Here is a 71,656-nt window from a genome sequence, read left to right on the forward strand (position 1 = left end):
GCAGGACTGGTTAGTGGTCATGAACTCCTTTAATTTTTGCTTTTCTGGGAAACTTTTTATCTCTCCTTCTACTTTGAATGACAGCCTTGCTGGATAAAGAATTCTTGGATGCATATTTTTCTGATTCAACACATTGAATATATTCTGCCACTACTTTCTGGCCTGCCAAGTTTCTGTAGATATGTTTGTTGTGAACCTGATCTGTCTTCCCTTGTAGGTTAAGGACTTTTTTTCCTCTTGCTGCTTTCATGATTCTTTCCTTGCCTGAGTATTTTGTGAATTTGACTATCATAAGTCTTGTTGATGATTGGTTTTTGTTGAATCTAATGGGAGTTCTCTGTGCTTCCTGGATTTTGATGTCTGTGTCTTTCCCCAGGTTAGGAAAGTTTTCTACTATAATTCACTCACCACAGTCTTCTACCCTTTTTTCTTTTCATTTTCTGGGACCCCTATGATTCTGATGTTATTCCTTTTTAATGAGTCACTGAGTTTCCTAATTCTTATATAGTGGTCTTTTGCCTTAGTCTCCCTCATTTTTTCTGCTTCATTATTCTCCAAAAGTTTATCCTTTAGGTTGCTGATTTGCTGCTCTGCTTCATCCATCCTTGCCACTGTGGCATCCATTTGAGATTGCAGCTCAGTTATACCATTTTTTAATTTCATCCTGACTAGCTTTTACTTCAATTTCCACAGAAAGGGATTCTATGCTATTTTCAACCCCAGCTAGTATTCTTATTATCGTGATTCTAAATTCTGGTTCAGATATCTTGCTTGTATATATGTTGATTAATTCCCTGGGTGTCATTTCTTCCTGTTCTTTCTTTTGGGTGAATTCCTTCATTTTGTCATTTCAAAGGAAGAAAATAAATTAATAAGGTAAAAAAATTAAAAAATTAAAAACAACACAAAAAATCAAATAAAGGATGCTAGATCCTAGGTGTGTTTTGGTCTGGCTGTTGATGGAAGCTTGATAGATTAGAGAAAAAAGGGAAATAAGAGAACATTTTTAAAAAGGAAAAAAAGAAAACGTTTGAAAATTTGAAAAAATGAATACAATAAGATAGAATAAAATGAAATGTTGAAAGTAAAATAGAATTCCAAAAAATTACAAAAAAATATAGTAGAAAAATTAAAGAAAATCTGTCTTATAAAACCAGAAAATAAAAATAACATTTTTCTCTTTCTGTATTCAAGAATAAGAAAAGAAAATAAAAAGAAAAAAAATGAATAGATGGAACAGTGAACAGAATGAAACACTATTGAAATTACATCCGGTTTCCCCTAGAAGTAAACTATGAAGAACTTTAGAGTCCATAAACTAAGCTGATGGAGAGACTTGTGGTGTTCAAGAGTGCTGTTGGCCCAATTGGGTGGGGTTTAGTGTAATGGCTCTCTTCTCCACTAGATGGTGCTGCTTACTTACTGGGTTTAATTGCTGTGGTGAGCGTAGGTGTGTATGCGCATGTGCTGGAGGGGTGACAATGGCATCCTTCAGCTACCAAGTCTCTAGTATCAGAACTCTGTGTTCTTCCCGACCAGCAATGAAGCAACCCTCTTTTGTCTCCCACCTCCATCCATTCCCCACTTCTACACTGTCCGTGAATAAGCCATTAGTTTTCAAGGTGGCACCTCCCTCCCAAAATTTATCTCAGATGGGGCTGTTGCCTAACCCCTCACTTCTGATGGTCCTGCAGCTTTGACTCATTGAGATCCTCTGGGGAAGGGTCTCACCAATAATGGTCAGGTGCAGGCCTGCCCCCAGGAACGTTTGCATGACAGTGCTGCTGCCGATGCCCAGAGACTGCTGCTTTGTGCCAGTCTTCCCCAGAAAAAGTTCCTACAATCGTGTAGACACAGCATTTCAGGGATTAGGGAAAATCACCACACACATCGGGTGCCAGGCTCCACCCTTAGCATTCTTGTTCCAACATCAGCAAATGTGGCTGCTCTCTGGGGTCTAATGGGACCTTTGCTTCTGGGGAGGCCACATCACCTCTACCAAATGTCATCCCAGCAGGGGAAGCACCTCTCCCCATGTGGCCCGAGGACACTCAGACCTTGCTCTCTCCTCCTGGAATTTTCCCTTCCCACCAGAGCACCACAATGTGTTGAGCTGTGGAGTTTCAGACTCTACACCCTCCCTGTTTATATAGTCTTAATGGAATTTAAACCCTCTCCTTTCTCCTTTCTCCCTTTTTTGTTCAGTCCCTTACATCTGTTTCCACTCTTCCTCTTTCTCTCCAGCTGCTTTGGGGGGGTGTTTTCCCTTAATCTCCCCCATCTCTGTCCTCTGTCTGCAAGAAAAAACAGCTCTCTGCCCTCAGTAGTTTCTCTCTCCCCCAGTTCACCTCTCTGCTTTGCATACCTGCTGAGTTCTGTGGTTCAAGTTGTGCAGATCATTGTGTTACTCCTCAACTCAGTTTCTACGTGTGCAAGATGGTTTGGTGTTGATCTTGCTGCATTTTAGGGATGAGAGATGCAAAAAAAAACTTCCATGCTGTTCCACCATCTCGGCCCTTCCACGAAAGTTTGTATTTCTAGACAACTGGTCATTAAGGTAAGGAAAAACTTTCGTTATATTTTTTATAATAAGCAAACTAACACTCGTAAGAAAATGTTTTGTCCCTTGTAACAGAGAGAAAACATAAGTTTTAATGTTGCATCAGTATCCTTTTGATATGAAAACTCATTCTTAAAAAAAATCTTAAATAAAATCAATTTTGGCATGGCTTGCAAGAATCCAGGAGGGTTTTTCTTCTGTTCTGATAGCAGTGTAGCTGGTGAGCAGTACTTCATAAGGTCCTTCCCAGTGAGGTGACGGCACACATTTTCTTCCAAAGATCTTGAGGTCCACCTGGTCTTCTGGTGGACAGATGTGGCCAGCCTCACCAGTTAGTGGAGGCCGTGCCTCTTTTCTCTGTTGGCAAGGTGCTTCAGGTGTAGTAGAGAGTCCTCATCTTGAGTTAGTCATAACATCATATTGTCCAGCCACGGATGGAAGATTTAGAGATGCCAGTAGGCTTGACAACCAAATACTCTTTCAAAAGGGGTCAGTCCGTGTCCCCTGTTTGGAGTATTCTGGATCCTAATAAGGTTCAGGAGCAAAGTATTTGGCCTTTCATGGTTAATTTCTTGATATTTATCTTACAATCCATCTTATGTCTAGATCTTAATGTTCCATTTGCCCTGATAATTGAAGATAATATATGGTATGAAATTTTAATGTGTACCCCAGAGATTTTGCAAGCAGGTGGATTACACCTTCTGTAAAAAGAATGTTTTGTCTGATGCAAATCATAAGGAATGTCATTTCTCCATAAGGAGAAATGGAGGTGTTAATTTCTTTGTTACCTGCTGTGGCAGTGGCACATCTAGTCAGAGAGCATCAGCCCATCTGCTGAGCATGCAGACAGTGACCAAACAGTGAGATTGCACAGGGCTTGGGGCACATCTATCAAATCCGTCTATACAACCACAGAGGGCAGGTGGGCCTAGGAAGCCTTCCTGGGGTGTGCTGATTTCTTCCAGAGATTTCCCGGGATTTACAAATCATTCACTGGGAAATCATTTGGTCAGGAATGTTGTGGATGCCTGGGCAAATCCAACTGTCTTTTTGGTCCTTCATTATCTTTTTGTCCAATTTGGTGGGTGGTAAGTGTAAGCCACAGGGTCAAAAGAAAGGGTACTCTAGGAAGTCCATTTGGCCCACTGTATAATCCATCTGATAGTTGTTTGACACCTTTTTGTATCTGACTGTCCTTTGTAGACTGTGGGGCATTTGCCGGGTAATGAATACTGTCAGTCAGGGATAAAGGCAGGGTTCACAACTGGGTGGAGAAAGAACAAGGGGGCCTGTTTGGGGTGCATACTTACAGCTCTGCCAACCCTATCATTTTCTAAAGATGCAGCATCAGCTGTCTTAGTATGCGCTGAACAGTGAACAATGATGGTTTTAGAAGGAGGGTGAATAGTTGTAATATGTCAGCAATTATAAGCCTTTTAGCAACGGAAATAAGATGACGGAGGGTTAGTTAAAAGCGCTTGTTTGTAATGGGTCTGTCATGTTGTAGAGAGGTGCTATGATTTATGAACTTGTAAGACAGCAGGCACCACATGGGGACGCACAGGTGAATAGGGAAGCTTAATGTCAGAGTGCTGGCTATGTCCATCAGGTGGCAGCTGTGGCCACCGCAGGAAAGCATGGGGCCATACCTGATGCCACAGTGTCTGATGGGCATGAGAAATGTGCTCCTGGTTGTATATGATTGGCAAAAGGCTGTCCCAGAAAGCATGAAGCAACACCATTCCTTTCATTTGGTATAAATGAAAGGGCTTGTCAAAGTTACGTAAGCTAAGAGCTGGGGTGTGGACAGAGCCAGTTTTAAGGCTTCAAAGGAGGTTAATGCCTCTAAAGTCCATTGATATCTGATAGAAGAGCATAAAAAGGTTTATCAAACATTGCAAAATTAGGGACCCTTTGGAGGCAGTAGCCAGCTGCCCCTAAAGATTTATGTAACCGTGTTTTCATTTTAGGGAGAGGGATGGACATAATTGATTCAAGAATACTTGGAATGATGGGGAAAATCTGAGAGGTTTCCCCCAAAGGTCAGGAACATGACAGGGATGACCACTCTCACCACTATTAATCAACATAGTATTGGAAGTCTTAGCCTCAGCAATCAGACAACACAAAGGAAGAAATGGCATCCAAATCGGCGGGGAGGAAGTCAAACTTTCACTCTTTGCAGATGTTATGATGCTCTGTATGGAAAACCCAAAAGATTCCGTCAAAAAACTTCTAGAACTGATCCATGAATTCAGCAAAGTCACAGGATATAAAATCAATGCACAGAAATCAGTTGCATTTCTATACACCAATAATGAAGCAACAGAAAGAGAAATCAAAGAAATGATCCTATTTATGATTGCACCAAAAACCACATTATACCTAGGAATACGCCTAACCAAAGACGTGAAAAATCTATACACTAAAAACTATAGAAAGTTTATAAAAGAAACTGAAGTAGACACAAAAACATGGAAAAATATTCCATGCTCTTGGATGGGAAGAACAAATATTTTTAAAATGTTGATACTACCCAAAGCAATCTACATATTCAATTCAATCCCTATCAAAATAACACCAGCATTCTTCACAGACCTAGAACAAGCAATCCCAAAATTTGTATGGAGCCAGAAAAGACCCCAAATAGCAAAGCAATCCTGAAAAAGAAAACCAAAGCAGGAGGCATCACAATCCCGGACTTCAAGATGTATTACAAATCTGTAAAGACAGAATGGTACCGGCACAAAAACAGACAGATGAATGGAACAAAATAGAGAACCCAGAACTGGACCCACAAACGTATGGCCAACTAATCTTTGACAAAGCAGGAAAGAATATCCAATGGAGTAAAGACAGTCTCTTCGGCAAATGGTGCTGGGAAAATTGGACAGAGACATGCAAAAAAAAAAAAAAAAAAAAAAAAAAAGAACCTGGACCACTTTCTCACACCGCACACAAAAATAAACTCAAAATGGATGAAAGACTTAAATGTAAGACAGGAGGCCACCAAATTCCTGGAGGAGAAAGCAGGCAAAACCTCTTTGGCTTCGGACACAGCAACTTCTTACTCAACACGTCTCCAGAGGCAAGGGAAACAAAACTAAAAATGAACTATTGGAACCTCATCAAAATAAAGAGCTTCTGCACAGAGAAGGAAACAATCAGCAAAACTAAAAGGCAGCCGACAGAATGGGAGAAGATATTTGCAAATGACATATCAAAGGGTTAGTACCCAAAATCTACAAAGAACTTATCAAACTCAACACCCAAAAAACAAATAATCCAGTGAAGAAAACATGAACAGACACTTCTCCAAAGAAGACATCCAGATGGCCAACCGACACATGAAAAAAGGCTCAACATCACTCATCATCAGGGAAATACAAATCAAAACCACAATGAGATATCACCTTACACCTGTCAGAATGGCTAACATTAACAACTCAGGCAACAACAGATGTTGGCGGGGATGCGGAGAAAGAGGATCTCTTTTGCATTGTTGGTGCAATGCAAGCTGGTGCAGCCACTCTGGAAAATAGTATGGAGGTTTCTCAAAAAACTAAAAATAGAACCACCCTACGACCCAGCAATTGCACTACTAGGCATTTATCCATGGGATACAGGTATGCTTTTTTGAAGGGACACCTGCACCCCCATGTTTATAGCAGCACTATCAACAATAGCCAAAGTATGGAAAGAGCCCAAAATCCATCGATGGATGAATGGATAAAGAAAACGTGGTATATATATACAATGGAGTATTACTCAGCAATCAAAAAGAATGAAATCTTGCCATTTGCCACTACGTGGATGGAACTGGAGGGTATTATGCTAAGTGAAATTAATCAGTCAGAGAAAGGCAAAAATCATATGACTTCACTCAGGACTTTAAGAGACAAAACAGATGAACATAAGGGAAGGGAAGCAAAAATAATATAAAAACAGAGAGGGGAACAAAACATAACAGACTCTTAAATATAGAGAACAAACAAGGAATGCTAGAGGAGACAGAAGGTGGGATGGGCTAAATGGGTAAGGGGCAATAGGAAGACACTTGTTGGGATGAGCAGTGGGTGGTATTCATAGGGAATGAGTCACTGGAACTAGCCGTGAAATCATTGTTGCACTATATGCTAATTAACTTGGATGTAAATTAAAATATAAATAAATAAATTAAATTTTCAAAAAAAGGATATAAAAAAAGAAATATAAATTTTCTGTGCGTTGTCTTTATCAGATTATTCAAGAAAACTGAGTCTTAATATTAAAAGAGCTAAAGTTTGTTCACTATTGTATAACCTGCAGCATTTGCCTTTAAAATCCTTTATTCTTGGCCCTCCTCTCCAGGTGTCATCATGAGAGTGACTTCTTTCTTAAACTCTGCATGGCAATCATTGATGCATCCCATGATGCCCAGGGAAGACAAGGTGACCCGGAAGTCCAAGTACTTCCTTAAGATCATCCATCTTTTGGACGATCATCCTTCATTGTGGGAGCAGACAACGTGGGTTCCAGGAAGACGCAGTAGGCTCCCATGTGTTTGCATGGGAACGCTGTGGTGCTGCTGTGGCATGATCCCCATGATGTATGAGGTCATCTGAGGGCATCCGGAGAACAACCAGAACAATCTGGAGAAACCGTTGCCTCATATCTGGGTGAATGTGGGCTTTGTGCTCACCAAGGAGGACCTCAGCGAGAACAGGGACATGCTTCTGGCTAAGGTGCCCGCTGCCGCCATGGTGGTGCCATAGCCCCATGTGAAGTCACTGTACTAGCCCAGAACACTTGTCTGGGGCCAAAGAAGACCTTCTTCTCCCAGGCTTTAGGCATCGCCACTAAAATGTCCAGGGCTACCACTGAAATCCTGAGTGACGTGCGGCTGATTAAGTCTGGAGACAAAGCGGGGGCCAGCGAGGCCACACAGCTGAATGTGCTGAGAAACTCCCCCTTCTCCTTTGGGATGATCACCAGCAGGTGTTTGACAATGGCAGCATCTACAACCGTGAAGTGCTTGACATCACAGAGGAAACTACATTCTCACTTCCTGGAGGGCGTCCGCAGTGTTGCCAGTGTCTGTCTGCAGATAGGTCACCTGATTGTTGCCTCACTGCCCCATCCTACCATCAATGGACACAAGCAGGTTCTGGCTTTGTCTGCATGGACTGGTTACAGCTTCCCACTTGCTGAAGCCATCACCACCACTGCTGTACCTGCTGCTGCCCTCAGCCCTGGCCAAAGCTGAAGCATAGGAAGAGTCAGATGAGTTGCATGAGGATATGGGATTTGTTGGTCTCTTGATTAATCACCGAAAAGCAACCAATTCAGCCCATTTTATTTGTGGAACAAGGGAATAAAGGCTCACTTCTCTTCAAAAAGGAATCTTTTATTGCCACTTGGGTTGAATAGTTAAATATTGTTGCATAATGATATGTGATCCTATTTAATCAAATGTTCAAATATTTTGATTTTTTGTAACACACACTTTCCAAAATCAAATTCTAAAATGAAGTATTTTGACCACAATGCAATTAAAATATTCCAGAGGATCCATGGAACGTTTTCAAGAGATTTGGTCTTTTTATAAAAAGGAAGATATTACACTAATTAGGCTTATTTCTTATGTTAAATTACATAGGAAGCAATGTCAAATAAGGGATACTAACACCCTTAGATTGCATTTATGTAGAAATATGTTAATAAAGTAAGTGTTTTAGAAATCATATGCAACTCTTAGAAACCTGATATGTCCTGAGATGTTACTGTCGTGTGTCAGAGAAATAACCAATTTCCTTGTCAGCAGCCTTGTCATGATCTCTCATCAGATCTTTAACCTTGGACATTTTAAATCTTTACCATTTATAGACAGTTAGACTTTTACTCAGATGCATTTACAAAAGCTTCTGCAAATGTGTTTCACCTGCAATGATGCTGATGGGAAGAACTCTTTTCTATAGGCTTCTGAAAACCTTAAGATTGTAAAGCTGAGCTGGGTTAAGAATTTCCAGAACGAATGGAAGATCTGGATTGAAGCAGAACAAGAATTAATAACATGAGACTGGATGAATGGAAGATGATTCTCATTTTTACAAATTTTTTGAAACATTGCTGATTTTTAAATGTTTTTTCCAGTATTAAGGAGACTGTTTTAAGCTATGATTACAGCTGTATGATAAAACGTGCTTCTGTGAAAAGACTGGGACACTTATCTTTTTGTCCCTACCAATCTGTCCAGAATTCAAAACCTTTCAGTGAGTATTCTCATATGTTCATGAGAATAGGTTAATTTGCATAAGTTGAATAAGAATCTGCTCTCCTTGTAACAGGACATATTTGGAAACACTGGTTATATCACCAAGACTTTGACAGAAATGTCATATTCAAGGGGGGACTTGCACAGACACAGATATGACCAGACTGCTTGAAGGAACTCAGGCAGACTTTATGGAGCCAATAAAACCCATTGGAAAAACAGCCTGATACTTATATCTGGGTCTATAAGCAAGGCAGTCAGTTTTTATACATTGTGACAAGGAGACAACAAATTCATGATGAATTAACAGGATGAAGAAAACAGATGTTTGGGACTGTTAATTAGTAAGGAATCCTAAGAAACTTTTTCTCATAAGCTATGATTTACAGCAGTTTCATCATCAGGCCAAGTTAAAAAAAAAAAAAAAGCAACGATTACACTTTGCAAACAAATTGGTCTTAATTTGGCTGTCCTTGGTAAAAAATGAGGGTGATTATAGAAAGAAACATTATGTTTCAATAACACACCATTGTGGATATTACAGTCTAATAGAGTTCACTATGAACTGGACGAGATCCTAATTTCTTCTAGTTTCCTCTGAAGCCTGGCCACAATCTCCAAACTAATATTTTCCACTTTTTTTCTATCCTTTTGACTTGGAATCACTGGATACCCAAAACTCCCCTTTTCCTGAAGCCCTGCAAATTGAATATGAACAACTTGATGTAACCTTCTGAGAAATCACTGCAAAACTCATATGTAGACAATCTTCATGCCGGTTCCTCTATGAGCCTCTCAGAAAGTCTGTCAGCCTGCCACTACCTACCTACCTTATCTGCCTAAAGATGCTTGAAGCCCAGCATCTAGAGATTCTTTCAACTGGCTATCCTTGGAACTCAGAAACTGGTTTATAACTGGATCCTTTTATTAACCATTATCTTTCCTGTACTGCCATAGAATTGCCTCTTATTTATTACCTGATCATTTGAAGCAGAGGCCTCACTCTAAGAAGATACCTGCATTGCCTCTTCCAGAAATGAATTTGACTGAATTGACTCACTGTCTGAACAGAGAGACTGGATTAAGGACATAAAACCACCTATCAGCTCAACTTTGTTCTGAATGACAAGTTTGCTGGGTAAAGGATTCTTGTCTGCATATTTTTCCTGTTCATCACATTGAAAATTTCCTGCCATTCCCTTTTGTCCTGCCAAGTTTCAGTAGATAGGTTTGCTACTACCCTCATGTATCTACTCGTGTAGGTTAAGGGCATTTATCCCTAGCTGCTTTCAGAATTCTCTCCTTATCTTTGTATTTTGCCAGTTTCACTATGATATGTCATGTAGAAAATCGATCCAAGTTACGTCTGAAGGGAGTTCTCTGTGCCTCCTGAATTGCAATATTTGTTTCCTTCCCCAGATTGGGGAAGTTCTCAACTATGATTTGTTCTTAGCTTTGGCCCCTCTCTCTCTCTTCTTCTTCTTCTGGAACTCCTATGATACATTTCACTGAATCTCTTACTTCTCTAATTATCCTCTTGTGATTCAGAATGTTTTTATCTCTCTTTTTCTCAGCTTCATCTTTTTCCATAATTTTATCTTCTATTTCACCTATTCTTCCCCCTGCCTCTTCAATTCTCGCTGTCACCACCTCTAGTTTATTTTGTACCTCATTTACAGCATTTTTAAATTCATCATGATTATTTTTAAGTTCCTTGATCTCTTCAGCAATAGATTCTCTGCTGTCTTCTGTGCTTTATTCAAGCCCAGTGATTAATCTTATGACTATTATTCTAAATTCTCGTTCAGTTTTGATCAATTCTCTGTCATTTCCTCCTGGAATTTCTTTTGAGGAGAATTCTTCCGTTTCATCATTTTGGCTAGTTTTCTGTCCCTTATGTGTTTTAAATGCTCGTTATATGTCTTGCACCTGCAAGCACTACTATATTAAAGAGGGATCATACGCTGTCCAAGGCCTGGCCCTTCAGGAGGTGTTCTTTGGAGAGTTACTTGCTGTCTGTTGTTGTTACTTTGGTTACTTTATCTCCCTGCTTGTAGTAATGTTTCGGACCCTCCACCAGGTGTGCTTTGGTTTGTTCATTGATGTAGTCCTGGAAAGGAAAACAAACAGACAAACAAACAAAAAAAAAAACAACAGAAAAGACACACACACACACACACACACACATACCATACACAAAACCAAAAGCAAAAAATCAGAAACACCAGCTACAAGTAAACAATGGGGTGGAGGCAATGCTGATGGAAGAGGCCTTATCCCATACAAAAAGAGAAATGACAGGGCTGGGGAAGAAGAAAAAATAAAACTTGACCAGGCAAAGAAACTATAGGCTTAATCCAGAGAGAGAGTAAGGAAAATAAAGGAGGTGGGGAAAAAGAAAAGAAGGTAAAGTTGTCCAGACAGAGAAACTATTAGGCTTATTAGAGACAAAGAAACAAAAGTAAAGAAGGGGGTGGGGAAAAAGAAGAGAAAATAAACTTGATCAAAGAAACTATATGGCTTAACCCAGAGGGAGAGAAAGGAAAATAAGGAAGGAGGTATAGAACATGTATCAAGAGAACGGATTAAACATGTCTGCTTAAATAGGCCAAAAACCAGGGTAACCAGACTAGAGGAGGGAAGAGATAAGAATAAGAAAAGGAAGGAAGAATATATCTATATAATAAGAATTGTCCGTGAATTAAACCAGGCAAGGCAAAAGCGCTGCTCTGGAGGAGGGGCTATCTCAGCTTCAATCCCACTCCAGTAGATAGGCAGTTGCCAGGCACGGAGGGGGGAGGTTTGATGTAGGCAGGTCCCGCCTCCACTGTGGGCATGATGTCTGTTCCCTGAAGCGCTCCTCCTATGGCCTGTCAGGTTGTCCAGGTGGGTCCCTGGAAGCAACTCTGTCTCTTTTCCTCCCGGACTCTTGGGGTTCAAGGTCCTTTGGCCTCAACATGGCTTTCTTGGAGAGGACAGAACTTCGGATCCCCCTACTTCTCTACCATGTTGGCCCCTCCCTTCAACCCCTCCCTTTTGAGGAACTGGGGCTTTGACCCACTGAGTTCCTCTGGGGGAGGGTCTTGCAGAGCAATGGCCAGGTGCCAGCCTGTCCAAGGGATGTTCAGGATACCACGCTGCTGCTGGTGCACAGAGACTGTGGCTGGGTGCCAGCCAGCCGCGGAAAAAGTTCACGTGATCTTGTAGCAGCAGCAGTTCAGGGTTTATGGAAAATCACAACACACATCTAGCCTGGGCTTCCCCCTCAACATCCTTATTCCAGCACCAGCAAATGTGGTTGTTCTCCAGGGTCTACTGGGATCCTTGCCTGTGGGGAGGCTGCACAGCCTGTAACAAATGTCCTCCCCACAGGGGAACTGCCACTCTCCGTGTGGCCCATGGACCCCTCGGACCTCATTCTTTGCCCCTGGGGATTCGCCCTTCCCACCAGAGCCCCACCAAGTATCGAGCTGCGGAGCCTCAGACTGTGTGCTCCCCCCTGTTTATAGAGTCTTGATGGTGTTTAAACCCTCTCCTTTGTCCTTTCTCCCTTTTTTTGTTCAGTCCCTGCTGCTGTTTCCATTTTTCCACTTTCTTTCCAGCTGCTTATGGGGGAGGGGATGCTTTTCCTGTACTCTACCCCTGTCTCTGTCCTCTCTCCACAAGCAAAAACAGCTCCCTGCCCTCCACGGCTTCTCTCTCCCCCAGTTCACCTCTCCGTTCTGCGTACCTGCCAAGTTCTGGGGTTCAGGTTGTGTAGATTGTTGCATTAATCCTCAAATCAGTTTTCTAGGTGTGTGAGAGAGTTTAGTGGTGATCTGGCTGCATTTCAGCAATAAGAGACACAAAAAATACTTCCATACTGTTCTGCCATCTTGGTCCTTCTCAGTCATACTTTAATTTTGTTTCAGAAGACTTGAAGAATGAGCTGGTCTTCTAAGGCTAAATAAGGGGAAATTATTTCCTTCCAAGTTGTCAGTGGAAGAGCTGCCTTTTCTTTATATCTTCAGTTAAGGGTTTTCTTCTCTCCCAATATATACAAAATACACCAGTCTCCCATGTCTGGCACAGATCTAGCAGAAACCTGGCCCACCCGCCAGAAGCCAGCCAGGCATCCACTCGGACCACCCTGAGGACAGGTCAATGTTGAAGACAGCTCAACATTGAATGTGTGAATTTTCCAAGAGAGTTGCAGAGCAAGGAATTGTATTGACCAAAGACAGGCCACCTAAAAACGTGGACCAAATATCTGGGCTTACTTGGCTGGGTGACAAAACCAAGCTTCCTAGCTGCCGGAGCCAAATAAGAAGACTGAAATCAGCTATTTTGAAACGTGTGCTGCTCTCAAAGACTGACAGGACCACAAGAAAAATGGAGATGTATGAACATTAACACTATCAATTAACACTCCAGACTTTGAAAAGTAAAGGTTTCAACCTCACCTTGTCTATAAACCACACTGCCTTTTTTTTTTGAGAGAGAGAGAAAGAGAGAGGGCCCAAGTGAATGAAGGGCAGAGACAGAGGGACACAGAGAGAGAGGGAGGGAGGGAGAGAGGGAGGGAGAGGGAGAGAGACAGGGGCTCACCTGAAACCGGGCTGGAGCTTACCTGATATGTGACTCAGGCTCATCAACTGTGAGGTCATGACCTGAGCTGAAGTCAGATGCTTAAGGACTGGGCCACCCAGGTGCCCTTCTCCTTTATTTCATGTGTCAACAAAGCATGTGGGGTTCCCACCTAAATGGTCAGAACCATATGGACTGGACTTGGATACCTGGCTTTTCTGTCACTGTGCTTAGTGACAGCATTTGTTCATAAAATTGTGTCACACCCACATGCCTGTTGAGGAATCATAGAAAATCGGATGATGCATCAGAATTCCAGGTTCTCTTCAGCATTAAAGATCTTATTCCCAAGTTTCAGAGATGATGAATTAGAAAAGGCAATCCTAAATCTGTCTATGATAATGGAACAAGGAGGGTTCAATACCACTATGCATGCTTTGAAAACACTCCAGTCAGAAGGTAACAGCTTAGCCTCTGGGGGTCTCCAAAGTCATCATGTTCTAGATACAGTGACTGCCCAGCAGGGGGTGCTCGTGCAATCATCAGTGGAAAATGTTGCTTTTTATCTAACCCAAATGAGGCACATAATATCTAACTTAAATCTACTTTAAAAAATGAATTAGTATTTTCCATCAGATAAATGAAGCACATTTAATTGGTCAGATCTATTCCAGGATTGTGGGACTCATTTCATGAGGTGTGGGGAAATGCGTTCTCTTCTATTTATTCATCCTCTTGCCTTCTTCTTTCCCAAATGTTTTGAGTATAAATGACACACGATGTTACCATAGTTTCAGGTGTACAACATAGTAACTTGCCAACTGTATACATTATGCTGTGCTCACCACAGTGTAGCTACCCCCTCCCTACATTGCTATTAAAATACCGTTGACTATATTCCCTATGCTGTGCCCTTGATTCCTGTGACTGATTCATTCCATACCTGATATGAATGAATACCAGGTACCCCCCACCCTCGTTCACCTGTTCATTCATCCTCATGGTGATCTATGCTTTTCTTATTCTTTGTAGATTTCTTACTGCTCAATCCAAACTGGATTTCTCTCTCCACAGTCATCTGCTCAGCTATTTATTATATAAACTTTCAGGGGAGTTTCAGAGGAAGAAACTCTGAGCCCCAGGGAGGCCACCCCAAAATGTGCCACCATGGCATATTGACTATCTTGAGTTGAAGCTACTTGGGATGCAACCGGTGCAAGAACACCCAGGCTGTCACATGCCCCTCTTGAAAGCAGGAAATGAGTGTCCCATATGAAAAGTCCCCTCCCTGTACTATGAGGTAAAGAGACATCCTTATCAGCAGAGATGGGGCTTCCAAGCTGAGAAAGCTGTAGAAACAAACCTTGTTACTTTTTTACTCATCTACAACCTCAGCCCAGATTCCACTTAGAATTCCTGCAATTTAAAACTCCCACACACCTTTTCTCTTTTTCCTGTCAATTCCTCACAAATTATTGTATTTGTCCAAAATATATAAGACTGCAAAAAAACAAAACAAAACAAAACAAAAAAACCTGTCTGCCTTGGCCATTTCTTTGGGCTTAAATTCATTACTGGGCCTACCTGCCTATGTAATAAAACTTTGAGCGTTGTTTTTTTTTTTTTTTTCCTCCTGTTAACCTGTCTCATGTCAATTAAATTCTTAAACCAGTTGGAAGAATTTTGGAGGGATGAGGGTATTTCTTCCTCCCTACAAAACCATTGCATTTTTACTACAAATTTATGTATCAAAAACAGAGCACACCTCAACATATGAAAGTAAATTTTATTTTAAAAGGTAAAACTTTCATGCAACTTTTAAACATGAACATTCAGGGGCACCTGGGTGTCTCAGTTCACTGAGTGTCTGACCTCATTTCAGGTCATGATCTGATGATTTGTGGGTTCGAGACCCACATTGGGCTCTGGGATGACAGCTCAGAGCCCGAAACCTGCTTGAGATTCTGTGTCTCCCTCTCTGGTCTCCCCCACTCACACCCTGTATGCCTGTCTCTCTTTCAAAAATACATGTTAAAAAATTAAAACATGAACATTCAAAAGTTATTAAGGAACTTAATCACACACTGTTGATTAGAGCAGGGATTAAAGAAGTAGTTTCGTCACCAGCGTAAACACTAACAGAATTCGTCACAACTTGCATCTCCAGTGATTCAAGTGTTTTACCCCACAAAATAAGATGTGATCAACTTTAGAATAAAATACATTTCCTGGATATTCTGTTCTCCGTCAAGGTCTTCTTCATCACCATCATCTCACACGATAGGAAAGCTGGCCCTGGTGGCGATTCCACAGTTGTTATTCCGGTCTCTGGCCATTTTTATGTAGCCACCCATGCCCCAGTCAGTGCCCCAGCTGAAAGAAGACAGGGTTTTCCAACTATTACAAACAACCAAAAACATACATCTTTTGAACAATAGCATCCAGTATTGAGCAGTGCACCAGAAGCCAGGACAGATTCAGGAAGAATCAGGAGAGGCCGTTCTTGTTCATGGTTGAGTTCTAACCCAGCACAGACCTTTCACAAAACTGCAGTGTGAACAGGAAAAGGAAACCCTTGGGACCTGGGTGTGATAATAGAATATTGAAAAACTTCCAATTTAGAAATACAGTGGTACCAAAACTATATCAGGACCCTAGCAAGCCTGAGACAGTATCTTAATGCTGTCATCATATGACTATGTCTGTGTTCCCCCCTAGATGAGGTAAACGCTGCTGGGATTTCAGAAGTGTGCTCGAGGGTTGGGGGACCTGCGTCCAAACACTGGTTCCAAAAAACATTCCCTTTTCAAATTCAAAAGTAGGCATTCCTGGATTTTCATACCTGTTCTTGACAAACCAATATTTTTGGTTATCGGATTCTTTTCTTTGAAAGCCATAGCCAACCACCAGAACACCGTGATTCAGGTCTTCACTGCTGCACTTTGGATCATAATAAATGCCTGGGGAGTAATATTCAATGCTGAGTGAGGATTCCCACGTGACATGTGATAGTAACCCAGCCTATCAACCACAGTAGGGGAGGCATTTCAAAATTCAGTTGTGATATTGGTATGAATTCAGATAAGATTTAAAAGTCAGGTATTTTTGTTTAGCGGGAAGGGGTGGGGATTTAGGCCCTCATCTCACACCAGGAGAAATACTAACTGTCACAATCCCTTTTGAAAATAATAGTCAAGGGGCATTAAAAAAATCACCCGCCGAAACCTTATTATTCTACTTATAGGATGTCAACCTAGGGAAACAGCAGAGAACATAAAATTACTTGAGCCAAGAGCTACTTTCCACTGTTAATTTCAGTAGCAAAATTCTTTAAAAGTTATCAAGGTCTAACATTTGGAAAAAAGTAAAGTAAGCTCTACTAATTAAATTATGTTGTCATTTAAATATATTTATTATATACTTACACTCGTGGGAATTTGGGCCAAGTAATGGCAAATGGAAACAGCAGACATAAATATTACATGTACAGAATGAACAACTATATTAAATCCACACACCCCAAAATTATACATTGAATTCTACATACCAAAGTGTCATTCTTGCTGTTTCTTAGGGTGGTTTTCCAATTTTTCTACATCAACAAATGCTTACCTCCTTTATAGAAGCGGAAGGTATCCAGGCTTGCATCTATAGCAGCAGAGATGGATCCCATGTTTTTCATTGCCACCAAGAGGGCCTCCTCCCGCCGAGGAATTGTCTGAAAGGCAGTGACATTGGCAGCAGAATACTCAGGCCTGTAGTTGCAGGGTCCATCCTTTGAATGGTAAAGGAAAAGAAACTTGATTACGACCATCCACTTCCTGGGGAACATGACTTCAAGGCAGCTTACAGGTAAAAGATTTCCAAGTCAAGTTTGTTGTGAAGCAACCCAGGAGGTGAAAGGCTATTTATTGTCTTAAAATTAAAAAACTAATTGGTGGCTCAGTAGGTTAAGCATACAACTCTTGATTTTGGCTCAGGTCATGATCTCACAGTCATGGGATCGAGATCCGTGTTGGGCTCTGTACGGAGCATGGAGCCTGCTTGTGATTCTCTCTCTCTCCCTCTCTCTCTCTCTCTGGACCCCTTCCCCTCTTGTGCTCTCCCTCTCTTTCTCTCTCTCAAAATTAATAAAAAAAACCTTTTTTAAAAAAAGCAAAACTAACTGGTGTGGATTCAATGAAACACTCATGGTCTACCTGTCCATAAGAAGTTTTTCACTCTGGGGAAATCCGTACCTTGTGTAAAAGGTATGCATATCTCCATGTAATGTAGAAATAAAAACAGCTATGTGGTAACCATCTAAGCAGAGAACTATGCCAGGCTAATACCGTTTAATGACAGTCCTGACAGACTGCAGACAGAGAGTCTACAATTGGAAATGCTAATGTTAAACATGGTGTCTGTTTTCTTCAAAAGCATTCAACTCTAAGGACAGAGCTGGAATGGTGACAAGTGAGGAGCTCTACTCACTCTTGCAACATATGGATAGGATTCTTCTGTGTCCAGACCTCTGTTGTTCCTAACATACTGGAAGGCATTACTCATTAGACCACCATTGCAGCCCTCATTGCCTTCAGCCTGAGAGCAGTCCAGGAGGTTCTGCGCACTCAAGGAAACACGTTTGCCGTATTTCCGGAATATCTGTCCTTCGATGGCACCAGTTGCACTAAAAGCCCAGCCAGAAGCACACCGACCCTGAAAACAAATTATAAAGGTCGTAGTCTACAAAACGAATACCAAGAGTGAAAACAGTCCATCTATATGAAAACTTTAAAACATAGCAATGGCAGGGTGCCTGGGTGGCTCATGGTTAAGCATCGGACTTCAGGCTCAGGTCATGATCTCAAGGCTTGTGGTCTACCTTTGTCTACTCTGCATCAGGCTCTGTGATGACAGCTCAGAGCCTGGAGCCTGCTTTGGATTCTGTGTCTACCTCTCTCTCTGCCCCTCCCCAACTCGTTCACTCTTTCTTTCTCTCAAAAATAAATGAACATTAAATAAAATAAATAAATATAGCTACAATATATTTTTCCACAGCAGGAAACCATAGCAGGGGGCCACTTTCTTTTTGGCTTTCCTCTTGGAGAGAGACCTGATGAGTAGTCATCCTTGATACTCACAAGACTAATATCAGGTGTCTGTCTCCTATTCATAGGTAAGGAGATACCAGCAGGGAAAGGGACTTTAAACACTGTCCCATTCTCATTCTTCTGGATTTTAAGGCCAATCATCATGTGCCTGAATTCTTCATTGGTCTTCAGGGAAAAGAAAGTAGAATATTGACAAGCATGAGATTTTGGGGGGAAAGTACTGAGAGAAACAACAAAACTTTCAGCAAATCCGTGCCATACTCACCATGTCACCAAAGCCATTCATTGCCATCAAGAAGCTATGTTTCCCTTGAAGGTATTCCCTATTGTGCTGCATAATCATTTTCATATTCTTCTCCCACACGGCTCTTCTGCATTCTTCAACCTACAGGCAAACATATAACATATCATTTTTATTTGTATTTAAAACCTACTGACCAAATGGATGTGCTCACAGAGAGGAGGAGAAACCACAGCTGTGGATGGTCTTATGCTTCTGGGAGCTGTTCTCCAGCAACCACACAGCAGGACATATGCCCACACTACGCACACTGACGGTGCTGTGCTTACTGCTTTGGTAAGAGTGGTCTCAAGATGCTACTCTGTGCTACAAACTCCCACCAGCACGGGCATTCTCTGTGAGTCCCCTAGATAGTTTAGATTTTAGATGTTACCAACCACACCATATTGTTTTCCATGTGTCTCCTTCCACTGGATCCACTGTGCATCTAAACTTTGATCAAGCTCTATAGTAGCTGAGACTATTCCCAAGCAAAGGGCAGTCAGGAAGTCAAAAGGATGCATGTTTCAAAACCTAGGAAGCAAAAAAAAAAAAAAAAATGAGAATCTGATTAGACTGATCTGTCTAAAAATCCATCCTCCTTTCTTCTAGATGTTAGAGCCACTATGGTGGAGTAAAAACATTGAATTTATCCTCCCAAGTACTTACAGAAGGATAACACTGCTCACCTGATCATGCAGCTGTGCAGATGCTCTCGGCAGGTGTAGCCCCAGGGCTTTCTGGTGCTGGGCAGTGACTCTGAGGCCACCCACTTAAATCCCTGGGGTTTGGCCTGATTGGCCCTATCCATATGGCCCAGTACACTGTAATCTTCCCAATCTGCTTTCGTTTCCCAAGCTGATGACTTCTATTCTGATGTTTTCTTGATGATAATTGCTTGTTCTTTACAGAAGAAAAACTTGTTGACAATGGTCTGGGCTCACTTTCCTGTCAAATGGTCCTTAACTGGTTTGACTAAAACAATAGAGCAGTCACAGTGGTCCAGCTAAGGGTTCAAAAGAAAAAGCTCATGCTTATTCAACAAAGAAAATAATGTTAAACTTCCATTTAGTTGATGCCATTATAAGATGTGAAAAAAGTGTGTATTGAAGGCACACTGAAATATATTTAGTGGTGATTTAGTGATCTGTGTCCCTGCATGTCAAATCTGAGAACAGGGAGCTGGGAGGAGCTTGGGACTCCCCTCATTTCATTCTCAGAGGCTACATATCAAAGATTCAAAGCCACTGGTGGAATGGCACCCGGGTGACCATCGTTCCATAGGCAGGGGACAGAGGAACTATTGGGATCTCTAGCCTGTGACCTGAGAACCCCTTTCTTCTGTTTCTCATTCTTTCCTGATTGCCTTTCCACTGGAAGGTTACATGCTTGGGCCTGTCTCAGGGGGAATCCAGCTGTGCTTTCCATTTTCTAGCATCCCCTAAAGTACTCTGTAGAGCTCTGGCCCTACTTGGGGAAGGTGGGAGCATTCACTGGGTTGCATTGGACTCTGGGAAAATAGGCTTCAGCAACTGGAAGGCTGAGTGATTAACACATCAAAAGGAGAAAAGCCATATGATTATTTTAATAGATGCTTTTTAAAAATAAAAAGAAACATGCTACTTCAAATCAGTGGGAAGAGAAAGGTCAATAAATAGCTAGTCATCTAGGAAAAATTAGAAGCAGATCCACAAAACGTATTACTGATGGATTCCAGAATTCAACATAAAAAAACAAAAGTATGAAAGTATTAAAAACATAAAAGAAAATGTATTTATGACCTTACATGGGACCAAAGACACTAAGCACAAAGTGTAAAGAAAAGATAGATGTGATTACGTCAAAATGGGAATTACACCCCACGAACAAAGTTAAAAGACACTCCACAGCACAGGAGAAAAATGTTTGTAACATGTAACACAAAGTGCACATCAAAGATCATACCTATTAAGAGGGAAAAGATAAATCACTTCAGAGAGGTAAACTAAGGATATAAGACTACAGTTTGTGAAGAGAAAATACAAATAGTAGATGAAGCCATGGGAGACGGTGAGCCTCCCTGAGGATCAGGAAATGAGAAGAACATGGCCCATCCATTCTCACTTAGCAGATGCACAATAAACAGCAGTGACTGATGCTTTCAGATGTCCTCAGGTGTTGGGACACGGCCCTCTTCTGCCTGCTGGAGAGACAGATCACAGGACGGCCACGGGACGGCAACGTGGCAGCTCTGTGGAGGTTGAGAAGTTTAGATAAGCAGGCCCTCTGACCTGCGGGTCAGCAGGGAAACCTAGATGAGCCTTTCTAAAGTTACATATTGTCTGTAAGAGCGAAAAGATGGGAAGGATCCAAGTGTCCAGCAGTAGGGAGATGGTTGACTGTGGAAAGCTCTTCAGTGGTTTGAGAAAGTTGGGAATTACTTAGAAACCCACTCCAGCTTTTCTGAGCTTGGAAATAAATCCCTTACCTGGTTCAAGGGACATCACAATAGACGAATGTGAAAAGAAATATATTGGTGCCATGCTAAGTAAGACCTTTTGCTTCCACCTATCCTGATGACAATTAACACCGTCTTGACTCTCTATTCACTTCCTGTAATGAAACTAACCACTTTCTATAATAATAATAATAATTGCAAAGAAGGGAAAAAGGCATGAGAAAGATATGCTAGGAGATGGTGGGTGGGTCTATAAGATGGGTCTGTGTATCAGTCTGAGGTCCCCAAAGAAACAGAGTTTAAGCCCTCCACCCCACGTAAACACACACACACACACACACACACACACACACACACACACACTGTGTCACAGTCCAGATGCAACATTCCTTCTTCCGCAGAAACCTCAGTTTTGTTCCTAAGACATTCTACTATTCGCCGAGGCTGCAGGGGTTTGGGACACACTCCCCCAAAGTAAGCGACTGTGGCATATTGGTTGTTTTGAGCTGCAGGCACTTGAGAAGCAGCAGATGCAGGAAGAGTTCTCTAACATCCCCTTTCCAGAAGCAGGTCATAAAATTTCCCTGAGAAAGGTGTTCTCCCTTGAGAAAGGATCCAGCAAGAGAGCATCCTGACCAACAGAGGCTGGGAGTCAATACTGAACGCATCTATGCAAACAATTCCTAAATAATCCTGTTCTTCCACTAGTTTTGTCCCCTGCCCCCCAAAGTATCTCCTTGTCACTCCCCACAACTTACTGTGCTTTGTCTTGTCATTTCTTTACAAATTTATCAAGACTTCCTCTAAAGTTATAGAAGCTTCCAGCTGTGGTCACCCCTTGGGGTATTTAATTCGATTGTGAAAGCCCCCATGTCAATATAAAAATTTAATACACTTGGATGCTTCCTCTGATGAATTTGCCTTATGTCAGTTTAATCTCACGTTAGTCCAGAGATCTTAAGAGCACAGAAAAACATTTTTCAGCCATGTGTGCTCAGGTGTGGGTTCTGCGTCCTGGCTGGGAACTCGTTCCCCAAGCCCCAGTCTCCTCCACCTGACTTGTGTAGATTCTTGTTGCAGAGGGGAACTGTTCTAAGGTCACTGCCCCATGATCTGCACACTAGAGGCTCAGCGAGCACTTGAATCAGAGGAATCCAAGCAGTCTGGGCAATAATCCAACACAGGCTGTGCCAAATGGTGTTACTAGAAAGGTCAGGCTTGGTGCCAATAATCACCTGTACAGGAGAAGATCCTGCCCCAACCACACAGGGCTTGGGTTGAATGCAGGTGAAATGTGGGCCCCACGGCCCCCTCCTCCAGGCACCTTGTAGCAGTCTACACAGCACACAAGCATTTGCAGGGACTGGACCGGAAGTATACTGTTGCAGGGAAGATGCACAGCCCGCTGCACCCCTGCTTGCTCGGAGCTCATGATCTAGACAGGTGGGCAGCAGAAGATCCCTGCTGGCTGGTCACACTCATAGGACGTCACCAGGGAGCTGGACCCCAGGAGGTCAGCACTGCCCTCCTGAGACCACAGACCACCATCTTACCCAATGTGTTCCTTGCTCTTTTTCCAGGACAGAGTGAGACAGCTTCCCACCCTCGCCTGCTCACTGGGAAGCAAGGTGAATCGCTTTTTACTGTGGTGAAATATGCACAACAAAATTGACCCTTTTAACCATTTTCATTTAGTGCAGTCACACTGTTGCAACCCTTACCACTATCCATCTCCAGAATGTTCCTCATCTCACATTGAACTCTGTCCCCATGAAACCCTAACACCCCTCTCCCCTCTCCTCTCAGCCACTCAATTTCGACTGTGATGGGGATAATATTTTTGGAAGGTTTATGTTCATTTTTGATTCACATTCGTATATGCAACACACCCTTGATTCACCAGAAGCATCCATTGCCTTGGGAAGTGTAGTAAAGGAGACATGAAAATAAAAGTCAAATGTTGAGGATTTAACTTGCAAAACCAGAGTTTTGAGCTCCTGGCTTTCAATAATAAGCCAGGCTTTATAGATAGATACACTGTCCTTCCAAATGCCAGACGCTCAGGAGAAGCTGGGTGGCACTGAGGACACTCCGACTCACAATCACCTTGTCTTCCACTGTGCATGTCTTCAAGAGACGAAGGAATCCAAAAGCAACATCATAACTGTGTTAACAAATGTTTACGTGGCTATCATGGACAAGGAATCCAGACTTCTATGTAATGTGGAAGGAAGGAAGGACAGGGATGGGAAGTTCAGGTGGGAACATGAACACTCTTATGAAGTAAAACCTGCTCTTCCCATTCTCCATCCCTGAGTCTATGGAATAGAGATGCACTGACCCTTGTGTTTCATGACAGGCCGTGGTCTGACATGTGCATGACTCCAGGTTTCCTACTAACGCTGGGATCTGTGAGCACATTTCAAGTGCAGCCTGAATCACTGGTCTTCCCAAAGGGAGGCCCTGCCTGTGGAACACAGAATGAGTTTTACAGTGTCAGGGGACGGGATCCATGTGGCTACGAAATATTTCATGGGCAGGGCCTGTGGGGCTTTCCCTGCATTTCTATGCACAGCACAGAACAAATGCTTCTAGACAAGCCAAACAGCAATAAACCTGAAAGCCACACTGCCCACAGCAATGTGGTCACTAGTCTTGTGAAATGGAGAAGAAATAGGACCATGGGATGCTTTTGTTCTAAGATTAAGTTATTCAATTAAAAAATGTCCAGGGGCAGCTGGGTGGTTCAGTCAGTTAAGCATGTGACTTCTGTTCAGGTCATGATCTCGCAGTTTGTGAGTTTGAGCCACAAGCTGAGCTGACAGCTCAGATCCTGGATCTGACAGCTCAGATCCTGGAGCCTGCTTCAGATTCTGTGTCTCCCTCTCTCTCTCTGCGTCTCCCCTGCTTGCACTCTGTCTCTCAAAAAATAAATAAATGTTAAAAATTAAAAAAAAAAAGAACAAAGAAAAAATGTCCACAATTCTGAGGCTCTGACTCTCCTAGATTTCAGATTTCTTCCTTTTAAATGCTTGTTTTCTTTCTTTCTGTTTCTCTTGATAGCCAATACAATGTTTTAAAACTATTTTACCATGACTGGTGATTGCTGGGAAGCTGTTGCTGTTTCTAAGTGGTCTTACTCTGTGTAACAGAGTGTCAGTCTCCATGTTCTTCGTGCAATTCACACAGTGTGGGAACCTCCTGCACACAGTAGGGCTGCTCCGGTTCTGGAGTCAGCAATTGAAAAGCTCATCTATGTTAAAAACAGTCTCAAACTACTTTGGGAACAGAGGTAGTAAAGCTTATTCTTATTTATTTTCAGAATAGCATTTTGCCAAAATGATAAATGGAAGCAAACCATGTTGGAAGTCCACGTTTGTCCAGTTTATGGGGCATAAGTTAGATGTCGCCAGGAGAAACAATCAGATAAGGCCACAAATCAGAACATTCTACAAGATAACCAGTTTTGCATGTTGGCCCTGGAGCTGGGTGTTCTCTACATGATGGGTCTTTTGTGGCGTCCTTGCTATGTACAGTCCTTGTTGACTGATAAGGTCCCCCAGTCCTTTCCCAATGGGAGGCCAGGCAGGGCCCCAGCTGGACAGCAGGCTCCCAGGCACAGAGATGTGAGGAGGCTGGAGAAGTGGGGACCTGGGCCAGGTGGCAGGGAGCCTCACAGGGAGAAAAGCCCAGAGTGCTAGTGAGGCTGTGTCCCCAGTGAGGGGAGCCCACAGAGGAATTCAGCCCCTCAGACCAGACTGAGAAGGATGCAGACCCCCAGAGACTGGCTAATATTGTTGCAATTCAACGAGCATTCAAATGAGTCAGCAAATGAGAAAACTCCACATGTCTAAAGATTCTAAAGCTTATGTTTCAATAAAAAATATCTAACTTGATAGAGGTTTTCCAGATTTAGAAAAAACTCTTAAAACTGCATCCATAATGAGTTTTGAAGCTGAAGGTTTTCTAAACTACTAATAACTATGATATTGACCAACATTTTTGTTTCTCATGATGGTAGGAAGATTGAATTTTCTTTCCATTCATGCTAAAACGTGATATAAAATCTGTTATATTTAGTAAAACAATGTTGTAAAAAATATTACAAAGTATGGCAAAAGTTCATTAATAAATTCACATTTTTCTAGGAAAAGTTCTCAGCATGCTCTTTCAGTCCCTGGAATGTGGGACTCCACATTCCACATGAGTATCCATGGATACTCGTGGATAAATCAATGAGTCTCAAGGCTCTTACCCAGGAGATCAAGTTTTTAGGGCCAGAAAATCCTTTACGTCATTTAAAAACACACACACAGGGGCGCCTGGGTGGCGCAGTCGGTTAAGCGTCCGACTTCAGCCAGGTCACGATCTCGCGGTCCGTGAGTTCGAGCCCCGCATTGGGCTCTGGGCTGATGGCTCAGAACCTGGAGCCTGTTTCCGATTCTGTGTCTCCCTCTCTCTCTGCCCCTCCCCCGTTCATGCTCTGTCTCTCTCTGTCCCAAAAATAAATAAACCTTGAAAAAAAAATTAAAAAAAAAAACACACACACACATACACACATAATAACACAAACTTACACACATATATGTATATATACACATGTATATATACATATATATACACACATACACTTACACATAGGCACACACATAGTTACATACCTTCATTCATTCGTGCACATATATACATATGCACACACATACACATGCGCACGTATGCATACACACTTTCACAGTATCCAAATATATACGTACGCTCATAACACACACATGCTCATACACAATATTATACTTTAAATACTTAGCACAGGAGAATAACTGGCCCCCAAGTGTGGGCAGACAGCCTGACAATTATTCTGAATTATAATAATTAAATATAAAATTCTATTTAAATCTTAAACCCTTTGTTTCAGGTCACAGAGAGAATGGCTTAATCAAACCCTCTGAAAGTCTCTTTAGTTGTAAATTCCATGATTTCAGGGGGACAAGGCACATCATCCTCCCCAGAGCTGGCCTCACTCCCCTCTCTGTGCCCCTGACAGGAGCCCCACAGGGTAGAGTCATAGCATCTGGCACCCAGCCAGGCCCCCTCACCAAACATCAGCCCCAAGAGGGAGGGCACATCAGAGTCCCATCTCGGGGGTAACTCTGCTGTACAACCTTGTGGAACTTCTTTCCTGCCCCTCCTCCCCATGCCCACACTCTTCTTCATTCTTTAGGAGCAAAGACTTGGCCCTGTGAGCAATAGTCACAACCAGCAGGCATCTGAGGATGGGGTTCTAGAAGATTAGCAGCATTATCCTGAGTCATTTCTCGCTCCGGTCACACACATTTCCAGAGGTGCCCATGGAATCTCCTTAAAATCCCCTTCCAGGGTCTCCTCCCTGGCCCTCCCTCCTCCAGGATCTGCGCTCCCACCCCTGTCCTGGCCTGTGTCTGGAAGCTACTGAGTTCCAGGCTTGAGGGGGCTGAGGCCCCAGCCTGTCAGCAACACATGACCTTTGGTTGCGAAGATGAAGTCTGATCTTACTCTCAGGTGGCCACCCAAAATACAGCTCCAATCCCTGGAAATAACACCCAGAAACAATTTTTCAGGCACCATTGACTTGACCTTGGTGACCTCCCTGGATGAGCAGGCACATGGGTGAAGCTGACTCTGTGCCTTCTTGTGAGCCTGGGGCTGGCACTCACCATAGCTGCTCAGCCATGGTCTCTAGACAATGAATCTGATAACTGCCCACCTAATAAACAGTTTGGCTCAATTAAGTCCTCAAGAATCAAAAGTCTGGGCAAGATTATGATTCAAACTGGGGGGAAAAATGGAAAAACAAAAGAGAAAAAAGTCAAACAAAAATTTTAATTCTTCCTCCTCTGATACCACTTTAGATGTTTCCTAAAGTAACAAATCTCAAATTCTTGCAAAGTGCATTGGATCATGTTTTCTATCTCAGCCCTTTTTGGGAGCCCAGCTTCTCTGCATACTCTAAACACGGTGGGCAATTTTGCACACTCCTCTGCAAGCTTTTCTCTTACCTGGTTATTTTTAACTTTCAGCTTGATGGGTTTTTTTACTTTGTTTTTAAGAAATTGTGGTAAGAGACACAAAGCTCAAAATTGGTCGTTTTAGCACATTTACCTGCGGGGTGCAGGGGCAGCCAATCCTGTGCACCCTCAGCACCAGCCTTCTCCAGAACATTTCTCATCTTGCAAACCTGGAAACTATTTACTCCTCACAAAGGCAGTCATTTTCAGCCTCAGGTCTCCCAACCTCCCTCAGGTTTTACAGCCTGCCTGCCATCTAGCGGCTGCTTGCGCAGGTACAGCCAGGCCGGCCCTTGGTGTTGGAGGGGCTCTCCCAGGGTCACACCATCCAGGTTTAGTGACAGCCCCGTGGACTCTGGACGTTGATGAGTCTCATTTGGCTGCAGGGGCTGAGCCTTGTGCTGGTTTCTTCCTCCTGCAGGGGGTGGAGCCAGCTACGCATGGTGGGACTTCACCAGACAGTTCCCACCTCACCTGATTTCAAGACAGAACACCCTGAAAGCTCTCCTGGCCTGTCCCCCGAGGCCTTTCCCAGGATGGGGCAGTGAGCGCAGTGGTCCTTAAGCCCTTCGGATTTGGGTTATACGCCTCGTTGTTTTACTTTAACATTGCCGGAGCCCAGGCAGCCCCACATCCTGATGAACGTGTGCCAGTCCAGGCACCTGCATCTGAGAAAAGTAGACAGACTCTTGCCGTCCTTTGCTTTTCTTTGTCCAGAGCTCCTCTGACCCCTTCCCTGTTAACCGAACTCTCCTTGTGGGGAGGATGGCTCCTTTCCCAGCACCGCCCCAGGGCCCTGGGGCCCTGGGGCCCTGGGACCAGGCCACCGGGGAACTCCATCTCCCCACCCCTTGATGTTTATGCAGGCCCGCTCCAGAACCCACGCTGGGCCAGTCAGAATCTTCTGTGGAACTCTGCACACAGAGAAAGACAGAGACAACCCTGACTTCTGGGTTCGGGCAGTGTGGTGCCACATCCCTGTATGTGAGGGTCTCTTTGAAGCAAGAGAGAGAGCCATCGCCATTCAGGAGAATGTTGCCATGAGAAAAGAGCATCCACTCTCCTAAGGAAGGGACGCCCCGAAAGGTGGACCCCATGGACGGCCTGTCCCAGGCTTGCCTGTCATTGGGCTTCTACTTAGGGTCGGCTAATGGGGGGCACTGCACAGGCTGGGGGGAGATTAGGCTCACGTGTTTCCTCCCCCATCACTCAGTGCTGCTTCTCTGACTCCAGCTGTGTGTCTGTGACTCTAAATTCTTGAGCGGCTTCACCCCTGGGCTCCAGCTTCCCCAGGAAAGGATTTATCCCTGTGTCTTTCTGCCCCAGGGGAGGTAATGGCTTCCTTCTGTCCCAGCCTCCAGATGCTTCACTGTCTCTTGGGTCTTCCTGTGAATTTTGCCCATGACTCTGCCTTTCATTAATGTCCCCACCAGGACCCTGACTGATGTGGATCAAGCACTACCACTCAGGTCCGAGAGACCGTTTTTTGTCAAAGGCAACAATAAGTGCACACAGGAGCTGTCCGTGGTGTTCAGTGCCGCTGAGCGTCCCTGTGACAAAGGTCTTCCTTTATGGAATCCCCTCCAGGGCTTTTGGTCGCTCTAGGGGCAGGTCTCAGTTTGTGGCCTGAAGTTCATCCCGGCTAATCTCCCTGTTGAGAAAGCAGGACTGAGCAACTGCACGTACCAGATGTCAGCCCCGTGGTTGGCAGTTCACGCAATATTTCTATCAATGGCAGCAGTAGTGCTTTTCCGTTATGGGAAGGATATTAACGATCCACTTTTCAAGTCCACGTTTGTTAGTAAATGGAAATAATGGATCAATTTTGAAATATCACATGAACGTGTATGGTGAGACCTGTGAGGTTAGCTGGAAACACGATTTGGGTCCCTTGCGTCTGTACCTAGAGCCTGGGGGCCCTAGGAGTGGTGCCCATGGACCCAGGGCCCCATTACTAGCGTGTCTGCCTGTCTCTCCTCCATTGTCGTGAGGGCAGATCTAGTCTGTCTGCCTCAGGGCTGGGACTTGGGCGGTGAGAGGAGGTTCCCCATAAGTGCACTGGGGGAGGGACCCAGGGAGCTGAGATACAGCTGTAGTTAGCACCTTAGGTTTGCAGGGAATAGTAACACACATTGCAAAGTCCTGAAGAATTGACCATTTCCCCCGGGGTTCCTGGCTTTCACAGTCGGTGATCCAAACACAAAGTGAGCCCTTGCATAAGAGCAAAGATTTCAGACTGAGGACAAGCCCAATGGGAAAATTCAAGGCAGGAAGGAGAAAAGCAGGAACAGTTACTCTTAAGTGAATAGGTCTCTCTGATTATACAAGTAGGACACTTGGCCAATAGAAATGTAAAGAAGAAATGACGCAGCCCTCAGTGGCAATGTGGGCCCCGTCGCAGTGTGCTTCTCTGCAGACTCTTGGTCCAAGTGGCGAAGGCTCTCGGGTTTCCTGAGAAGGGGTCTGTCCACTCCCCGTGGCGTCAAACCTGCGTCCTGGACAAGCACCGTCAGGGATGGACTGTCTCAGTGGCACCACGGCCTCCGGCTTCCTAGGAGCAGACCAGATTTGCCAAATGAAAGGCATTCCTGCACCTGCTGCAGGAATTTTTTGTCGGGAGGACAAAAGTTTGGGACAGACTTGTACACAGTATTACAACAATAATGATTTCATGTGGAGACATTAAAATTACAGAGGGAAAACATTAATTTTTGCTAACTGCTGGCCCCTAGTGGCCTGATGGAGAAGCCCCTTTGCAAGCTGGGCAGAAGACCCTCCCTTGTGCTCCTCTCTGGGGACAGAGGGCAGCAGCCCTCTGCAAGACGCCCAAATACCCAACTTGTCCAGTGACATCTCTTCAAGTGTGAATGGTGGCCGCAAATCCAGTTTTCCTCCTCCCTCCCTCACCCATGTGCACAGCACTGCCAGACCCTGCGTCTCAGCCTCTGCCTTCGTCACAGGCACATTATGTCTCTGAGCCCCGGGGTACTTCTCCCCGAAGGGGGTTTATCACACAAGCTCACCAAGCCCAGAGAGTCCGGTGAGATGACACGTGTGTGGCACCTGGACCAGGTCAGCAGCCTCCCCGGGAGACCCGCTGCATCACTGTGCTGATTGCAGCTGGGGCGGCTCCTGGGTCCAAAGGAACCTTCTGTCACCAGGCCCCAAGTCCCAAGTCTCCCTAAGCAGTGGCTGAAGGATGCTGCCACACACAGTGACACTTGTGGATAATCCCACCACCCTGAGCCGCATTTTGTCAAGAATCTACTTGCAGATTCTTCAAATTAGGGAAAATCGATGAGAAGGAAGATGAATGGAGACACGACTTCTGAGGGGTGAGGGGTGAGTAGCAAATAACACTTCTCCCTCCCCAGGAACCATGTGTCACTTGATGTGTGGCTGGTTCAGGGTAACTCCTGGGCCCCTGGGGCATAATCTTCATTATCTATGAGGACCTATGCAATTTTCAGATAACAGATCTAAATACATTTCTTTGTCTCTCTCTCTCTGTCTCTCTTTCTGTCTATCCTTATCTCTCTGTCACCAATCTCTTTGTCTCTGTCTCTCTCAGAGTCGGTCTCTCTCTCTCTCTCTCTCTCTCTCTCTTTCTGTCTCTCACTCAGGCACACAAGTTCTCATCCTATCCTGCCTCCCTTGTGGTTCAGACTGGAGTAAATTTAACCCCACAGCAGGAGCTGGCTCCCTCTAGGGGGAACAGCAGGAATTGTGAGGGAACTTGACCTACAACTAGAAGCACTGGCCTGGTCCATATTCAGAGTCTGAGCCTAATCATTAAATCAGGAAAACTGCTGCCCTCAGAGAAGGTGTAACCCATCCTACATTTATAAATCAAATCAAAACTACAGAAGAAAATGAAAAATGCATGTATGAGATTGTCTTTATGCTGAAGTCATCACTAGGCACTGGCAAAAGAACCAGATGCTTCATGAACTGCCAGCTGTGTTGCAAGGGCAGCCCGCTTGGCCCCTCCAGGCTTCAGTGAAATTGTGGAGAGATACCCTGTAGGCTCTTGTGTGGACATCTATGAGGTGTCACATGTACTGTATTTTGTCCAGTGCTCTGCACACACTTGGTGCTCAGAAAGTAGTAGCAATATGTATGAGCAACATTGTAGACATCAATCCACTTTGGTATTATTTCTTCCCAAAGTAGCAATTCTTCTGTGTTCACAAAAAATAAGTGGAAAGGGCATGTTAACCTCAGTAAACTGTCCCCCGTTCCCAACAAATTCAACTCAGATGTCCTTCCTCATGGAGAGAGGGATCACATAGAAACACCATGTATAATACCATTGTTTTTGATGTGGCTACAGATATGACACTATGTGATATCATGTAGACAAGTGAATTTGAGGTACAAAATTGAAACTGTTATGGAAAATCAATGATAGCCTATATTCTTATTTTCCCAAAGGTAATTTCCTCACTTGGGGGGATCTGGAGAAATAAAATCCCAACAAAGCTCCAAGTGAGTGAGTGCGCAATCCCAACATTAAGCCACATTACGGAGCATTCATTCCAACATCACCAACTTCGAGATGCACAGGAACAGGATTCCGTAGGAACCCAATTGTGTTGCCCTCTGCTCTCAAGTCACTGGGTGTGCCCAGCATTCCAAGAAGAAAGCCTAAGGCGAGGGCCCTCCCAGGGGCCAATGCTGGATCTGTGCAATCTGGAAGCTGTGTTCGTCCAAGCTCATTGTGTCTTCAAGGGCTGGGTCCCACCTTTCCTCCCAATAGAACACGATGCCATGTGCAGTTTACACATTTGTGATGTGGACTTTTGTTTTCTGTGACCATGATTTCAGTGAGGCCTGTCCTTGCTATTGCTGGGACATCTGCAAGTGCAGGCCAGGAAGGGGGTGGACACAGGGCCCACAGCCAGGCTGACCACACCTAAGGCCACCAAGGCACTAGGAGACACGAGCCAAGCAACCAACGCAAAGCCAGCACTCCTCCTAGACCATGACAGGAGACAGCACAAAGCAAGCACGGAGTGGAGAGACAGGAGCCGGGGAGGAGGCGCCTATGTGCTGGCTTGCAGAGCCGGGGTGAGGGCACGAACCTTGTGGAGCTGGTGGAGGAGAGTCTGGGCCAGTGTCTTCTGAAGAAGTTTCTCAGCTGCAGACACTTAAGGATACCCCCAGGGTGGTTTTCCCAGACGCCGAGGGGCCCAACAGCTGCTTTTGATTCCACCCTGGATGTTAAGGAGGGTCACAGCTACTGGAGGAAGGGTCCTCAGTGCGTATCCTGAACACAGGTGACAGAAGGTGTGTTACTCACAGAAAAAGGCAAGGCCCTGAGCCGATTTTAAATTTTGCCCCAGGTTCAGAACTCCTGCCTGGTCTGTGCTTTTTGTGATAAGAACTTTTAAGAGCTACTCCCTTAGGGACTTTCAAATATGCAATAGAGTGTAATGAACTGTGGTCCCATCCTGTACAGTACATCCTGGGACTTACTTATTTTACACCTGGAAGTGGTACCCTGGTCAGCGATGCTACCCATGTCTGATTCTGTCCTGTTGCATCTAAAAACAATTCATGTAAAGTGCACACAACAGATAACTGACCATTTTAGCCATTTCAGAGGGACTGAAACTCTGTGGCTTTACTACATGTACAATGTGTACAACCTGAACTGCTCTGAGTACCAGAGCATTTCCACCCCCTAAGGAAGCTCCATAGCTATAACAAGTCACCCCCTGTCCCTGCCCGGGCTCTGGCAACAACCAGGATGCTCTCTGTCACCAGGGATGTGCCCGCGTCCATGGTATTTTGGTGCACAAGAAATGGGGTGGAGTAACTCCCGTGAAGCCGTCAATTTAAAAGGGAACCAGAATCAGCCTGTCAGCGTGGCCCAGGGGCCCCTGCCCCTCTGTGTGGAGGGGTCCCGTTCCCTCATGACACCGTGATGGCACCAGATGCTGAGAAGGGGCATCAGTAAGTACATACACGATGCTGTATGGGGCCGGAGGACCCTGTAACCTTCCCACTGCCCTCTCTCAGCCCTACATGGAGAAGCAGGATTATTCACAGGTTCACTCACTCATTTATGGAGGCCCCCATGCGCTGAGCAAAGTGCAGGGAACAGGAAGGTGTGGACCCGGCCCAGATCCGTGTCCTGAGGAGACACAGACACATGAACACTGACACCAAACCCAACAAGAACTCTGATAGGATGGTGTGGGTGGGTGCTCTGTGCACCCAGAGAGCCTACTTCTACATGGGATGGCTCTCACTGCCCTTGCTCCAACCGGCCTCACAGCCAGCCTGCTCTCCCACCCCCAGCCTGATCCTGGCCCCAGAACAGGGTCTGTTGGAGTGTGGGGTGCAGCCTCGGGGGGGATTCCCTCCTGACCCAGGATGGTCGAGCTGCTTTAGCCTGGAGGGCGCAGTTGGGTGAGGCTTGGTGTAATAGTTCTGCTCTCCACTAGGTGGCGCTGCTTAGTTTACTGGGATGGATCAGTGTACAAGTGGAAATAGATTACCCAGCTCTCCAGTCTGGCCCTGGAAATTGGCGCTCTCACTCACCCAAAATCAAGCACCCCTCTTTGTCTCAGGCCTCCTCCACTCCCCGCCTCTACCCCGTCTGTGTCCAAGCTGTTCACTTGCCCGGCGGCACCTTCCTCCAGAGTTTTATCTCAGATGGGGTGTTGTTTTAAAACCACACGCTTCAGAGACTCCCACAGTTCGGACCCGTGCCAACTCTCTGAGGGAGGGTCTCACTGAGCAATGGCCAGTACTGATTTGCCCCAGAAAACGTTTGTGCGGTCGGGAAGCAGCAGAGTTTCAGAGATTATGACAAACCACAACATACAGCGGGCACCAGGTTTTGCCGCAGTCTGGTGTCTTTGTCCCAATACCCGCAAACGTGGCTGCTCTCTGGGGTCCTGTGGGACCTTTGCCTGCAGGGAGGCCCTATGGCCTCTACCAAATGCACACCAAGCAGGGAAACCGCTTCTCCCCGTGTGGCACATGGACACCTCAGATCCTGCTGCCTGTTCCTGGGGATTCGCCCTGCTTCCTCACCAGAGCACCACCAGGCACTGAGCTCCAAAATTTCAGACTCTGCTCTTATTATAGAATCTTGGTGGTATTGAAACCCTCTTCTTTCTCCCTGTAGATGATTTGGGGAACAGATTTCTTGTTCAGTCTCCTGCGAGTATTTTCACTCTTTCTCTCCAGCTACTTTTTTCTTTTTTTTGGAGGGGGGGGGGTGTGCCTTTTGTGCATGACCCCAATGGGCCATACTCTCCCCATTTCTCTTTCTCTTTCTGTTCTCTCTCCATGAAAATGGCCCCCTTCCCTCCGCAGCCTTTCTCTCCCCACTTCACCTCTCCACACCGCAGACTTGCCAAGTTCTGTAGCTCAAGTTATGCAGATTGTTGCACTAATCCTCAGATCAATTCCCTAGGAGTTCAAAATGGTTTGGTGGTGATCTAGCTGCATTTCAGGGATAAGACAATTCAGGGTCTCCATGCTGCTCTGTCATCTTAAACCCTCCCTCATCATCTTTATTTCTATTTAAAACCAACTCAGGGCACCCAGGTGGCTCAGTCCATTAAGCGTCTGACTTAGGCTTAGGTCATCGTCTCACACTCGTGAATTCAAGCCCTGTGTTGGGCTCTGTACTGACAGCTCTGAGCCTGGAGCCTGCTTCAGATTCTGTCTCTCTCTCTCTCTCTCTCTACCCCTACCCCATTCATGCTCTGTCTCTGTCTCTCAAAAATAAATAAACATTAAAAAAAATTAAAACCAACTCAATTGCACCAAGTGGACATGCTCACAGAAAGGAGGAGAAACCATAGCCAGGGATGGCCTGATGCTTCTGGGAGCTGTTCTCCAGCAATCACACAGCAGGACATATGCCCATGTTGTGCACAGTTACAGTGCCCTGCTTACTGCCTTGGTAAGATCAGCCTCAAGAAGATACTCTCTGCTTGTTATGCTAAGTGAAATAAGCCATACAGAGAAAGACAGATATCATATGTTGTCACTCTTAATGTGGATCCTGAGAAACTTAACAGACCATGGGGGAGGGGAAGGGGAAAAAAAAAGTTAGAGAGGGAGGGAGCCAAACCGTAAGAGACTCTTAAAAACTGAGAATAAATTGAGGGTTGATGGGGGGTGGGAGGGAGGGGAAAGTGGGTGATGGGCATGGAGGAGGGCACCTGTTGGGATGAGCACTGTGTGTTGTATGGAAACCAATTTGACAATAAATTTCATATAAATAAATAAATAGATAGATAAATAAATAAATAAATAAATATTAAAAATTTTTAAAAAATAAAAAAAGACAAAAATATGCTATGGAAATATTCTGGATTAAAAGAGGCTAAAAAATTCTGACAACTAAATGCAATACCTAACTCTAGACTGGATCTTTGTATTGAAGGCATGAAAATTTTACCATAGGCTATTATTAGGTCAAGTGACCAGAATATGGATAGTAGCTCAAATAAAAATATTACATCAATGTAAAAAAAAAAATGCTCCCTGCTATGAACTCCCACCAGCACAGACTGTTCTCTGCAAGGGTCCCTCTGGAAAGCTTAAATGTTACCAACCATGCCATATAGCTTCCCGTGTGTTGCCTTCCACTGGGACCATAGTTCATCTAAGTTCTGGTTGAGTTGCGGAGCAGCTGAGGCTATCCCCAAGCAAAGGGCAGCCAGGAAGAGAGAAGGATGCATGTTTCAAAACCTAGGAAAGCAAAACACATGAGTTTCTAATTAAACCAAACTGTCTAAAAGCTATCTCCTTTCTTCTGAGATGTTAGAGCCACCCTAACAGAGAAGAAATACTCCCAAGTGTTTGCACAGGGCTGGGGAGGAAGGCTGAGGACGTGGGATTTGCAGGAGACTTGCAGGACTGCTCCCCACCCTGCAACCATTTCCATTTCCAGGGCATGTGGACAGGGGCACATGGCACAGCCATCCACAGCCCAGTAGGTGGGGTGTATGATGGGGCCAGGCTCAAGGACAGCACCTTCTGCGAGCTCTGCACCTCTAAACCAAAAGGTGGTGGCCAAGCTGGTTTGGGAGTGGCCCATCCCCTCAGGACTGGCCCTGCACCTCACCTGTGCCAGGCACAGCCCCACTGAGCTGACAGAAGGATCTGCCCTGAGCCAACCCCCCGCCTTTCAGGCCACATTCTCCATGTGGAAAACCTTACCAAGGTTCCCAAGGGAATGGGCGGTGGTGCTCACAGGGCTTTCATAGTGACAGGACACAGTTATGCTAATAAATGAAGGTACATATTTGCCTGTCTTGTTTTGTGTAAATAAAGGCTATTGCCAGCAGGTCTTGAAAGCCAAGAAACCACAAAACTCAATGGGCATGGGTTGAGCATTTAAAGGCTGCTAGAGCTCTGACCATCTCAAAGAGACACCCATGATGGCAGAAGGTGGTCATAGAACAGGTTAGATGGACACCAGGTCACCTGTCAGCCTCAAGAAAATTTTCCTATAACTTGGTACCCTGTGACACACCACACAGCCCTCAACCCCATGACACCTCCCTTTCAGGTATTAGCTTGGCTCCACAAAACCCAAAGCCGTAACTACTGGGATCCTTAAATTCTAGAGTCAGGTGTGCTAGCTTTTCACACACCTGCTTACTTTCTGTCTAAGAACTGTAGTTCCAGAAGGTACAGATATCTAGAAAGATGAAAACATTTATTAAAAACAACCTAGAATTATAGTGGCCATTATGGGGAATTTCCAGTTGGACAGAACTATTCACTTAAGATGTATACATGAAAGTCAGGGTTCTCAGTTTAAATAAACAGAATGGGGTACTTATTTTAATGCATATGCAGAAGACTCCAAAAGCCTTCAGTATTCCAAAATAGCTGCATTGAAAGATTCACTACAAAAGGCTACTGAAAAATTAGAAACACAAGAGGTGCTTAAGACCAAAGACTATAAGACTGACTTACATCCTCCACCTCCTCAGCCCTCCTTGCCCTGAGTGCTGCATCTGCTACTTTCCTGTCCCAGGTGCCTTTCCACCTGAAGACACACTCACCTTTTTACAGAACACCACCTGAGGTTACAGGTGATCCTCCTGAGAGGCCTTTCATCGTTGGTCAAGGACTGAACTGAGGCCCACAGTAAAATATTTCTTTTTTTTTAATGTTTATTTATTATTCAGAAACAGAGCATGAGCATGGGAGGGGCAGAGAGAGGGGAGACTCAGAATGTGAAGCAGGCTCCAGGTTCTGTGCAGACAGCTCAGAGCCTGACATGGGCCTCGAACCCAGGAACCATGAGATCATGACCTGAGCCAAAGTCGGGCATTTAACTGACTGAGCCACCCAGGCGCCCCGCCCACAGTAAAACATTTCTTAAACCTGAGCAGGGCCCGCAAGAGTTTTTAGTTTGTTTGTTTCATATTTATTTATTTATTTATTTATTTATTTATGTATTTATCTATTTGTCTGTATGTGTTTGTTTCATTTTTTAAAAATGTTTATTTATTGATTTTGAGACAGACTGCACTTGAGAGCCAGGGAAGGAAAGAGAAAGAGGGAGAAAGAGAATCCCAGGCAAGGTCCATGCCAGCAGCACAGAGCCTGACTAGAGACTTGATCTCACGAACCATGAGATCATGACCTAAGCTGAAATCAAGAGTCTGATGCTTAACCAATTGAGCCATGCAGGCGCCCCTCTTTCTTTCATTTTTAAATCAATTCCTCCTGAGAAATAAAAATTCACATTATCCCTTCCTTTCCAAGTCCAGTCTCATTAGTTATGGATCCTTTTTTCCCAGGAATAACTATTTCCTTCTTGTCCGTTTGGTTTTACATCCTAAGAATGTGGCTTGGCTTTCCACTTGCCTGGGCTCTCTCTTCAGCTGTCTTTGGGAGTGGCTCTAGATCTTGTCAAAGTAGTACTGTTTACACCCTTTTGGAGGATGTCTTTCAGGTCCATGATGTTGTTTAATACTGCCAGAAATGTTATTGGTTTTCCTGGCTAAAAACTGATAATATATTTTTAAAATTTTTTATAACCCTATAAGAAAAACTTACACCAAAATTAAAGTTGATCATCAGAGCCTGCTGGAATTTTTTTGTTTTAATTTTTTTTTCAATTTTTAATTTTTAGGCCTTATTCTACCAAACAGAAAAATAAAAACAGATCCAAAGTAAAAGGTTTTTTTTTTAAGATTTTATTTTTTAAGTAATCTCTACACCTGACATGGGGCTTGAACCAACAACCCAGAGATCAAGAGTCACATGTTCTATCAACTGAGCCAGCCAGGCTCCCCCAAACTAGTAAGTTTTATACCTATTTCATGACAGTAATGTTACACCAGAAGCTATAAGGTCTGCGACTCTGTACATTCACGTTCATATTTTTATGTGTTGTAAACGCTTCTACATTCAGATGGCATTGCTAAAATTCCCTTGTGAAGACCTCTATTTACCTGGTTCGAAGGCAAATGACAGTAAGCACTGGGCATTCTAAAACTGCAAAAGGTAGAGACCAACCCAAATACTTTCAAATTCAAAAGATCTAAGAAATTATTTGATAAGGTACTTTGAGTTTGATGGTTTAATTAACACAAACACATCCTTAGAGTTATCAACAGTAAATAAACAGACTTGTATTCTACCTGAGTTTACTAACCAAATAAGTTATCTCTTATAAGATCTTACAGCCACAAAAAAAATAAATAAATAAAATAATAGCCTAGGATAAAACTTACTTTGTCTAATGCCTAATAAAGCTTTGTAAGTAATCTGCACAAAATTGTTAAAAACAAGTAGATTAAATCTCAAGTTTTGGAGTAAATTTTTTTAAATGTGGATGCAGGGGCCAAGTGCAGGCTGCTCCAAGATGGGCCACTTTGGCAAAAAGATTGTTTTGGAGTTCAAAGAAACCAAAACCCAGCTGATTCAGGAAAAACTCTTTACCTCTCCCCTCAACTATCAGTCTGTAGAAGGAAGGGGACATTAGCCGACAGATTGCTCCTTCCCTAAGAAACTAAACTACACAACAGGACAAACATTGTTTTCCAAACATCCTGCTTGCCAATGGTCTCCCTTCTCTTTGTATCCCCAGCCCTGACCTTTCTCCTTATCTCAGGATGTCCTGTGAGCCTCATGTTGCCTGTCTTTGGAATTCCATGACAACATGGGTTCCCTGTATGTATGAAACTAAATTTGATTTTTCTTCTGCAACTCTTAGATTCTTAGCCCAACTTAAAGGGCAGAGGAAATTTTTCCTCCTGGTAACTAACAAAATTCAACCAAATAAATTTGGAGATCTAAGTGGCTTTCTGAAATGCTTCATGAATCAGGCAGGACCCCACTGAGCATATAGAGATGTGCATCCAGGAGTAGTACAAAATGGAAGACTTTATAGAAGGGGGTGTCCAGAGAGTTATTAGCAAAGGAAAAGGATTGCTCCTGGCAGCGCTCTTTCTAGGGGACAAAACATGGTTTCTACCTCACCTCTTTGAGGGACGGAGAGGACCCAAGTGGCAGACTCATTGGACTAGATTGAAAAATTCCTGGCTGACAGGTTAATATTACATTGGTGGGGTAGGTGGAAACTGCAGTTAGGTTCTATATTAAGAACCACTTTGAGGGGCTCCTGGGTGGCTCAGTCGGTTGTCTGACTTTGGCTCAAAGTCAAGATCTCACGGTTTGTGGTTCAAGCCCCCCATTGGTCTCTGTGCTGACAGCTCAGATCCTGGAGCCTGCTTCAGATTCTCAATCTCCCTATCTCTCTGTCCCTCTCCTGCTCATGTTCTGTCTCTCTCTGTCAAAAATAAATAAACATTAAAAAAAAGAACCAGTTTGGGAACTTAGCTGAAATGACATTCTGGATTTAAAATGACTACTTTTGAAGGGTATTGCAAAGATTATAGAGGATAAGTTATATGGCAGTCAACATACAATCCCTAGCATATAGCTACTATATTATTCTTCATGATGTTCTGGTATTTAAGAGGGCCCTTATCATCAAAACACCCTTGTTAGGGTCATATCTTCAGATATATCACTGAAGATTTGAGAACTGTCAAACAGTCCAGAAATAATAGGACACATGACAAGCCCTTGAGGTCTGGGGAGGGAAAAGCACCTGAGGTCACAGGACCCAACAGAGATGGACAGAGGATTAGTGTCAGAAGGCCACAACTCTCTCAGCTGGAGCCATTCCAACACACTGCCTCAGGTGTGCTCTCTGCTCAAGGTTGGATGGAGAATAAAGGACTAAGGTGTACTTGGAGTCTCTCAACCAAACCAGCTTCCATCATCATAGCTTTCTGCCCAGATTTTCCTTGCTTATTGGGTCCCCAAATGGGCATGATGCACTGAAAGAGGTCAGTCATGGGTAGATCTTTGGGCAAAATGCAATGCTGCCTCCTGGACTCACCTCAGTGAATCTTGCTCATCAGTGATCAAGCTGGTGTTCTTCCCCTCTTTTCTTGCACGCTCTCAGAAAAATAATCGGCAGGTCAAAAACTACTTTCTCCACTTCTAGTGGATTCACTCTCCAAACTGGGCTTGTCAGCAAACATGAGTCAACAGTTGCCTTAAAATTTCAGTGTCTAAGTCTTGACCTATTTGTAATCTAATGGAAGAGGTAGTTGTTTTTTGTGAAAATACAGAGTATGTGAATGTCTAATTATCAAGTGGAACAACTAACCAAACCAGCGACCTGGCTCATGAGCAATAGTGTCACATGTTGCTTACATGGTCGTCCTGGGGATGGGACAGGAATGCATTATTTCCCTGGCTTGTCTCCCCCCATTAGAGCTTTCATGAACAACTTGGCAGGGGCTGTTTTTAAGGATTCTCAGAGGGACCTTGGCCATTGTCCTCCCAGCAATTTCTTCTGTTTTTTAATTAAAAAAAAAAAAAAAACAAGTAGGGAGCAACCCAGGAGAAGGAGGGCCAAGATGGCGAAAGCAGCAGAGTCTTCGGGAGAGCCAGGGACAACGTGGCCCAGGCCCCTGTTTGCAGGCCTTTCTGATATATCCATCTCACAAGACATCCTCGTGGAAGAAGGAGAATTCACCATTCCTATGAGATCTCACATTCGGGAATTTGACAGATCCACGTTAAATGAATCTGTTCAGAATACTATTATGCGTGATCTAAAAGCTGTTGGGAAAAAATTCATGCATGTTTTGTACCCAAGAAAAAGTAATAGTCTTTTGAGAGATTGGGATTTATGGGGCCCTTTGATCCTTTGTGTGACACTTGCATTAATGCTTCAAAGAAGCTCTGTAGATAGTGAAAAGGATGGAGGGCCCCAGTTTGCAGAAGTCTTTGTCATTGTCTGGTTTGGTGCAGTTACCACCACCCTCAACTCAAAACTTCTTGAAGGAAACTTATCTTTTTTCCAGAGCCTCTGTGTGCTGGGTTACCGTATACTTCCCTTAACAGTGTCAATGCTGGTTTGCCAGTTGGTCCTTTTGGCCGAGCAGGGACCAATAAACTTAATGGTCTGGCTTTTTGTGGTGATTGTGATGTTTTCCTGGTCTATAGCAGCCTCTACAGCTTTTCTTGCTGATAGCCAGCCTCCAAACTGCAAAGCCCTCACCATTTATCCTGTTTTCTTGTTCTATTTTGTCATCAATTGGATGATTCTCACCTTCACTCCCAAGTAAATCAGGAAATGGAAATTAAAAGCCAGTGAATTGAAAGCTCATCTGAAGGATACAATTCACCATGGAGCTTTGCCTCTGGCCCTCTTTCGTCTAATTTTGGAGATATTTTGAGATGAAACGGGAGCCATAAAGCACCATCGCCACTTATATAAGGAACTGATGTTCGAAAGGTTGTCCTTTTCCTCTTAATGTCATTTCTTGAAAATACATAGTATACACAGTATAGTGCTGCCTTAAGGCATGATAGGGTCACTGTGGTCCATTTGAGTGACAATCAATGATTTAGAAAGCACATGGATACATCCTGCAAGTTGAGTAGAATTAGTAAGTGTATTTTCAGCTTTGAGAATACCAGTGCAGGTGCAGCTCTTAAATACATTGCCTTATGACTATTAGAATATGCCTCTCTCTTCATAAATAAGAATGGATAGTCTGTATCCATTTTCTTTTATTTCTCTCTTAGGCTTAAAAAGGCAATGACAGAGGTTGGGAAGGGGTTTCATAACTGGGTAGGAGAAAACATGCATTCACCAGTGTTCAGATTTTGACAGGGGAAAATTCTACACTTGCTGCTTTTTTAAAAAGCAAAGGGCAGCTAAATAATTGGCTTCTTTAGTCTTTCCATATAGTCACCTTTCTGCCATGCTTAACAGCACCTCAGTGACACTCTAATTTTTCATCTTACCCCCCCTAGCTCTGAATATGCAAATTGTTTGCAGTTACCATATAATTTTCCTTTGATGAAAGCTCTCTGTGGACCAGTGCTTGAACTTATCCAGGTGGAAGACCTTAGTCCTTCATTCATATTATCATGTGGGCACTTTCTTCTTAACAGTAGGAGGTAGTTTGGATACAGCATAACTCTAAAGAATTATTCTGCGTAGTCTGGCCTCTAACTAGAAAGTAAAGCTAAATCAGAAGCCTGCACTTAACCATGTGAACACGGAGGGATTTAGTGTTCTGATGGCTGGTTCACAGAACAGCTAGATGCTTAGAGCATGACGTAGAATGAGTTAGGTTTACAGCTGCCACCTTTTCATAGTGGGCTTAGCAGTTTTTCATTAGATGTGCTTGTCGGATTGGGGAATAGCAATATATTTTCTTGGTTTTAGACTTTATTTGTAAATCTAATTAACTCTTCTTTAGACAGGTACTTTTTTTGCACATGTGCACCTGTTGTATTCTCAGCCATTTATACACACAAGTGTGAGGGCTTTTCAGGGAGCAGAGTGTCTGGAAAGGCTGATTTCTAAGTTAAACTGGGTTCCTTTAAGGTAATATGAGCTACTGCCTTCTATAAATTGCACATTGAAGAACTCTTAGTAGACAAAAGATTGGGAGTCAGGCAGACAACATCCACTGTATATACAATTACTTATAAAAATAGGAATTTATTCCACATTTTTTCTTTATCATGGAATTTAAATATTTATTCATTTTGTATCTAAAGACTATCTACACATAGATACATAATTTTAAAAACACACTTTCTCCATTCTCAGCTTAACTAAGAACAATACTAGGACAAATGGGTTCCTGGAGTGATATTAAATTACAGAGCATTACAAAGTTGGTCCCCTCTGTCCCAGCCTTGTCCAGAGTTTTTGGTTATATCTTTATTTCAGCTTCCCTTCTAAATTTCAAAATAAACCCGTGAGCACAAAGCCAATGTTTCAGTCTTAAAGTGGTAAAGAAAATATTTTGAAACTGGTTCTGATTGGTCCAAAAGTATCATCCATTTCCATTGTCTGAAATTTTCTAACTTCTTACCAAAAACATCTCTCTTCCAAAGTTATTTCATACTCTGTCACAATGGTTATAATGTAAAATTTAAAAAAATAATACTGTTTCTCAAAAGGGAATTATCTGCTTAATTTTATTCAGGCTAAATATTTTGGTCAGGAATTTTTAGGGCCACAAATGAAGTAGGGGTTGTGTGGGGGTGGGTGGCGGGGGTTATACATATTGGGTGTTAAGGCAGCTTGTTCTGTATATTAACCTGTTGCTCTTTGGTGACTTCAAGAATGGTTTTATTTGATTTAAATGAAGGTGGGTAAAATGGAGATTATCTTTCTCAAAATGAATGATCCATTTTATGGCATAAATTATATTTTCTTAATGTATGCAAAAAAAGTGCATTGCTTTCTGTAGCAGAAGACCTGATTATCTGGAAGTTGTAATCCTCAACACAGCTTTCCCTGATTTGCTGCAAAGGCACATGGCTAATTATAGAAAGAAAGACTAGAAGAGAAGGGGATTTTAACAAAGGAAACCCTGTTCCAAGAATTGGGAAGTTTCATGCTTTAGATGAAACTCAAGTGTGTGAGCATCATTACCAAATGTGGTGGATCATTGCAGAGTGTGATGCATCACTACTGCTGTGGCTTGTCATTTGCTGCTCCTGCTTCTGAGATTGAGCCTCCACTGTCATATTCTTTAGCAATAGGAAGGGTAAAGACTGGATTTAATCGCTGTTCAGATTATAAAAACTCAACTGATGCAAACATATTTGAATGTGCCATGTAGTCATAAATGTCAGCCATACCATTAATTTTCAAGTCTTTTGCATTTTAAAAGGCTTATTACATGAATTCAGTTGGATCTTTTTATTTTGATGGGGTTTTGTTTTGTTGGGCAAGGTGGGCTTGTCCCAGAGCATGGGACTGGTAAGCATTTAACTGTTTACTATATTTGTCTTTTTATAAAGTATTCCCCAGATGTGATGACAAGGTTAGCAAGCCTTTGTATTTGAAGATTTAATGGTACACTTTTTATAAGCTAACTACTTACTGTACCTGGACTTCCTGTTTATTCCTGGAGATGAAAATGAAAATCTCCTGTCATTTCAAATCTTTGGGTCATCAAGTCATTGAAATGTATCTAAATGCTATCATGATATGATCAGACATCCATTGCATGCAGCTGTTTTATTCCAGGTAAAATACTAACATTGTTACTCTTCATTAGACTGTTAATTTCTGAGACAATTTGGTTGGAAATAAATGTGTGAATGTTAAAAAATTAAAAATTAAAAAACAAGTAATCACTTTGAAAATATGACAAAGTTCTGGTAAGTGAGATTTAAAAAAAAAAAAAGCATCCAAAATTCCAGTCTACTTCCTTGTGGCCTCACGAAACCAGTAGACAACTGGGATTTATGGCTCACTCAAGGAATACTCTGTTTTGACTGATGGCCTTTGATCATCATAATAAACTTTATCTTATCTTACAGATGAATGAACTAAAGCTTAGAGAGGTTTGGGAACTTCCTTAACAAGCAAGCAAGGAGCCAGGATTTTATCTCAGGAGCTGTAAACTATAATTCCAGACCAGAAAGCACTTAGCACCACAGGGCTGTGCCAGACCCAAGATGGAAGGCTGACAATCAGTGAAGATAATGGAAGAGAATTGCAAAGGACAATAGTTAATGTTTTATGCTGCAGCCAAGGGACCTCACACCTTCCCCACCACCTCCCCAAAATCAGTACCCTAGGCACAGTCCCTAAAATGATGGTTTGGAGAATTGTTGCCAGGCATGGGAAGACACTTGTAGAAATCAGAATCCAGTTGTTATGATGATCAGTACTAGAATCTACTATGTACAAAGCTGTGTCTGAAACATATAATCTCTCTATAATCACTTCATTTTTACCAAAGGTAGTCAAATTAATATTATTTGCAAAATAAGTCTAGTTTTGAAAAATACTTGGCCTGATTATTTACCTAAGTGCAGCAAGAATAGTGATTGACATATGATTTCATCTTCTGACATCTTCCTGGGGCTTTATAGGCTCCATAAAGTCAACCTTAGTTCCTTAAAGCTGTCTGGTCAGATCTGAGTCTGTGCATGTCTTTCCCAGGTAGGTAGGACATTCCACTCAAAGCCTTGGTCATATAACCAGTGTTTCCAATGTGTCCCTGTTCTAAGGAAAACAGATTCTTACTGAATGTATGCAAATAAATACATTGCCATAAAATATAAGAGTACTCAGTGAGGTTCTGAATTTTGGAGGGTTCAAGTGGGGAGAAAAGACGGCTGTTTCAATCCTGCTTACAGCAGTGTAATACATCAAATTGCTAGAAGTCAGTTAGCTTAAAAGAAAATGTTTCCTTAACTCTGGGAAAACAAAACATTTTTTAAGTGAGCATGAAGTCATAAAAATGCTACCAATCCTCCTTGGTTCATTCAGTCCCATGTTATTAAGTCTTGTTCTGCTTGAATCCAGTTTTTCCACTAGTTCTGGATATTTTTACATAGCTCGATTTTATGATCTTAAGGTTGTCAGAAATCTATACTCAGAGGTTTAGTTTCTGGTTTTGTTTCTATGTTTTATTTTTTTCATGAGCCTCACTGAAGATGAAACACATTGGCAGGAAGCTTTTATAAAAGTATTTGAGTAGAAGTATAAATGTCTGTAAATAATAAAAAGCTTGAAAACTGCCATGGCTAAAGAACTGGTGAGAGTTCATGACAATACAATTGACAAGGACATTTGATTGTTTCTATGACACACAACACTTCAATATAATAACAGACCTGGACATCAGGTCTCTGTGGGCTTTATACGATTTTATTCGATTTTGAAACACTTATTTTAATAACATCTCTATACAATTATAATCTAACAGAATTTAGCATCACTTACTCGACAATGCTTTAATTTTTTGTCATTTTTAACACACCAAGAAAGGCTAATTAATTTCTCAGAAAATCTTTTAAATGTTCCTATATATATATATGTGTGTGTGTATATATATATATATATATATATATATATATACAAAATGTGTGTATATATGTGTATATATATGTATATATACACACATACACATCAAAAGGTTTGAACATTTGATTAAATGGGATCATAGATCATTATGTAACAGTAGTTACGCATTTAACAAAGTGACAATAAAGGATGTCAAAGGCAAAAAAAAAAAGGAAAGGAAAAAAGATGTCAAAGGTTATATAGTTATAAACAAAATTTGTTAAGATTTTTAATAGAAAGACTCAGTTTTCTTAAGTTTTCAAAATCCAGATAGACATAGAAAAGTATTTTCATGGTATATAGAATCCGTTTTTTTGTTTTGTTTTTTTAGCAGATAACTTTGAAGGTAAAGAAAAACCTTTGTTTATAATTTTTTTTAACGTTTATTTATTTTTTTTGAGACAGAGAGAGACAGAGCATGAACAGGGGAGGATCAGAAAGTGAGGGAGACACAGAATGTGAAACAGGCTCCAGGCTCTGAGCAGTCAGCACAGAGCCCAATGCAGGGCTCGAACCCAAGGACCGAGAGATGGTGACCTGAGCCGAAGTCGGACGCTTAACCAACTGAGTCACCCAGGCGCCCCCCTTTGTTTATAATTTTTAATGAACAGCCAACCATTAGTTCAAGAAATATTTGTTCTTTTAACAAAGAGAAACAAATTTTCCACTAGGGTGCTTTTTTTTTTTTCTTTTTCTTTTATATAGTTTATTTATTTTGAGAGAGAGAGAGTGCGCGCGCACACACAAGTGGGGGAGGGGTAGAGAGAGGGAGCGAGAATCCCACTGACCGTGCAGAGCCCAATGCGGAGCTTGAACTCACAAAACATGAGATCATGACCTGAGCCAAAGTAGGACCCTACACCAGGGTGCTTTTAATATCAAAATTCATTTCTGGGGCACCTGGGTGGCTCAGTTGGTTGAGCCTCGGACTCTTGATTTTGTCTCAGGTCACGATTCCAGAATCATGGGATCAAAACCCGAGTCCAGCTCCATGATATGTGTGGAGCCTGCTTGGTATGATCTCTCTCTCTCTTTCTCTTTCTCTCTCTCTCTCTCTTTCCCTCTGAACCTCTCCCCTGCTCACACACACTCTCTCTCTCAAAAAAAATTTTTTTTACTTAAATTTATTTTTTTTAATTCTTTTTAATATCTATATTTTTGAGACAGAGAGAGAGAGCACCACCTGGGGAGGGGCAGAGAGAGAAGGAGAGAGAGGAACCCAAGCAGGCTCAGTGCTGTCAGCACAGAGCCCTATGTGGGGCTCCATCACATGAACTGTGAGATAATGACCTGAGCCGAAATCAGGAGTCTAGCACTTAACTGATGGAACCACCCAGATGCCCCAAGATTATTTTAATTTTACCTTGTACTGACCAAACATAAAACTCCTCTCCAAAGATTACTTTTCTATAAATCTTTTACAACTTTCCTTCTTACATTCAGATATTGTCTTAACTTTTTGTTGTTTTGTTCGTTTGTTTTTGCCCCCAATCAGCCTCACATTAAGAGAAAAATCTTCTTTTCTCTAATAAAAATATATATCTCCATCCTAATACCATTTTTGACAAATTTTGCAATAGAGCTAGCCTGCACTTATTTGAATCTCAGCAAACACACAATAAAAGTCTCATATTTAATGCTGATAATTCTAAAGACACATCTATTTTAATAAAATCAATAACCTTAAATTACCTTTAGTACCAAATATTTTCCAAGATCACATGAACTTGAAAAACATTTCAGGTGTTTTTTTTTATCTTTTTGAGGTTTAGAATGCCCAATTTCTACAAGCACTTACTTCCAAACTACATAGAGCTCTTTCACAACTTAATGTTAGCAATACCATCTGGAGGAACAGAAATCATCCCTCATTTACAACATGTGCAGACATATACACAGACAAGATAGTAAAAAAAATACTAATTTTCTGGAGAGGACTTAGGCACATTTTTCAAATATCTCCCTATATTTTTTTTAAATTTTTTTTTTAATGTTTATTTATTTTTGAGACAGAGAGAGACAGAGCATGAACAGAGGAGGGGCAGAGAGAGAGGGAGACACAGAATCCGAATCAGGCTCCAGGCTCCGAGCTGTCAGCACAGAGCCCGACGCGGGGCTCAAACTCACGGACCCCGAGATCATGACCTGAGCCAAAGTCGGACGCTTAACTGACTGAGCCACCCAGGCGCCCCTACTTTTTTTTTTCTGATGACACCTTTTCTCTACAGTTTGCATTTCAAAGAATGGCTTTAGGTCTTGGAGAAGGGGGGGGTAGAAAATTTATATCAGGAAGCTGCAGAAAGAGTGTTTTAAGTTTTCTCCAAGGTAGAAATTAAGAGCATATCTTACTGGTATCAGAGGTGGTAGAGTCTGGGAAGAAGAGCCCTTTTAGCAGTTTGTATTTTAAAAAGCTCGCTAATTTAATCAAGTGAGTAAGTAAGTAAGCAAGTAAGTAAAATTTTTTGAAAGGCCACTTTCCCTACCCCCGGCCAGGCTCAGATGATTCAGGCTGTCTTTACATTTTAAGACAAGATTTATAATTGTAAGAAGAGAGAAAATAATGTACACTTTTTTTCTAGAGTTTCAGAATAACTGCTATTTAAAATGGATCCTACTTGGGACACCACGAGTAGCTCAGTCAATCAGCCACCCGGTAAGCTGACTCTTGATTTCAGCAGGTCATGCATGATCTCATGGTTTGTGAGTTCCAGCCCCACATCGGGTCTGAGCTCACTGTGCAGAGCCTGATTCGGATCCTCTGTATCCCTCTTTCTGGCCTTCTCCAGCTCATATTCTCTCTCTCTCTCTCTCAAAAATAAGTAAATGTTAACAAAAACATGAAAATGGATTTTTTTTCCTGAAGTACAGGACAATTTGTTCCCATATGCTGATCTTTTGTATCCACAAACATTTTGAGAGGAATAGGTGCGTTTGGAGGATTGGTAAATACATGTGGATTTGGACTTGTTTTTAGGGTTGTATTTCAGGTCTTGTGGAGATTTGGAAGACAGATGGTTGTTTCTAATTTCCCAAAGAACTAGATTATAGATTGAATATCAAGGGATTGGCCCATCTTTTTAATGAATTGATTTTGTTTCTCTTTTTATATCAGAAAGACTTTTCACTGAAATGGGAATCAAAAGATTTATACCTTTGTAAAGTCTGTGTAAAGCATTTTAACAAAAGCCTTCTTTCTGGGTAATCAACTGAAACATGCTTCTATTAGCCCCTGAATATCGGCCTTTTGCAGATCATTTGTAGGAGGGCCTAGGGGAATTTTAGTCCTGTTTCCTCTGTGAAGTGGGGGGGGGGGGGGGTAGTAAATAGTCATTATTTTTAACTTCTCTCCACAGCTGGTAGGATATATTTTTTAAGTATATTTATTTATTTTGAGAGAGAGAGAGAGAGAGAGAGCTCAAGCAAGGGAGGAACAGAGAGAGAGAGAGAGAGAGAAAATCCCAAGCAGGTTCCACACTGTCAGCAGAGAGCCCAACGTGGGACTCAAACTCAGGAAACCATGAGCTCATTACCTGAGGCCAAATCAAGAGTCGGATGCTTAACTGACTGAAACACCCAGAGCCCCCCTAGTAGGATATTTAGAAAACAATTTTAATGTTTATTAATTTTTGAGAGACAGAGACAGAGAATGAGTGGGGGAGGGGCAGAGAGTGAGAGGGAGATACAGAATCCAAAATGCTGTCAGCATAGAGCCCTACTCAGGGTTTGAACTCATGAGCTGTGAGATCATGACCTGAGCCAAAGTCAGATGCTTAACCAACTGAACCACCCAGGTGCCACTCTTGTAGGACATTTTTAAAGTGGAGGCAATGGGCTATATAATTTAAAAGATCTGTTGGTGCCCAGAGGACGCCAATTCTTTGGTGGTGGGGCTGTAGGGTACACCTGTAAAGAACATTGGATAAGAATGTCTGACCTGCAGCGCCTGATGATGGAGCCTACAGGTAGGCAAAAAGTGGGCCTTACTGCCGGTCTCAGGTGCTTTTGTTAAATTCTTTTTCCAGCTTTCAGCATTTAATTTGAACCTGGAGATTGGGCCAGAGTGCTCCCTGAAAGTTTTTAGGGCAGGGAAGTAGTAACAAGTAAACGAAGCCCAACCTTAAGAATGGCAGGCTGTCCTGTAGTAACGCCTGGGAGTGAGGAGCAGGGGCTATGGATTTCCTAAAGATGGCTCCTGCCTTAGAATATTCTCCTGTGTGTTTCCCCACCCCACCCCTCACAGGCAGGCTGGTGTGACTAGATGCAGAGGTAAGGCTGGAATGTCCATGGCTGTGGGCCTCTTGCAGGTGTGGCTGCCAGTGTTGTGAAGAGGTGGGGGGCAGGGGGGTGGGAGCAGCAGGGAACAAGAGGAATCAGAATTCTAAGCCAGTCCCTCCTTCCAGGTGGTCAGAAGAGTGTATTTGCATAAGTAGGAGGCAGGACACTTGCTATGTCCCTGTTTGTTTGCTTTAATTTTCTACTTCAAGTATTTACCCAGGAATGGGGGCCTCTGTGTGCATTCCTGCCCATGGCTCACAAAGTAACTGAGTCTGGACAACCCCATCCAAGTGCTATCATAACTCAGAAATGACCTTCTACCTGGTCTCTCTGTACAGTGGGAGGGAAATTCCCTAAGTGGGTTCCATCTTGCTCCCACCTGCTGAGCACACCTGGACCAAACCAATCTCCTGATGTAGGTTTGTCAAGCCACCTACCTCTCTGATTAGATCTCCTCAGGCATCGTTCTCCCCCAGACCACCATGCTCAAGCCCTGGTGCCAGGCCTACCCCCTTCCTTTTGGTGTGTTTCCTGTGACACACCCAGCTCTCTACTGCCCCAGGCCCTTTGCACTCACTATTCCCTCTGCCTTCCCTCAGCCCCTCCTCTGCTGCAGCCTCCCCTTTCTTGTCCTTCTTGTGCTGGTTTAAATGTCATGGGCAGAGAGGGGTCCCCTGAGCAGTCAGTGGGAAGTAGCCCCCTACCCCTTTTCTCTCATTTCACCCTGTTTGAATCCCTGCACTTACACCAGGCCAGCAATCCTTTCTGTAATAGACCAGGTGTTTTCTCTCATGACGGTCATGTGTCGCTAAACCAGTCATAGACAAGAGGAAATGAAAGGGGTGATTGTGTTCCATAACAGTTTATTTACAAAAACATGCAGTGGCTCCTAGGCTGTTGTTTGCCAACCCCTGACTGGCATTTTCCTTATTTGTTTACAGCCTGAGTCTTGCCACTTGGGCGCTGTGGTCTCCCCTGTACCTAGAACAGGTCTTGGCATATCTGGACGTTGAATATCTTTTAAGTGAATATCGTTCGGTAACTGCATTGCTCTTTGGAGCCCCAGTGAATCTTGGGTTCTACTTTCCCTTTTTCCAGAACATTTTCCCCTGGCCATGTAGCTTCATGCTCCTTGCAAAAGTGACTGAACTTCAGCATATTGACTGGGAAGCACTGTCAGAATCTGGGGACACCAGATAGCAGCAGGGAGAGGACAAGGCTTTCTGCACAAGGCAGGATGCATTTAGACCCAGCAGGGAAGGAGCTGCAACTCTTAATTATGCAAATGCCACACCAGTTTATCTGTGGTGACTTTTTAATCCTGGGCAGACCCCCAACTTTGTCCTCTTTTCCAGTATGTTCCTGGGCACCTTCCTTCACTGTGCTCTCTTAGGCTTAGAAAAATAACTGCTTTGATATCAGTGTATGAAGCATCTGATTGGAAGGACAATAAAACTAAGTCAAAACAGACTAACCTCTTAACCACTCCCAAAACTCGGATGCTAAAATCAGATCAGAAGGGCAGGTGTGGTGATAGTAAACTAGATGCACTCGTGACATCTACCTGTACCCCCTCCCCACCATTCTGACATGCACCCCTCATCTTCCTGGGAGGCAGAATTGGTCTAAGCAACAGCACAGCTCTGGGCAGGTCTGTGCAGCTGTACTGGCCTGTTCACTGGGGGGTGGGGCGGTTGGGAGGGGGGCCACAGGGCAGAGTCAGAGGGGCCGCTCCTTTTGTAAGAAGGTGGTTCCCACAACCCAAGCTGTGGCTGTGGGGCTCCTGAGCCCCCAGAGCAGCGGTGGGCTGCTTCGCCATTTCTCTGGGGGTGAACAAGCCTTGATTTGCAGCACTGGCTGCTTCCTGGGATGCAAATACTGCCACCAGTGCTGATTTCAAGCCCCCAGTTTGAGGGCACTGAACCCGCAGGTGGGAAGAGACGCATGTGGTGGGCTCTGCGGGGGGCACCAGAGGCTCCAGCACACGGCTGCCCCCCAATCACTTCGTGGTGAACTGGGTCACAGCACACCTTGCCCAGCTCAGGCCTGTCCTGGCTTCTTCCTTCCCCCACAAGTTCTGGCCGGGGCCACCCCCACCCCCACCCTGCCCAGATGCACTGGCTATAAGGTCTCACCTCCCCGAGGTCAGCCCCCAGAGCTAAGGACACGGGCCAGCTGAGTAGCTGTTGCTGGCCACATTGTATGGCTGCAATAGGAAGGAAATACTCAGAGCAGAGGGGGAGCGAGTGTCCAGGAGGAGCCCTGCAGGGGCCGCGGCTTGTTGTCCCCAGAGAAGTGTCTTCTGTCCTGGGTGCAAAGGTAGCTTCTCCGTCAGGCCTGTCACTTTTCACCACTAGGGGTCAGCAGTTAGCAAAAATGTTTTCCCAGGATGATTTCAATGTTTCCCTGTGAAATTATTATTTGTATGATACTGTATACAAACTCTATTCTTATCTTTTATCCTCACAATGAAAACCAGTGAGCTATAGAAATACCTGGCATTTACCAATCTGATCTGTTCTTGGCAACCACAAGCCTATAGTTCACTAGACAAGTCTGTTCCAATGGTCTTTCCCAGCGCAGGATTCATCACACATAGAATGGACAAACTCATTCTTCTGAAACCTCATAGATTTTGTCAGACTCGGACTAACATTCAACAGAGAGATACACTGACATGTGGACTACGATAGTGTTGAGAACTGAGTCATTTTGTTTTCTTCCTTACATTTCTGTTTGCCAACTGTCCCAGTTTTAGAATCAGAGAAACAGGTACATTTAAGAATAAGGGTTCCAGCTTTTCTCCTTCCCCTTGGATATTCCCCTTGTCCATGTCCTCAGTGTGATCGTGACCAGCCAGCCAGGACCTTCTGCCTGCTCGTCCTATCTTCTGAGCTCTGAGCCAGCAAGGGTGGGGGAGGCTGTGTATCTTACCTGCAAATGCTTGTGTGCTGTGTAGACTGCTGTAAGGTGCCTAGAGGAGGAGACCGTGGGGCCCACATTTCGCCTGTATTCAACCCAAGCCCTGTGTACCTGGGGCGGGATCTTCTCCTGTGCAGGTGATCCTTGCCACCAAGTCTGACCATTCTAGTAACACCATTTGGTACAGTCTCTGTTGGATTTGTGCCCAGACTTCTTGGGTTCCCCTGAGCTCACTAAGCATCCACTATACAAAATCATGGGGAACTGACCTTAGAACAGTTCCCCCTTTGCAACAGGAATGCACACAACACAGGGTGGAGGAGAGTGGGGTGTGGGGAAGGAGTTCACCATCTAAGACTGAGAAACTAAAATCTGAGCACATATGGCTGATGCAGCCAAAATGGCCTAACCTATTAGAGAGACTCTGGCATTTTCTTTCAATGTGTGTTAACTTTAATCCTTGTTAGTATCTGAGTAGAACTGGAAGTGAAAGTGTATCCAATGGAATCCTAGGACAAGCCTAAGGAGGGAGAGTAAACCTCAATTCCCCAGAATGCATCAACCCCCTGCCACTTCCTTCCATTTTCTGTGAACTAATTAGTCACCTTTGTCATACTCAACTATGTCTGTAACCCAGACTTTGGGCATGATTAATCTCCACACTATTGAGAACTACTATATTCCTTTATTCTTCTTAAAATCAATGTGACTTAAAGCCACCATGCAAAATCTAGTCTCTTTCATTCATGGAGCCCCTCCTTCTCCCCATGGCTGTGCAAGGGTCCTGGAGTTATATAAACATTCTGTTTTTGTCAGCCCTTGGTCATTCCAGGATGCCTGGGAATCTTCCATAGCCCATCCTTTCTAGACCAGCTTCACATAGCATGAGTACAAGCAGGCTACTGTCCTCAGTCTGAGAATCCCCTGCCCTTCTCCCCTCTTGTCCCATTCCACTAAGCAATAGACATTTCATTCCTTGATGACAGACACATTATGGGAGGTATTCTCTCTCCCTGCAATTAGGAAATCTTTTGGTTTTGTTTGTTTGTTCGTTATTTTGTCTTCAAAGCTTGGCTTTCAGAGCCCTTGGACTCAGGAATTCTAAATGAGATGTCAAGTGCTGAAAAGTGACTCTTTTCCTCTTTGCATTCCTGCTGTTGAAATCCTCATTTTCCATGAGACAAGGATGACCCTGGCCATAGAGGGGACCAGTCCCTAGAAATGGAATGCAAACTGGAAAAGAACACTCACATTTCAGACAGTACCACTGCCCTGTGACACACATGACACAGGTCTGCAGGTGGCTACAGGGCCCCTCTCAGCATCTGATACAGTCTCCCCTCAGCCCTGACAATGGCACCCAGGACCTGCTCTAGAAGAAAAAACTCAGGAGTGGGAGGTCTTCTGCTAGGAGAAGAGAGTTGTGGTTCCCAGGGGGAGAAGGGAAAATCTCCCCATGAGGCAGTGCAAGTCACAGACACAGGAGGCACTTTCCAGAAATGTTGAATGGACACAGTGACAGAGGGTTAGGGACTGTGCCAGGGGTAATGATGTGGGGCCCCAGGGAGGACTGTGGTTTCTTGGTTGCTGTCCCCAGGACTGCAGCATAAAGCATTGGCTATTGTCCTCTGCAATTGTCTTTAATGATCTTTACTGACATCCAGCCTTCAATCCCGGGTCTGGTACAGCCCTGTGTGCTGCCTTGTCTGGAGTTACAGCTCCTGAGATCAAACCCTGACTCCCTGCTCACCAGCTGAGGAAGCTGCCAAGCCTCTCCAAGCTTCACTTCATTCATCCATAAGATGGGATAAGGGGAATTATGGTGAACAAAGGCCATCACCCAAAGCAGAGTGTTTGTGACTATATTCAGTTGTCCACTGGCTCCAAGAGGCCACAAGAAAGTAGACTGGGAATTTGGATGCATATTTTTTCCATTTTTCTTATTTTATTTGTCTTTTAACTTAAAAGAAAGAGAGAGAGGAAGGAAGGAAGGAAGGAAGGAAGGAAGGAAGGAAGGAAGGGAAAAAAGTAACAAAGAAACTCTGGAAGGACAAGGGACAAGGTCTCTCTGAGAATCCTTCACAACAGCCACTGCCAGTTTGTTCATGAAGGTCTAATGGAAAGAGACAAGCCAGGGCAACCTTGCATTGCTGCCTCCTCCCCAGGGACATGACATAAGGAATGTGTGACATTGTTGCTCATGAGCCAGGTGACAGGTTTGGTTGATTGTTCCACTTGCTAATGAAACATTCACATACTCTTCATTTTTATAGCAAACCACTGCATTTCCATTAGATTATGGATACGTCCAGGACATAGAGACTGAAATTTTAAGGTAATCCTTCACTCATGTCTCCTGGCAAGTCCAGTTTGCCTGGACCAATTGTAGACTGACTCTACTGGAAGCCTACAAAGTCATTTTCACTTGTTTTTCATTTTTCTGACAACATGCAAGAAAAGGGGGGGAGGAACACCAGCTTCCCAGATGGATCACTGATGAGCAAAGTTCACCAAAGCGAAGCCTGGACTCAGCATTGCATTTTGCCCAAAAATCTGCCCACAAGTGACCTATTTCAGTGTGTCATGCACATTTGGGGGCTCAACAAGCAGGGAAATGCAGGGCAGAAAGCTTTGATGATGGAAGCCAGTTTGACTGAGAGACTCGAAGGGCACCTTAGTCCTTCACTCTCCATCCAACCTCAAGCACAGAGCACACCTGAGGCAGCGTGTTGGAATGGCCCCAGGTGAGTGTTTGTGGCCTTGTGTTGCTAATCCTCTGTCCATCTCTGCTGGTCCTATGACCTCAGGTGCTCTGCCCTCCCCGGACCTTAAATCTCTGTCACATGTTCTATTCTTTTTCTGTGTTGTCTGATAATTCTATAATCTTAAGTGATATATCTAAAAGCATGACCCTGACGAGGGTGTTTTAATGGTTTAAGGGCCCTAATAAATTCCAGAAAATCATTAAGAATAATAGTAGTAGCTACATGCTGGGGATTGTATGCTGACTACCATATAATGTATCCTCTATCATCCTTACAATATCAATCAGAGGTAGACATTTTTAATCCCCTTTCACAGATGAGAAAATGGAGGCTCTTTAATGTGAAGGGTCTTGCTAAGGTTATACATGACTAGTAAGAAGCAGAATCAAGATTTGAATCCAGAATTATTTAATTCCAAAACCAGTGGCCTGAATGACTACATATTTATTTGATTATTGTCTGCCTTTGCCTGTGAATCAATCATCATGTTCATGTAGGTCCTAAATAAGTATTTGTTGAATGAATGAACACTATCTCCCATCCACACCTAAGGAATGGAGGTATAATGGGGGAATGGCAGATTGTTATGACAGCTGAGCAAACAAAGTGAGGACCTACCCCTACTTCCCCTCTTTGCTCCAGCTAAACTGAGTTCTCACTAGGCCCCTACTCGTGAAGTATGAAGTATGGGGTTGCACTATACCCAAAGGAACTACTCGAGTTTTCTAACTTAAACAAACAGCTCTGGGGAACATGTATGAGAAAGGATAGTAAGAGAGTGAGGCAGTGGGGAGAAGAACATAAACTTTTACTAAGATGAATTTCTTGACATGGACTCCTCAAGAAGAGGTTCTACATTTAATGATGGAACTTGGGGAGTCAGAAAGGGTCTAGCAGTTTCACATGGTTGTGAAACATGGACCAAAATGTGGCCCATAGTGACTGAGTGGAAATTCCAGACCTGCCCTGGTTTAATGTAGAAGAAGGGATACACGGGTGTAGAAAAATTGGAATGTTAGATAGGATTTGTCACTTAAGACATTGTTACCCACACTGGGAAGATGCAGAAGACATATTTTGGACCACTCTTGTGAGAAATGAATTTGTAATGGGTCCAGTGGCAGCCCAAGGCAGGGTTGGTGCCATCACTGTGATGGACAGCGAAGTCAGAGCAGCAATCAGAATTGTCTGCTTCACGCACACCTGTGACGTTGGCTAGTTGATCACAGTATTCCTAGAGGTCAAACAAATATGAAGCCGCTAAATTCTTACTAAGCAGAAAAGTTCCAGATTAAGTGAACAAAAGTCTAACCTGAATCATAAATGAGAATCACATCCCTTAATCAATTCCCAGACTTGATCCAGTTTGCAGACCCTGGACCGTTGAATGAAGGGGAGTCCAGGGCCCCTTGAGGAAGGACCCTGGTACAGTAGCAAACATTTTTCCTGTTAATCCCTCTCCAGCCTTTCCTCAAGGCACCTCTGGCTTTGACCAGGGTAAATACATTGGAAATAATCAGACATTTCAGGGACTACTAGAGACTCACTCTGAATCAGCACTAATTCCAAGAGACACAAAATGTCACTATGGCCCACCAGTCAAAGTACAGGCTTATGGAAATCAGGTGATCACTGAAGTTTTAGTACAGATCCATCTCCCAGTTGTTCTAGTGGGTCTCCAAATCCATCCTGCGGTTACCTCCTCAGTTCTGGAATACATAATTAGAATAGATATTACTGAGCCCTGTGTTTTGCAGAATCCACATATTGGCTCCCTGACGTGTGAAGCGAGGGATATTAATGATGGAAAAGTCAAGTACAAGCCACTAGAACTTCCTCTACCTAAGAAAGTAAAACCAGAAGTAATACCACATCCCTGGAGAGGTTACAGAGGTTAGTGCCTCCATCAAGGCCTTGAAAGTCATAGGAGTGGTGGTTGTCATTGCATCCCCATTCATCTCTCCTATGTGGCCTGTGCAGAAGACAGTTGGATCCTGGAGAATGACAGTGGATAATCGTAAGCTTAAGCAGTAGGTCACATCAATGACAGTGTTGGACCAGATGTGGATGCATGGCTTGAACAAATAGTGTGTGGCTTTGATTTGGTCAAATGCCCTTTTCTCTGCCATAAGTCTAATCAGAAGCAGCTTGCTTTCAGCTGGCAAGGCCATCAATATACCTTCCAGGTTCTATGTCAGGGATATATCAACACCCCAGCCCTCTGTCATAATTTAGTTCACAAGGGTCATGATTGTCCCTCCTTCCAGAAGATATCACAGTGGTCTCTTACATGACATTATGCTGATTGGACCTAATGAGCAAGAGAGCAATGACTCTAGAATTGTTGGTAAGTCATTTTTTGTGTTAGAGGGTAAAAAAATAAATCAGACAAAAATTCAATGGTCTTCTATTTCTGTGAAATGCCTAGGCACCCAATGGTATGGGGCTGGTGGAGAGACCTCTTCTAAAGAGAAGGATATGTTATAGCATCTCCCCGCCGCTAACCAAAAATGAAGTACAAGGCTTCCTTTGGGTTTTGGCATCTTTGAATTAGGAAACAACATATTCCTCCTGTGGATGTCATGTCATGTCTATTTACTGAGTAACCAAACACACTGCTGGTTTTGAGTGAGGTTCAGAAACAAAAGAAAGCTCTGCACCAGGTACAATAGCTATGTGGCTGTTCTGCTGCTTGGGTCACGTTCAATGGTGTTTGAGGTCAGTGGCAGATAGGGGTGCTGTTTCGAGTCTTTGGCAGCCTCCTGTAAGTGAATCACAGCACAGACAGTGAGGATTTTGGAGGAAATCCATATTCTCCTTTTGAGAAAGAGGTCTTGGCCTGCTCCTGAGCCTTAGTAGAGACTGAATATTTAACCACGGGTCATCAGTTTACAGTGTGACCTGGGCTGCCCAGCAAGCATGGATGTTATCTGATGAACAAAGCCATAAAGTTGGACATGCACATCAACACCCTTCATCAGATGGAAGTGATATATGCACTATTAAGCCCAAATCGGCCCTGAAAACATGAGTAATTTACCCTAGGGAGCAGCCCAAATTCCATGGCCCCAACCCTGCCTTCTTTTGCCCAGCCTGCACCTATGGCCTCCCTAGGAGTTCTCTACAGTCTATTGACAGAGAAAGATAAGATTCAGACCAGGTTTACAGGTGGTTCTGCACAACGGGTAGCATTCACTTGGAAGCACACAGCTGCAGCACTACAGTGGTTCCAAGGAAATTTGGGGGGAAAGTATGTGAACAAACCTTTCTTAATGGGTAGAAAGATATTTATGTCCTGTGCGAATGCTCACCAAAGGGTGAGCTCAGCAGAGGAGGATTTTAACAATCAAGTGGATAGGGTGAGCCGTTCTGTGAATAGCAGTCAGCCTCTTTCCACAGTCACCCCACCATTGCCCAAAGGACTCACAGACAAAGTGGCAGGGATGGAGATTATGCATGGGCTCAGCAACACGGTCTGCTTTCACAAGGGCAACCTGGCAATGGCCACTGCTGAGTGCCCAATCTGCTGGAAGCAAAGACGAACACTGAGTCTCTGATATGACACCATTCTCCAGGGTGATCAGCTACCTGGTGGCAGGTTGATTACATTGGACCCCTTCCATCATGAAAGGGGCAGCCTTTTGTTCTTCATCGAACAGACAGTCTGGATACAAATTTGCCTTCCCTGCATGCAATCCTTTTGCTGAAAGGATTCAATACAATTATGGTATCCCACACAGCATTACCATATTCCAGGACCTCACTTGACAGCCAGTGAACTGCAGCAATGGTCCCATGCCCATGGAATTCCCTGGTCTTCTCATGTTTCCTAACATCCAAAATGGCTGGCTTGATAGAATGGTGGGATGGCCTTTTGGAGACTCAGTTACAGCACCAGCTGCATGGCAATATCTTGCAGGACTGAGGCTCTTGCAAGGCTTTCTAGCAGGCTGCATGTGGTCTGAATCAGCATCCAATATGGTGTTATTTCCCCAATAACCAGACCTCCAAGGTCTAAGAATCAAAGAGTGGATATGGGAGTGGCAGCTCTCACTATTACCCTTAGTGATCCAATAGTAAAATTTATGCTTCCTGTTCTTACCACATTATTTTCCTCTGCTCTAGATGCCCTAGTTCCAGAGGGAGAAATTCTTCCACCAGAATATACACAATGATTCCACTGAACTGGAAGTTAAGACTGTTGCTTAGCCACTTAGGTTCATCACACCTTTGAGTCAACAGGTAAAAGAGGGAGCTATGGTACTGGCTGAGGTAAATAATTCTCAGTACCAAGGAGAAATTGGACTGCTACTATACAATGGAGGTAAGGGAGACTATGTCTGGAATACAGGAGTTACCTTAGGTTGACCTGTGATTAAGGCCAATAGAAAATTACAGCAACCCAATCCAGCAGGCTAGTTTGGTCTAAGACCCTTCAAGGATGAAGGTTTGGGTCACTACACCAGGTAAAGTATCGTAACCAGCTGAGGTGCTTGCTGAGGGCCAAGGGAATGTAGAATGGTTCATCTCCAGTACCAGGGAAAGGGACAGAGCCTGTGGAAGAAAGTAGTTATAAATACTAGATATGTAGTACTACGTGGCCACTTCCAGAATAAGGGTTGCCATTATCATGAACGTTTCCTTCTATTTTGTCATGAATACACATGTGTATGTATGTGCATAAAATATCTTCGTCTTTTTTCCCCCTCTCTTATTCCTTTATCGAATTACCTAAGATGTGCTGACTCTGTATCATAGTATTTAGTTATTGTTGATTTTACATCATAGTATTTTAGTTTTGGGGTATCAAGGACAAGAGTAAATAAGGAAACTTATTTCCTCTGTGGAGAAAGGCATTAGTGCATTTTTGGTTGTACAGTTTATTTGGATCATTTTAGGCAGAATTATGACCTTGTCATTGTCTTTATCTGGAGATGAAGTATGGTTTGAGAAGATGTGTGAGTATGCCAAGTGGACAAGGGCTTGAATTGTGAGAGTTAAATTTATGTGTCAACTTGACTAGTTCAGAAAATACTTGAACATCTGTTCAAACATTCTCAGTGTGTTTGTGAGAGTGATTTGGAATGAGAATAACATTGGATTGGTATACTAAGTAATGCAGACTGTCCTCCCTAATGTGGGCAACCCTCTTCCAATCAGTTGAAGGCCTAAACGGGTTTAAAAAGGAAACAACTGGGGGCGCCTGGGTGGCGCAGTCGGTTAAGCGTCCGACTTCAGCCAGGTCACGATCTCGCGGTCCGTGAGTTCGAGCCCCGCGTCGGGCTCTGGGCTGATGGCTCAGAGCCTGGAGCCTGTTTCCAATTCTGTGTCTCCCTCTCTCTCTGCCCTTCCCCCGTTCATGCTGTGTCTCTCTCTGTCCCAAAAATAAATAAACGTTGAAAAAAAAAATTTAAAAAAAGGAAACAACTGATCCTCTCCTGAGTAATGGAGAATTCCTCCTGCTGCCTGACTTCTAGCTGGGACATTGGTCTTTCCTGACCTTGGACTTGAAGTGAAACACTGGCTCTCTTGGGCCTGGAGCCTGCCAGCATTTGGACTGGAACTTGAACCATTGGCTCTCTGGGTCTAACACCTGGTACTCAGGTCGTCCCAGTTGGACTGAACTACACCTTGGGATCTTTTGTGTCTCTGGCTTGTTGGCTGCAGATGTTGAGAATTGTAGCTTCCTGAGCATGTGGACAAATTCCTTATCATAAATCTTATTCTCTATATATACATCCTGTTGCTTCTGTTTCTCTGGAGAACCGTGACTAATAAAGACCGCCTGAAGTCTGTCCGTGAACCCAGAGATCAATGGACATCAGATTGAGAAGCCTTGCCCTAGAGGACTTTCGGTCTCAGGATTTGTCTACAAGGCATAGTATACACAGGGCAAATCCAGAGCCCAGAACTGCAGAGTTACAGAGACAGCCTCCCTGCAGCAGGAACAACCACAGTCCACACTGGTCTGACAAGCTAGTGAAAGTAGCCATGAGAGTCATGACCAAGGTTGTGTTAAGAGAGAAAGTAGACATTCTGCTGCACTCCTCTATCGGATGACACTGCTGAACACCCAGTACTCATCTGCAGACCGGATCAAGGACACATTTTCGGCACGGGTGCCTGTGGATGACCCTGGACAGAACATAGGCAACGACAGCAGCCCTTTTGTTTGATGCTGAATGAGCTCCATACATCTGTGCACTATGTGCATGAGGTAAGAGTGATGGCAACATCTTATCTTCACCAAGGAACATATGCAGATGGCCAATGAACACATGAGACAGTGTTCACTACTATCAGCTGTTGGAGAAATGCCAGTTTAAGCCAGGATGATCACCTTTACACACCTATTAGATAGATCACCATAGTCACCACACTGGACATTTCATGACAAGAACTTATTTATCTAATAATTGGAAGCTTATACCTTTTGTCTTCCTGCCCCCATGTCCCCTACATCCAAACAGAGTCTTATAAAAGGAAACATTCTAGTACCTTATGACCCAGCAATTGTACTCTTCCCCCCCCCCCCGACTTAATCACCCCCTCCTCCTTGAGAGTGTTTCAGGTGTCACTGACCAAACCTATCTCCAGGACCAAGCCCAATATCTCTTCCTTCATCTACAAGCCACAGAGATGTATTTATTTTAATTATTTTTAATATAATTTATTGTCAAATTGACTAACATACAGTGTGTCACAGATATGTATTTAAAATGAGCACCTGCTGCAGGCTCATTAGAGCCAGTGGAACAATTCCAAGACTGTCTATGCTATTCGACAAAATGCTTTCTCTTTTCTGAGGATGCCATCCTTAGAAATAGATAAGTCTGTAATGGTCAAGAGTGATTATAAGAAGTCTGAGTGAAGCCAACAGCCACGAGTCAGAGTGGATGGATGGAAGGAACGCACACTGGGCGTGATTACATCATTCATGGAGGTTCGTCCCACACCTACTATTTGAATCCAGCTGTGCTTGAAGAGAAACTACCCTGTTTCCCATGCAAAGGCAATATACTATTTTCAAGCCTATTGAGTTAGGTTTCTGTCATTTGAAACTGGAAGAGTGATGTCTAATAGAGAAACCGGTACTTGGAAATAGGGTCTTACAAATAAAAGTCTCTACAAGGTGGATTGGCTGAGCTGTGATAGGGTGGATACAGTGAGGATACCACTGCCCTTACTAAGTAAGCTGAGAAGCTGGAAATGTCGGTTACAAGGTGGTTGACCTGTCACCTATTGTCCCTGGGGGTATGGACAACACCTAACCAGGCTGGAATATTAGGAACCTTGGCAGAAAAATGTGAGAATGTAGGATGTAGTGGTTACTCCTTGTTCCCTGCACTAAGCTCCAGCAAGAAACACACTTCCTTTACAGAGAAACTTCTATGTACGCCAGCCCATCAGGAAACAGAAAGAAGAAAAGAAAGCATTGTTAAGAGAGACTCTTTCTATGCACAATAATTGAAGGTGTTTTAGATTCTATGCATTGTTTTACCTGCAGGGTTAGAGGCAATAAATTCTCTGCCCCAGGCTAATGCTGGAATTAAAGAAGGAACAGAAGGTAAGATATCAGGAGGAACCGACAACTTTTTTTTCCCCTCAGGCTTCTTTTTTTCTTTTTGTAATATCCTTTACTTTTGACCCCCTTCCCATTTCTCCCACTCCACAGTCCCTGTGTCTGCCAACCACTAATCTACTTTCTGTATCTATTAGCTTACTTTGTTTTGTTTTTTTTTTGTTTATTTGTTTTGCTTGATTTTTGTTTTTTTTTTGCTTTTTGTTTTGATTCCACATTTGACAGAGATTATATTTTTGGGACAGAGAGAGACAGAGCATGAATGGGGGAGGGGCAGAGAGAGAGGGAGACACAGAATCGGAAACAGGCTCCAGGCTCTGAGCCATCAGCCCAGAGCCTGACGCGGGGCTCGAACTCACGGACCGCGAGATCGTGACCTGGCTGAAGTCGGACGCTTAACCGACTGCGCCACCCAGGCGCCCCTTGACAGAGATTATATAGTATTTACCTTTCTTTGTCTGACTCTTTGCACTTAGGATAATGACCCTCAAGGTCCATCCATATTGTCACAAATGGCAAAATTCCATTCTTTTTTATGGCTGAGCAGTATGTCAGTGTGTATATATGCCACATCCTCTTTGTGCATTCATTCATTGATTGACACTTAGGTTGTTTCTATATCTTGACTCTTTTATATATAATAGTCTTTTAAATAATACTGCAATGGATATGTAGTACATATATCATTTCCAGTTAGTATTTTCATTTTCTATGAATGAATACCCAGAAGTGGGAATTCTGGATATTATAGTAGTTCTACATTTAATTTGGGGGAACCTCCATACTGTTTTCCACATGAGCTGCACCAGTTTACATTCCCACAAAGTGTATACAAAGGAGTCCTTTTCTCTACATCCTCACTATGCTTTTTATTTCTTATCTTTTTGATAATAGTAACACTAACAGGTGTGAGGTAACATCTCAATGTGATTTTTATTTGCATTTCCTGGTGATTAACAATGATGAGCATCTTTTCATGTACTTTTTGGCCATCCATGTGTCTTCTTTGGAAAAATATCTATTCACATTCTCTGTATATGTGTGAGTTCATTTCTGGGCTTTCTATTCTATTCCATCCATCTATGTGTTTGTTTTCATTTAATTAAGAAGGACATGGGTTTTCTCTGTATTATTTCTTACAATTGCATGTGACTACAATTATCTCAAAAGAAAACATTTAATAAAAAGAAAAAGCTTATCTGTATGTTGACAAGCTAAATGGGGGCTGCCATGTTGAACAAAGGCTATTTCTTAGCCACCAGCATCCATTTCCTCTTGTCTTGGTAGGAACAGCGTGCTCTCGTTTGTGGTTTCTTCTTCCCCATCACATGCAGTCTTGTGGGGGAGGGGGCTATATTAAGATGCCTTTCCCTCCCTTAGACACAGTATGAAATATTGACAGACATTGTCTTCCAGGTTTTTCAATCTGGAAGCAGAGTGGATGCAAGGATGGAGGAAACAATGTGAATTCTTTTATTACAGCAACTGAGCCCTGACCACATTGCTGCCTAGTTCCTGCTGCTTAGATGCCAGATTTGCCCTGGATTCCAGGTGTTTTGGTCCTGACATCTGTTTCTTAGCATTGCTATGAACTCTGTCAATATCTCAATATCTTCTCCAAAATTCTATTTAAAAAAAAAAGAATATAATTGGTTTGGATTACCTGTCTTTTGCTCTTCAAAGATATCTTAAAATACCTGAGCTGTCAATTACCCTAGTTTCACATCATGTCGGTTTTCTTACTCTTTGCATATGGACTAACTTAGAGTTCGCCAACATTGGGACATGCATCATTGGGACATGCAACAAAGATTCAAAGACTCTCTTAGACAGAAGTCACTGTGAAAGGAAATGCAGTGATGTATTTAAGCCATGTAACAATGCCTAACATATCACAAGCTGTTGACAACTACCACAAAGGTGATGATGACGATGATGGTGATGATGTTGGTTTCCTGGACTGTAGAATGTCTGAAGCAAAAGTTGCAAGTAACTTGCTCTTGTTGTTGATAAAGTGAAACCAGTGGAATAATGATCTTAATAAGTAGCTGATATACTTGTAATTTTCTGCTCATTTGAATACATATAATAATATTAACCATGTTGTAAGCATTTTTTCTACTAAATAATTTAAAACATTTTCTGTACTTGCTTGAACATTAATTTTTTCGTGAAATTCTTCCTTCACATATAGTGTGGAAGGAAAATTTGACTGCCTTGGATGAATTATCACAGATTAAAGTTGGAAAAAGAAACAGAAAAATATGTAAACATAAATGTGAATATTTCAGCTCCATTTATTCATTTTTAATGTGACCAAAACGAGAGCAACTTTATGCATGGATGTACTTTGCAAATAAAAAAAAAAGTCAAATCTAAAAGAATTGAAAGTCATCATTTGGCTCTGCTGCCCATATTTTTAGTACAACATGCAACCTTTCTTATTAATCAAGCACCTGCTGACCCAATCATTGAGATTCTGGGTTCAATGGTGTAATAGACATGAACATGACTTTGAGGAGCTCAGCCTAACCAGGATTACCAAAAACTTATAAACACTGTAACAGGCACCCTGAAAGCTTTGAAGTCCAGAAGCTGTGGAAACACAAAGAAAAAATCCATTTACTGGCTTTTCATAGGGGACTGGAGGGAAGAGCAGGATTCCACCAGACATTTAAAGAGGTGGAATGGAAAGGAAGAACATTCCAGAGGGAATACACAGCTTGGCAAAGACACTGAGGCACAGGAGAGCTCCTCAGAGTAACATCAGGTCATCACAGTAGCGCGCTGATGGACTGCACTGTTTATGGCATTGCGGCAGTGATGAGATACGAGCCTGGAAATGCCATTTAGGGCCAGCAATTAAAGAATGGCAGAAAACAAAGATTATGATGGTATTCCTTCAGAATGGGATAAAAGGACAATGAGCCCAGGGATAACACTGTGAAGGACTAAGTAGTCCAACAGTCACGGACAATTAATCAGAAACCACTTGCTATGACTTTATACCATGTGAATTAAATATTTCCTGCTTGTATTGCATAAAGGTTGGGGGCACTTGGCCTGTTACAGTGACATCAAAAGTGCACACTGTGACCTTCTCTTCTACTTCCTGTTAAATTTCCCTGAAGCGATGTATTTCTTCTATTAATGGATCATTCTGGTGCTACCTGGAAGATGCAAAATATTTGGAAACTATAATGAATGTGATATAAAATATAAAAGTGTGAATTTTTAAAGGACTCATAGTCTCCATAATTTGGAGTACTGAACCAGAAAACTACCCTGAATAAATGTTGACTGAAGTAATATTTTTTTAAAGAAAGATTTCCCCCAGAGCATAAACATATTGCAAATCTTTGAACACAAGCACTATTGTGCAGTTTTTATTTTGTATGAAATGACAGGAGCATATACTTCAGTAGAAATGAGGTCCTCACATAGAGAAACAGGCTTTACAAACAGAAAAGTCAAATACAGAAGTAAAACCAGCTTTTCTCCTGAAGCAAAGTCAGTTCCCACATCTCCCCCTCTTCTGCTCCTTCCCAACAGTTGCACACGTCTTTGCTTCCCTAGGAGATGTTCTAACGGTCTACTTTAGAAACACAGACTAAGAATCTGGAGGAAACTTTTATTGTTTTACAAATAAATGTGAAATCAGTAACTAATTGTTCTCTTGCTGCTTTAAAAGATTAAAAATGCCCCAAATATGTCCATCAACTAATGAATGGATAAAGAAGATGTCATACACACACACACACACACACACACACACACACACACACAATGGAATACTACTCGGCAATGAAAAGAAATGAAATCTTGCCATTTGCAACAACATGGATAGAACTGGAGGGTATTATGCTAAGTGAAATAAGTCAGAGAAAGACAGATATCATAGGTTTTCACTCATATGTGGAAGTTGAGAAACTTAACAGAAGACCATGGGGGAAGGGAAAGGAAAAAAATGGTTACAGAGAGCGAGGCAAACCATAATAGACTTTTAAATACAGAGAACAAACTGACAGTGTACGGGGTGGGGGGCGGGAGGGCAGGGAAAATGGATGATAGGCACTGAGGAGGGCACTTGTTGGGATGAGCACTGGGTGTTTTATGTAAGTGATGGATCACAGGAATCTACTCCTGAAGCCAAGAGCACCCTGTATACACCTTATGTTAGCTAACTTGACAATGGAAATTGTCAAATGAGTCAGGAAATGAGTCAGGAAAAAAAAATAAAGATTCAACATGTTATTTAAGTCCTGTGTCAGCTGAGTTTTTTTAGAATAATTCACAGAGGAAGAGAATAAGGGCCTCATGGATGGACAGGCTTCCCAAGATCTCACCCTGAGTTCAGACCACTCTGTCCTCTGAGAGCTACCCTGTGGCTTCAGGTGAACCCAGGCTGCAGGCACTGGTGACCCAGAGAAGCTGGAGGTCAGGTTTTCCTTTCCCAGCTGCTTTTCCGAGGGAGGCTTACTGTCGCTGCTTATTTCCACCACATTAACAAGCGCAGATAGTAGTCTTACTTGGGGCACAGCTCTAGGTCAATAGAAAGATTTGGCTACTTCCTACAGATTTTTTTTTTCAGGGAAAAGTCAGGAATTTGCTCAGTATCCTGACAAAACATCCATGTTTTACAATTTAACTTTGTGGGTTTTTTTTTTTTTTTTGCTTTGATCTCAAATTTTATCCTAACAAAGTTTCTATTGAGGTAGAATTTTACATAAAATGAAATTAATAGATCTTAAGTACATAGCTGAGTAAGTCTTGACAAATATACGCACCCATGGAACTATCCCCCAGATCAGGGTATAGAATTTCCCAACATTCTGGGGTACCTGGGTGGCTTAGTTGGTTAAAATCCAACTCTTGGTTTCAGCTCAGGTCATGATCTCACAGTTTATGCATCAAGCCCCACATCTGACAAGTGCAAAGTCTGCTGTGGATTCTCTCTCTCCCTCTCTTTGCCGCTCCCCTGCTCTCTCTTTCTCTCTCTCTCAAAATAAATAATAAAAGAAACTTAAAGAAAAAGAATTTCGCACATTTTAATGAGTTCTCTTTTGCCCCTTTCCAGTCAATAATTCCCATGAAAGTAACTACTGTTATGAGATCTATCACCACAGATTAGTTTTGCCTTTTGAACTTCATATAATACACGTAGATATGTACTTTTGAACATGTGCCTTCTTTTGCTTGACATACTGTTTTTAAGAATCATATACTGTTCAGGGGGCACCTGGGTGGCTCAGTCGGTTAAGCAGCCGACTTCGGCTCAGGTCATGATCTCACAATCTGTGAGTTCGAGCCCCGTGTCGGGCTCTGTGCTGACAGCTCAGAGCCTGGAGCCTGTTTCAGATTCTGTGTCTCCCTCTCTCTGACCCTCCCCCGTTCATGCTCTGTCTCTCTCTGTCTCAAAAATAAATAAACGTTAAAAAAATTAAAAAAAAAGAATCATATACTGTTCAGGGCACCTGGTGACTCAGTTGGTTAAGCATCCGACTTTGGCTCAGGTCATGATCTCACAGTCCATGAGTTCGAGCCCCGCTTCGAGCTCTGTGCTGACAGTTCGGAGCCTGGAGCCTGCTTCAGATTCTGTGTCTCCCTCTCTCTGACCCTCCCCTATTCATACTCTGTCTCTCTCTGTCTCAAAAATAAACATCTAAAAAAATTTTTTTAAAAAGAATCATATACTGTTCTTTTTTAAATGTTGAGTAAGAATGTACTACAGTGTGTTTATTCATTCTCCTCTGGTTTCCAGTTAGAACTTCTTGTGAGTAAAGCTGATGTGAACATTCTTGCTTGGGTAGATCCTAACACTATAATTGCTGAGTTAATGGTCACGTGTGTAGTTACTGTTATAAGCAAGTGGTGAGCCACTGTCCAGAGTGGTTTACCATCTACATTCCCACTAGCAATGTACGAGAGTTTCAACAGTTCCACACCCTCACCCACATTTACTATTGCACCCTTGTCAATATTATCCATCCTGAGGAGTATGAAATATCATCTCGTTGTAATCTCAACAGCTTGTAGAAAAACTTGAGCCATCTTAGCACACTCAGATGACTGCCTAAATTCTAATAGGAAAGAAAAAAAGCTATCTGTAATTTAAAATGTGATATCATCTCTAGCATAATGGGTCAAAAGAGAGACAATAGATTGTATTTTAGGATCCGTGGGTATAGTTAGGATATGTATGCCTCATTTATCAGTTTGGGAGTATAATTCAAGAATGTTAACCAGATGTAGCTTGGCTTTTTAATGTATAGGTTTACTTAACCAGTATAATTTATGATTCATTTCACTAAACTGGTGACCTGGTTCACAGGAAGAAAAGAAGTCAGTAGGGATTGCCTATGTATCAAATTCTCAAATAAATACTTTCTGAATGAAGCAAGACCTTTGGAAGGATTTTCTGTGACCTCACAAGGAAGCAGTATTAAATTAGCCCTACTCTATGCTCGTGCCTCACATGTATTATCTCATTTAATCTTCACAAGAATCCTCTAAGGAAAACCAAATTATTGCCCTATGTCTTCACTGAGGAAACTGAGGTTAATAAATACCTTTTTGCTTGAAATAAATGTCTTTCTGAAACTTTTAAAATTAAATCTGAAGAAAAATATGTTGGATACTGAGAAACATACTAATCCATAAGACAGACAGTAGGCAGGAAAAGGGTGTTTCTACATTCTGCCTGTCCTCCTTTTATTAAACCATATTATTCTGGAAATAACACTTTTCTGTCAGTTTTGAGAAAGGCTTGAGAGGGAAGAAGAATCTCTACCTGGGGGAGGCAGGACAGGAGCATTACAAAATGCCACGCCTTCTCCGGACACCCCTCCCTTCTACCCCTTTCCCTGAAAGGACTTGAGCCTTGCCCAGCGCATACCCTGTTTGGGGAACTGCCTGCCCTCTCCAGACTCTTCCATAACCCAGGGGCATCCCATCCTGACACAGTTATAACACCTCCCCCTGTGGGTTCTGCACCCTCCACCTGCTGCACCTTCGATCAGAATAAACAGGAACCACTAGACTAGATTATCCTGTTCTCATTCCTCCAGGAGATTATAACCAAAAATGCTAGGACTAAAGGACAGGCAGGGTCCTTAAAAGCCAGTTGGGGTTCCCTGTAAGTTCTTTTCATGAACCATCCGTCAATGCATAAATTCATGGTAATTATTTGATGTGGGTCCCCAGGGAGGCGCCGGACCCTCTCCACAGGGCTGTCCCTGGTTCCCTAGCTCACATCCCCCTGGGGCCACTAAAGCAGGCACAGATTCCCCTGGGATAATTAGGGACCCAGGCATCACATGCCCAGAGCTCCAGGGCACACAGGCCCCGCCCACAGGATGGATCAGCCAATTGCAGGGCTGGGGGCAGGTGATGGGGGCAGGGCTGGTAGGGCCAATCTCAGACCTTAAATGGGCAGCCTCCCAACCATTGCCAGGCCTCCTGGACATCC

At 43.2% G+C, this 71,656-nt stretch overlaps 3 protein-coding genes and 1 pseudogene across 3 annotated transcripts; 2 read left to right on the forward strand and 2 right to left on the reverse strand.

The window, feature by feature from the left end:
• The first annotated feature begins 6,879 nt into the window (after positions 1-6,879).
• LOC123593037 lies at positions 6,880-7,993 on the forward strand (annotated as a pseudogene).
• A 7,367-nt stretch (positions 7,994-15,360) lies between these two features.
• On the reverse strand, positions 15,361-18,014 carry LOC123592926 (procathepsin L-like). Its single transcript, XM_045468361.1, has 4 exons — positions 17,856-18,014; positions 16,995-17,157; positions 16,225-16,342; positions 15,361-15,755 (listed from the first exon to the last, which is right to left on the reverse strand). Exons 1-4 carry the CDS (start codon positions 17,928-17,930, stop codon positions 15,656-15,658), a joined length of 456 nt encoding a protein of 151 aa, XP_045324317.1. The 5' UTR covers positions 17,931-18,014; the 3' UTR covers positions 15,361-15,655.
• Positions 17,959-19,282, reverse strand: LOC123592695 (procathepsin L-like). Its single transcript, XM_045468056.1, has 4 exons — positions 19,154-19,282; positions 18,741-18,860; positions 18,506-18,640; positions 17,959-18,051 (listed from the first exon to the last, which is right to left on the reverse strand). The coding sequence occupies exons 1-4, from the start codon at positions 19,277-19,279 to the stop codon at positions 17,959-17,961; spliced, it is 474 nt and encodes a 157-aa protein (XP_045324012.1). The 5' UTR covers positions 19,280-19,282.
• Positions 19,283-41,158: 21,876 nt separating this feature from the next.
• LOC123592924 (protein YIPF6-like) lies at positions 41,159-41,878 on the forward strand. Its single transcript, XM_045468358.1, has one exon. It carries the CDS (start codon positions 41,165-41,167, stop codon positions 41,876-41,878), a length of 714 nt encoding a protein of 237 aa, XP_045324314.1. The 5' UTR covers positions 41,159-41,164.
• Positions 41,879-71,656: the final 29,778 nt, after the last annotated feature.

Source organism: Leopardus geoffroyi, chromosome D4 (genome assembly GCF_018350155.1).
Source record: "Leopardus geoffroyi isolate Oge1 chromosome D4, O.geoffroyi_Oge1_pat1.0, whole genome shotgun sequence".
In the NCBI taxonomy this organism is placed as follows: domain Eukaryota; kingdom Metazoa; phylum Chordata; class Mammalia; order Carnivora; family Felidae; genus Leopardus; species Leopardus geoffroyi.

What these genes read in the sequence shown, in the direction of transcription:
- LOC123592926 (XM_045468361.1), bottom strand. Translation starts at nt 17,930, where the DNA reads ATGAGTAATGCCTTCCAGTATGTTAGGAACAACAGAGGTCTGGACACA. An exon ending in CTTCCGCTTCTATAAAGGAG is followed by an intron (nt 16,343 to 16,994) that starts GTAAGCATTTGT and finishes ATTACTCCCCAG; the next exon opens with GCATTTATTATGATCCAAAG. An exon ending in TATTGGTTTGTCAAGAACAG is followed by an intron (nt 15,756 to 16,224) that starts GTATGAAAATCC and finishes GTCTTCTTTCAG; the next exon opens with CTGGGGCACTGACTGGGGCA.
- LOC123592695 (XM_045468056.1), bottom strand. Translation starts at nt 19,279, where the DNA reads ATGCATCCTTTTGACTTCCTGACTGCCCTTTGCTTGGGAATAGTCTCA. An exon ending in ATGGAAAACAATATGGTGTG is followed by an intron (nt 18,861 to 19,153) that starts GTTGGTAACATC and finishes GTTTGCCTGTAG; the next exon opens with GTTGAAGAATGCAGAAGAGC. An exon ending in AGACACCTGATATTAGTCTT is followed by an intron (nt 18,052 to 18,505) that starts GTGAGTATCAAG and finishes CTGGGCTTTTAG; the next exon opens with TGCAACTGGTGCCATCGAAG.
- LOC123592924 (XM_045468358.1), top strand. Translation starts at nt 41,165, where the DNA reads ATGGCGAAAGCAGCAGAGTCTTCGGGAGAGCCAGGGACAACGTGGCCC.